The sequence below is a fragment of the Sinocyclocheilus grahami genome, unplaced genomic scaffold, assembly GCF_001515645.1.
Source record: "Sinocyclocheilus grahami isolate Dianchi unplaced genomic scaffold, SAMN03320097.WGS_v1.1 scaffold77.1, whole genome shotgun sequence".
NCBI lineage: Eukaryota > Metazoa > Chordata > Actinopteri > Cypriniformes > Cyprinidae > Sinocyclocheilus > Sinocyclocheilus grahami.
Genome location: NW_015505256.1, coordinates 1,786,515 through 1,858,603, shown reverse-complemented (window position 1 = coordinate 1,858,603; position 72,089 = coordinate 1,786,515). Strand labels below are relative to the sequence as shown.

The window sequence follows — 72,089 nt, the reverse complement described above, 5'->3', positions numbered from 1 at the left end:
CTGGTTTTTAGAAAAGATTAGAAAGAGTATTGCACAGCCAGTATCATGTATGTTAAACAGGGCTTTAGTGGGTCTGAATATATACTAAAAAAAACAATTATCATGTGAATCTGGTGAGTTCGTAATATTGAGATTGTTTCAATTTTCTGTATTTTTGATGTTTCAACGGTCCCAATAATATGCAGGGCTGTAACCACCATGTGCCTATAGTATTTAGACTGGTTGATCTTTATAGGGTTTTCAATTGAATGATTACTAAAATATTAGCTTTTGTTTCCTCCAATATTGACTATTTGGCATTCTTGTGATTATCTTGTGATTAAAATAATAATTTATAAATCGTAATAATTTTTTTTTTTTCAAATTCTTATTTGATTTGATGTGATGTGTTACAAACCTATGAACTTCTTACCATGGAACACAACAGATGTTTCCAGAATGTTGCAGAGACTGACAGCCTTAGTCACATGCAATGAAAATTGCGACTCATTCTGTGTTCAGTGGAAGAAAGTAAGTCAAGGCAGCTTTGGAACACGTGGGAGTGAGTAAATAATGACAAGAATTAAATTTTTGGGAAAAATATCCGTTTAATGCTGTTGCCCAACAAACAGTTTCTTACACCTGTTTTGCCATCCATATCAAGCTGTGTTGAGTTGCTGAATGCTAATCCAATTGAGATTTGGTATGAACAAACTAAGTTTTTACGTGTCAGTGGACTTCTACTCTTTACCTCCTTTATTTATCCAGCCTCCTTAGAAGAGGTCAGAGGTCAGCCAGTCCTCAAAGAGAAGTTGTGTTCCCCCACACTGAGACATGACGGCAGTGTTTTCATTAGCAGTTAATGATGACTGACGGTCATGCATGAGAGACACCAGCCTGCAGAGTCACGCAAGGCTTCTGAGTCGGAAGAAACATCATGAAAGTGTTTTTTATTTTTGGCACGAAGAGCACAGACCTTCTGAAGACATAATTCTAGGAAATCAAGTCACCATGATATAGGGGAAGCAACCAACTTTATCCTCCACGTATTCTTGGCATAGAAGTTTATTTCTGGCTACTTTTTTTTTAAAACTATAATATTTGTTTTTAGAATTAATTGACAAATTACAGATATACTATATTGGCAGTTTGGTTCCCAGCATGCTCTGTGGAATGAATGACATTTTTAATTTTTTTATTATTTTCCAGTTTATTTTTCTGTTCTTGCTCTTTTTTTGTTTTGTTATGATCAGAATTTATTTTATGATATTAATTACGCTTATATATTTTTTTATTTAATTTTATTTTGTTTTATGAAAAGTAAAAAAGTACTTTCACAGGGGCATACCCTTTCAAAATGTATTAATTTGTACACTTTAGGCACTAATATGTACTTTTAAAATACTAATGTGTACGTTTTTGGTGCTAATATATAGCATTTAGAGGTAAATATTATTACCGTATTATAATAATAATATATTTATATTTTATTATATTCATATTAGATTTAATAATATTATAGTTAACTAAAACTAAAACCATAAAAAGCTACTTGAAATAAAGTAAATGTTAAATGAAGTAAAATAAATCAAAAATGTTATATTTCAGCTATTGCCAAGCAACATTTGTCTTTTTTTGTTTAGTTCAAATTGAAGAAATAAAATAACAAACTCAATAAACTTAAATGAATAAATACAAATAAAAAAAACGTTGCAGACATATTTAAAAAATAATACATAAAAAAAAAACACACAACAACATTAGCAAAACTAAAATTAAAGTGAAAATAGAAAATATTAAAATACATTTTTATTTTATTTTGCTGAATACACTTATTGTAAGACATTGTTAAATGCTGTAAATGTCTGGCTATTTTGCACATACATAAGAAGTATATATAACGTGCATAAATACATAAACTGTTCCTTGGAAAAGAATTCAACAGATCTTATGAAGGCATCAGATTATTATGCATTATTATGCAGAGCAGAACATCCGTCGCGTGCGGAGAGGGCAGAGATGTGACTAATCAACATGGTAATTATTTCTGCACTAGCATGAATTCTGTTTTTCTTGCGTTTCTTCTCTCGTTATTTCTGTCAAGCTTTTGTTTTCAAGGAACTTGCGTGACATTGAGCAGAGAGAGGAGGAGGAAGAAAAATCCCCTTTTGGCAAGACGCAGCTACATGCTGAATTTTCCCTGCAGCTAGTGATATCTGAAGTTCTGCCTGCCCTCATAGTATTGTTTCAGGGAGGAATTCGTATCATTTCCTCTGGACTTTTTGTTGTCATTGATATATCATTATTTTACGGTGGTACGGTTTAGAGGATTCATCACTTTTTTTATACATACTGAGAATTACACTGTAGAACAGTTCCTAACATTGCTGTTGTTGGTGCTGTTGTGTTTGTATGTCCAGGTTTATGGTACTGTGCTGGGATCATGAGTGTGGTACCACACCAACAGCCTGTGAGAAAGAACAATGCTAGGTGAGTGCTGAAATCGCACGTACACACGCACGCTATAACCAGTTGGCACGAGTCCATGCCATCCCAAACATCCAGAGTTCCCAGTGAAAACAAGCCACTTCCTCTCCACCCATACCCCCCTTCACCGGAATGATAAATTCAGAGTCTTGCAGCAAGTGTGTGTAATCTTTTTAATTTTATAAATTTATAAATTTTATTTTGTTGTAATATTTAATATTTTTATTTTAAATTTTTTTTACATTTCATAAACTATTAAAGCATATAAAATATATAAAATAATAGGATATAAAATATATAAAAAATATTAAATTAAGTTGTAATACATTTTTTGAATTAATTTAATTTAATAACAGTATTGTATAATCATTTAAGTTATACATTTTTTTAATAATGCTCTTTTTAATACTTTTAAAAATAATTTATATAATATATATTTTTAATTAATATATTTAATAAACTTTTGAATATTCCTTCTGATGGAAGAATAAGGCTTGAATCAGTATGAGGGTTAGAGCAGATTTGCACAGTGTTGTGCAGTGCAGTCTGAACAGCGTTCATGTGAATTTATAAATAAGATGTGAAAGACCTTCCTCTAGTCTCCATTGATTTTTTTTTTTTTTTTGATGCGTGGGAGATTGACTGTGTATGTGGGTGTGGGTGTCAGTCAGTGAGCTCTGTGGATGTTTTTACAAGGCTGCACATTTGGTTCTTTGTAGTTTACACTAGCTTATGCAAGCAGGTCATAGAATCGGTGTCAGTGTGAATGGAACACACCAAACTGGATTGGCCAGATGAGGGGGAAGAGGCAGTTTGCTGCTCACACGCACACATACACCCACAATACCATTCTCTAGGATTACTGTCTCTTATTTTATTGTGCACCGGTCACTGTGACCGTGCAAACAATACAATATAGTGTGCAAGAAGATCAGCTGCACTGCTCAGTTTAATTCAAGCATGTGAAACTCCAAGCTGTGAGTCAGACAGACAAAAACTCTACTGTATTGTTATTGCTCTTTGTCACTGCACATGGAAGCTAAATTTGAGTTTCTGTCATGTTCATATTGTCTCTGTATTGCCATCGCTCCACCCTAGCAACTCCCTAACAACCATATTCTCATGAAAAGTACAGAGAAGGAAAGGAAACAAAACTTCCTATATAAATCTTCTTAGTGTCATGTTTTTTTTTTTTTTTTTGTGGATCTTACCATTTTTCTCATCCTCCTTATGGATGAAATATTGCTCAGTCTCATATATATGTTCTCAGTTACTCTTTGCAAAGTCTTGTTTGGATTGTCTGCCCAGTGTTTATGACCTTTTGCCTGTACTAGGCCCTAAAGCAGGGGTGCCCAAGAGCAGGTTTGGGCACCCCTGCCCTAAAGAGATCCAACAGTGAGATTAGTCTGCCTGCAACAAGGTACTTGCTCTCTCGAGGACCACATTAGAGACTTTCTGGACATTGTATATTTAACCAAGTGTGTTTGTGGCACGACACACACACACACACACACACACACACACACACACACACACACACACATGTAGAAACTGTGCTTAGAAATATATATATATATATATATAATGCAAAATATAAGTATTTCACTAGTGCTTTCTGACTTTTTTGACACAACTGTAAAATAATTGTATAGTTTTGTATATATAAAGTATATATATATATATATATATATATATTATTTTTTTTACATGCATAAATATATTTTCCACTTTTAATTATTCATTTTAAAAATACAAAATATAAAAATTTTCACTGACTTTGTGGTTTCTGACTTTTTAACTTCATTGCATCTAGCAAATTGTTGTTTTCTTCTGGTGCAAAACCACACTCTAGTAGAATGTATTGTTGATATGAGGAAGTACAATATTTTTTGCTAATTGAACTTTTACGACCTCTGTCCTTTATTCAACAATACAACTACAATATCACGTTTCACAGTGTATGTATACAGTTACACAGGGACAGGGGAAAGGCTCTTCACTTGTGACATAAACTTAGTATTCTCATATTTCTCTGTTATTAATGATTAATGTTACCTTGAAGTGATAATGTGCTTCATTGCTGTTAGAATGACATTTTCCCATGTGCTTATCAGTATAACTGTTTTTCTTGGCATAAACCCATACAATCTATTCACATGTGTTATCACTCTAGAAATGCAGCAGAGACATCAGGTGCAGATGGGTATGGTTTCTTAATTTTATTCAACAGCTCTCTTATGCAACATTACTCAACATGGAAAGCATGCACAGGAATCATTTGTTTTATATTTAAAGGTGAAGTGTGTAATTTATGATCTCATAGTGTAACCAAAGAGATTTGCATAATGACTGTTTTCGTACAGGTTGTTCTCACTTTTGACACTAATTTTATTAGCCTATTTAGAGTAGCTTGTTTGTTTGTTATTTAATACACCTATTTGTGCCTATTTATTGATTGATTGATTGATGTAATTCACAGATTTTTGCCTATTTATAGTGGATTATGTATTTATTTATTTATTATCACCTACGTTTTAGTTTTTAATTTGTTTTTGCCAATTTATAGTGGCATTTTTGTTTATATATTAATTTTTTATTTATCTATTTTATTTTTCAAGTATCTCAACTGGGATATGCTGACATGCCAATGAAGGCCTTGTGATCCCTTTCACATGCATAAACAAGCTGGTTTGTTAACTATGTCAAGTTAGTAGTCATATTTTGTAAACATGTTTCCTATTATCCTCTGACTGTATAATACCGCCCTTCCTCTAGGATTTATAGTTTTGATTTCTTGCCAGCCAGTTACCGTAGTGATCAATTCAACACTTTTAGTTGAGCCTGGTGACACGTTGTTTTGACTGTGTTTGTGTGTTGCTATTTGATGTCAACATTGATGGTTTTCAGCATCCACAGCTGTCAATTAAGAGTTTTTTATGCATATTTTTTTATTTACAGTGGTGTGAAAAAGTGTTGGCCCCCTTCCTGTTATTTAAATTTTTTGCATATTTGTCACACTTAAAAGATTCACATCATCAAACTAATATTAATATTACACAAAGATAATGCAAGTAAATACAAAATGCAGTTTTTAAATGATTATTTATTTTATTAAGGGAAAAAAGCTGTCCAAACCTGCCTGACCCTACGTGAAAAAGTAATTGCCCCCTAAATCTAATAACTGGTTGTGCCACACATGCAAAAAAATAAGAAATCAGGAAGGGGGCCAACACTTTTTCACACCACTGTATTATGGCAGCCGAATTGATCAAATGATTGGGATTTAGTACCATTTATCCAATTTGCATAATTATTTTGCTGAATTGACTACTAAAACAACACAGACCGCACAGGCAAATAAATAATGCAGTCATTGGGCACAATTTATTCATAGTGAATTTCCCCTCTAATCTAATAATATGCTGTTCATCTGTAATTAATTTTCCTTGCAACCAAGGACTAAAATAGATGGTATCTGAAGAGCTAGCTCTTATATATAGATCTAAAGGCCATCAGATCATCAGATAATGGACTTTCCGAACTTTTTGCACATTGCATGTACTGAAATCTCACCTTCAGTTCAATTGTGGGAAAACTTTGCAGAGTTGCATCATTTCACTAGCTGGTGTCTATCCATCCTCTCCAATTTCAGTGACAGCTCCTATTATTCCATATATTATTACACTAGTCTTTGAGAGAGATTCCAGCAGATATTTTTTGTTTGTTTTGGACCGATATTCTCTCATTCATCTCGGGCTGAAGATTGTATGGACTTGTTTGTGGCAGACTTTGTTGTGAATTTGCTTTGGATGTAAGAAAACGCAACCTGTCCTGATGGTTGCTAGAGATCATTGTGGTGCCATTTTGTCTGTGTCTATTATCAAGCGATTTACAACTTCCTGGTATTTGGTTATGTCACCCAAAAGCAAAGAAAAAGTCTGAAGTTCATGAAAAGAAAGAGGTAAATATATTCTGAGGATCCAGTGTCATTTTGATATTGATTTGCACGCAAGATACTGGAATCTGATGTAGACCTTCTGTTTGGGGTGTTTAATTGTACATAGAAACTAAAATATATTTCTTGCAAATATTTAGGCTTGCTACCAGGATAATAATTATTTAATATTGGTAAGCCATGTAGAGGCCATGCATGTGATGATGTGTTACTTTTTGTGATAAATGTAACTTTAGTCATCATAACTTCATAACTTCCCCCCCCTTTTTTTTGGCTGATTAAACTGATTCAGATGCAATAGATTTAGGTTTAAAAAACGGGGTATTAAAAATCTTCTGAAATTGCAGGAATCAGAAGAGTCTCATCAGTTACAGATTGACTTGATTAGAAGTACATTGTTACATGTGCAATGTTACAATGGTTACAGTATGTTTATTATGCCACAATAGTAATATTCTTGGGTTCACAAAGTTCATTGTTTGGGGAAGGGGAGATATCAGAGTGATATCTGATTAGTGAGATCGCTATTGAAGAGCCACGCCCCTAAGCAGGGAGTTTGGTACTGTGCGAGTGTTCACTAAAGTTCAGTTACGTACCTGCTACGCTGTGTGTTCAGTATGCTGCCTCGGCTCATCCACGAACACAACAACAGTTATTTAATTTTTTTTTAAATGTTTTACAATATTACAGTTTTACTGTATTTTTGATCCAATAAATGAGGACTTGGTGAGCATAAAAGACTTCTTTAAAAAAAAAAAATCTTACTCTGATGGGTAGGTTTAACATGATGTCAAAACAGGATGTTGTATATGATTTCATAACATAATATTATAGAACAAATTTAATTGTGTTACAGATATTAAATTAATTATGTTTCTAATTTCCCTTTCCCCCCCCCCCCCAACAGAGCAGGTCTCACATTATCTTTTGGTCATCACACTCTAAAAAAATGCTGGGTTAAATACAACCCAGTGCTGGGTAAAATAGGGACAAACCCAGCAATTGGGTTGTTTTGACCCAGCGGTTGGGTTAAATGTTTAACCCAGCCTTCTGGGTAGTAACCCAACCGCTGGGTCAAAACAACCCAATGGTTTGGTACTGTGCGAGTGTTCACTAAAGTTCAGTTACGTACCTGCTACGCTGTGTGTTCAGTATGCTGCCTCGGCTCATCCACGAACACAACAACAGTTATTTAATTTTTTTTTTAAATGTTTTACAATATTACAGTTTTACTGTATTTTTGATCCAATAAATGAGGACTTGGTGAGCATAAAAGACTTCTTTAAAAAAAAAAAATCTTACTCTGATGGGTAGGTTTAACATGATGTCAAAACAGGATGTTGTATATGATTTCATAACATAATATTATAGAACAAATTTAATTGTGTTACAGATATTAAATTAATTATGTTTCTAATTTCCCTTTCCCCCCCCAACAGAGCAGGTCTCACATTATCTTTTGGTCATCACACTCTAAAAAAATGCTGGGTTAAATACAACCCAGTGCTGGGTAAAATAGGGACAAACCCAGCAATTGGGTTGTTTTGACCCAGCGGTTGGGTTAAATGTTTAACCCAGCCTTCTGGGTAGTAACCCAACCGCTGGGTCAAAACAACCCAATTGCTGGGTTTGTCCCTATTTTTATAAGAACCCAACCATCAAACCAAGCATTTTTTTAGAGTGCAAGATCAGTGCTGATGTTTGTAATGGTATGTATTGTTGTTGGGTGTGGAGTGTGTAGTTAATGTCCATAAGCCCATCTGGTTTATTATGTGTTGGTATCCCTCTCACTCCATGACTGTAATGGAAATGTTGACTCAGGTAATCAGCAGACAGCAGCCAGTGTTCAGCTGGAGTGACTTCAGTGCTGAGTGATATACAATCACTAATGCACTAAAGGATGCAGGAACTTCCTGTCTACATTCCTGGTCTCTGACTGAGGGACTCATTCACTTCTGCCTGTCCAGTTGTGCAGGTAAACAGAGCCGCCACAGTGCAGTGGAGTTTAACGCAGTTCTCTGAGTGGTTGCTGAAGTGTAACTGTGCTCTTGCATCGGTGTTCTGTAGTGGGTGCCTACTAGCCCAAGTCTCTTAACCCTATAAAGTCTAGTGTGTCATATTTGATACATGGATTTCTAAAGCCTCTAAATTATCAATATTTTTTAAAACTTTGCTGTTGTGCACAAACTAAGACATGCCTTCTGCCATCTGATTGATAGTTTATATTTTTTACCAAGTAAAAGGCCTCTTCGTAAAAAGTGGTTCACATGTCTTTTTGCTGTGAAATCTTTACTGATTTTTATTAAGTAAGCATAAATATAAATGTTGTATTGTTAGTATTTCAAGATAAACACTTACTGGACTGAAGCAACTTACTGTAGGCTTACTTGATTATCCATATATTTATTATTATTGTTTTTTAAGTCAAGTCAAGTCAAGTCACCTTTATTTATATAGCCCTTTTAACAATACAGATTGTGACAAAGCAACTGAACAGCATTAATTAGGAAAATAGTGTCAATAATGCAAAGTGACAATAGTAAACACTCATTTTTCAGTTAAAGACAGTTCATCATTGAATTCAGTGATGTCAACATCCAGCTCAGTTTAAATAATATCTTTGCAATCATGTCAACGATATCGCTGGAAATGAAGTGTCCCCAACTAAGCAAGCCAGAGGCGACAGCGGCAAGGAACCAAAACTCCATCGGTGACAGAATGGAGAAAAAACCTTGGGAGAAACCAGGCTCAGTCGGGGGGCCAGTTCTCCTCTGACCAGACGAACCAGCAGTACGGAAAAATCAATTTAAGACGTAATAAAACAGACGATGAACACTATTAACAGCAATTATTATATGATGCAATCAAACTTATAGCAAAATGTGGTAGTTCTGTATGTTGTTTCAGGGTTGGCATCATCTGAGGTCCTCTGAGGGGTTGGCATCATCTCTTCTCAGGTGTTCTGGATCCAGACTGAAGCTTGTGTAAAGTGTACAATTATTGTTTTTTAGAAACATCATGTTAAAATGTGAGTATCAAATATGATACATCAGGCTTTTGAAGAACATTTATGTGTTCTCTCTCAATCATAAGTATTGTGTTACATTATACACTCTAAAAAATGCTGTCTATAACCCTGCGGAGAGTTTCCCCCACCCCCCGGGCCCAACCAAGGCCCCCCTGTTCCCTCTCAATCATAAGTATTGTGTTACATTATACACTCTAAAAAATGCTGTCTATAACCCTCTCAGTTGGGACCGGGCGGATCGAGCCCCTCCACCAGACCCAGCGGTTGGGTTGTTTTGAATTGGGTCATTTTGACCCAGTGTTGGGAGTAAGCTGTTCCATATATATATATATATATATACACACACTGTATATAAACTCTAAAAGATGCTAGGTTATAGGTTAAAAGCAACCCAACGCTGGGTGAAATAGGGACAAACCCAGCAATTGGGTTGTTTTGTTAGGTTAGTTTTATTTAACTCCACTATTGCTTAAAATTATTATTTCTTGCTTAAAATGAACCCAAAATAAATGTATTAATAGGTTCAATAAATTAACCTTTATTTATAAGTTGAATAAATAATTAAATCATTGCTTATTAATAAATGCACCTTTTGATTATTGCTGATGCCTCTAGTAATTATGTGTCTGATTTTAATTTACAAACTATTTTGGGTTTATTTTAAGCCAGCCAGTAATTTTTAAACAATTGTTGAGGTAATTAAAACTAACCAAAGATTGGGTTACACATTTAACCCGACGTTGGGTCATAACAACCCAGTTACTGGGTTTGTCCATTGACCCAGCATTTTTGGTGTATATATAATTCATGTGCAGGTCATGTGATCTCAACATAATGCCCATCATAAGCAGCTAACCTTTCAAGCTTTCAAATAAGCATTTTCAGGCCACTAATTTGCCTTATGTTTTCACGAGAGTTTACAACATTTCCAGAATGTAGCAACTATTGATTTCTTTGTGTGCAACATTTTTTGGAGAGAGAGAGAAAAAAAACATTTCCATGTCAAAACAACATGGTCATCTCATGCATGTGTTTAATTAGTGGCTACTATAATTATGAAATGAAAGTAAGATTACCACTTTCAGTGCAGGTGAGTAATAAGATAATTTTTTTGGCTATTGTTTATTGACTCAGTTTCATCTTAATCATAATGCTTTATTGTTAACAGTAACGCAATATTTCAGCAATGCAATTTAATGATTTCATTTTGGAAATACAAGCTTTCACTCACTGTTTCCAAACATACACAGTGGTGTGAACTGAGGCAACATTTCCCTGCTGAATACAGTATTTGTGTTTGGTGTGGCTGAAAAGAGATTACGCAGAGATTCCTTCCAAACCTCAAAGTGTGTTCGTGAAAGGTACTGAAAATTATTGAATATCAGCAGATCTTGTGTTACATAAATGACACAATGACCCAGAGTGCCACAGTATTACTTTTGATAGGTTTCTGCTGTCAGTGTTGGCCTTGTTTTCAAATTAAATTTACAGTCTAATCTTAAACACTCTCTGAAAAAGAACATTTGAACATCCCATTTGTTTTTCTCATGCAATATATTTTCATGTGAGACGTGTGGTAGTTCTATTCTAGAAGAGAAAAGAGATGGAGAATCGAATCAGAATTCATACTGTAAGGATCCGTGCCCTCATGCACTTGCTGGATGTGTTGTTGCGCAGGTGTTATCTGAGCTATTTAAACAGAAGGTGACCCGAACGCCATGCTGTCTGTGGGGGAGGCTTGTGCTGAATACAGAGATCGCGTGTGACTGGAGACCTGACCACCCACTGAGCTGAAACGCAAAACAGAGCTCTGTGTGTCTGTGGAGAAGAACAGCCAATAGGTTTCCAGTGTCATTTCTCATGCACATGCATCTATGACAAGCCATTTTAATGCCAGTTTTGACTAGTAACAATTCCAAATTAAATATGTAAAGCAAATTTGACTATACTGTTAAACAAAATGTACTGTTAATTTTCTGCCTGGACATTATCCATTAATTTTATGGACAATTCCGTTAACCCTAAAACACTCAAAAAAGTCCAAATACAGGTACAAATCATTACTATTCTTTCATAGTAATACAGTTCATTGTGCCACCTTTACATATTTTAGTCTTTAATATGCAATTATGACCTACAAAAATTTTAAAACGTTTAAACTCCAATTATAACTAATTATATCACTATACATTTGCAGTTTTATTTGTAAAAATGAAAATATTACTTGGAAATAATAATTAATAATAATAATGTATGCATTTAGCAGACACTTTTATCCAAAGCGACTTATAGTGCATTCATGCCATACTTTTTTTTTTTACCAGTATGTGATAGTTGTGATTGCAATTATGAATATATATAATTGTTATTTTTATTAATTGCAAAAGCATTTTGTGCAAATGTAATCTTTCTAATTGTTATTCTTTCTTATTTATATTAACTAAAACTAAAACCATAAAAAATTCATTACTTGAAACAAAATATACAAAAACAATTATATTTCGTTTAGTTGCCAAGGCAGAATTTCTCATTTTAATTTCATTTAGTCTAGTTACCAAGGCAACATTTCTAATTTTCATGTAAATTTCAACTAAATGCAAAAATTACTAAAATAAAAATTAATATAGACCATTTTAAAAAAAAAAAACAATATAACGAAAACCCATAACAAATACTGAAACTAAAATGAAAACAGTAATAAAATAAAAATGATTCAAAGTCTTAATAAAAGCTACAATAGTATTGCATTTACTAAAATAACAAATAATTAAATAATAAAAATGTGAAATGCAATTATTAAATATGACTTGTCAAAATGACATTGCAGATGTCCAATTAGTTGAAATTGCATTAGATTTTTTATTGTTTTAAATTCCTAAACAAAACTAGATTATTGCTAACACTTGTTAGATGCATCCATCAGAAGGACTTTTTAAATGGAGTCAGTGAACTGAGATTTGTAGCTGTAATTGCTGCAGTGTTTGTTTTGGTAGGCATCAGCACACTCTCTAACTCTCTCACACTTCCACTCCCTGAAACTTCTGTTTACAGAACATGTTTTGGAAGGAACGTTACATGAACAGGAATTGTTCAAACAGAGACTGGCATCTGTGCTATGAGCAGAATCTGCATGCGTGAGAAATGCTCCAATTTCTGATCGTGCTTAGAATGAGAGCAGAATGCAGTGACACATTTTTGCGTGTCAACATTTGGCGCTGGGCCAGGTGTGAGTGCACGCAAGGTTACATAATGAAAGATCCGCCAGAGAGGGAGTGAGAAGTGTCATCTCAAGTGTCATTTTAATGCTTGAAGTAACAATACATGACACTTCCTCTGGATACACTAACTCTCAATGTCTTCCTCTACATGCAAGCTGCACAGTAATCATCAACATATAACACAGCTCTTTTTTTGCCATAATATATGCAGGTGTTTTGATTTAATACTAAGAATAACATAAGACATAAATACAGAGTTTTATAAGATAACTTCTAAAGTTGTAGAATTGAACCGTTAAAATTTTCTCTGAACTATCTTCACCTTTATGAGCTATTTTCACTTTTAAAGTGATTTTAATGGATTTATGAAGTCATAGTAACAACAGATTAATAAGGTAGTGTTTCAGAACCAGAAAGTTTCCAAATACCAATTGTCTTCATTCTGAACAGTATATCATCTAAATGCTAAATAAATATCAAGCGTAGCGTTAGTTCTGGCAGGTCACGTTAGTCAAGGCCCTCATGTGGCCATGATTGCAAGTGCATCTCAATTGCTTGAAAAATAAGAAATTACGGTCATGTGTAAATAATAATGCCAAGTATAACGATATGAGTGATGTCCTTCTTCATTTTGGGTGAAAGTAAGTGTTCTAGTTAACAAAAGTAATATTTGTTGGTTGTAAACAGGTCATTTACACTGTGAGACAAGTAAAACATGTAGGCCTACATATCAATATTTTATATTTTTCGACTTTAAGCACCTGTTTTATGATACAAAAGGTGCATTTGTGCAAGTCCCTTATTGCTATCTACACTGGCTAGATTGTAAATTGTAAAATTACAGTAACTCGTCACATGATTTAAGAAGAGGAGGCAACTGAAGACTGTACTTTTATAGGCTACTACACCATCATGAGATGAAACCTTAGACATAAGTTCACACAAAGTTTCTCAAAGACCAGCACATGCAATTTGATAACAGCCTGAAAAAAGAGCATGTTTATTGAGAGCAAACCATAGAGTTAAGATTTTCACATAATCGATATGAGCTAACAATTACATTTATTCTGGATTCCATAATCAGATTCCAAAAATGTATTTTTGTAAGTATTTGTAAGTTTTTGTAATTAGAGTATATGCTACCTTACATTTTATAATGCACTTAATCAGAATACAGTTTCTTTTTTATGGATTACATTCACACAATGGAAGTGAATTATTCAATAATTTATTTATTCTCCCTAATTCTTCTTTTTTTCTCTTTTAAACCTTCCTCTCCAAAAATAATGTGTGTCATGCCATTTAGCTTTAACTATGTTCACAAATGTTGTGTAAATTAATTTGCAAACCATGCTTCTGAATTTGGAGGGAAAAAACACCTCATAATTAGACCATGTAAGAAACAAATAATTACTAGAGAACGCAGTGTCTCGTTCCCTTCTTAGGGAACCATGGTTACATACATAACCTGAGACGGTCCCTTTCGAGGGAACTTTTCAAACTGCGTCCTCTAGGGGTCGCTATGGGGAACGGTATACCCATGCCTCCATGCTGAGGGGAGTGCATACCAGAAAACCACGGCGAGCACTAAGTACCAACTCTACCATAGCCATGGGAGTTGCCCCAAAGGACGTCATGACGGCTGTCAGTGACATTATCCCCTTCGGCCAAGGGCCTGAGCTGCATACCCTAAAAGAACCTACTGTTAAGGGCTGGGCTAGGAGGCCCAAGCCTAGGGCAGAGCTCAAGGCTTGGAATCAGAAGAAAGAGATTCCTTTAAGGGGATACGGCCAGGTGTCTAAAAAACCACACCAGACCCTGGCCTCTCAACCTACTCAACAAAGACTATTTATCAAGGCGGCCTCAAAAAGGGCCGTACACTTGATGTCACCATCTAGATAGAGCTCAGGTGAGCGGAGGCCTCAACAGAACGACTCTCTAAGTGAGAGGAGGCCAAAACTACTCAACAAAGACTGTTTCTCAAGGCGGCCCCACAGAGGGCCGAACACTTGATTCCAAGTCTAGCTGGATGGAGCATATCGCGAAGCATGTACTCAGAAGATTACTAGCCCCTACGAGAAGATTGCTATCTACACTGGCAAGATTGTAAATTGTAAAATTACAGTAACTCGTCACATGATTTAAGAAGAGGAGGCAACTGAAGACTGTACTTTTATAGGCTACTACACCATCATGAGATGAAACCTTAGACATAAGTTCACACAAAGTTTCTCAAAGACCAGCACATGCAATCTGATAACAGCCTGAAAAAAGAGCATGTTTATTGAGAGCAAACCATAGAGTTAAGATTTTCACATAATCGATATGAGCTAACAATTACATTTATTCTGGATTCCATAATCAGATTCCAAAAATGTATTTTTGTAAGTATTTGTAAGTTTTTGTAATTAGAGTATATGCTACCTTACATTTTATAATGCACTTAATCAGAATACAGTTTCTTTTTTATGGATTACATTCACACAATGGAAGTGAATTATTCAATAATTTATTTATTCTCCCTAATTCTTCTTTTTTTCTCTTTTAAACCTTCGTCTCCAAAAATAATGTGTGTCATGCCATTTAGCTTTAACTATATTCACAAATGTTGTGTAAATTAATTTGCAAACCATGCTTCTGAATTTGGAGGGAAAAAACACCTCATAATTAGACCATGTAAGAAACAAATAATTACTAGAGAACGCAGTGTCTCGTTCCCTTCTCAGGGAACCATGGTTACATACATAACCTGAGACGGTCCCTTTCGAGGGAACTTTTCAAACTGCGTCCTCTAGGGGTCGCTATGGGGAACGGTATACCCATGCCTCCATGCTGAGGGGAGTGCATACCAGAAAACCACGGCGAGCACTAAGTACCAACTCTACCATAGCCATGGGAGTTGCCCCAAAGGACGTCATGACGGCTGTCAGTGACATTATCCCCTTCGGCCAAGGGCCTGAGCTGCATACCCTAAAAGAACCTACTGTTAAGGGCTGGGCTAGGAGGCCCAAGCCTAGGGCAGAGCTCAAGGCTTGGAATCAGAAGAAAGAGATTCCTTTAAGGGGATACGGCCAGGTGTCTAAAAAACCACACCAGACCCTGGCCTCTCAACCTACTCAACAAAGACTATTTATCAAGGCGGCCTCAAAAAGGGCCGTACACTTGATGTCACCATCTAGATAGAGCTCAGGTGAGCGGAGGCCTCAACAGAACGACTCTCTAAGTGAGAGGAGGCCAAAACTACTCAACAAAGACTGTTTATCAAGGCGGCCCCACAGAGGGCCGAACACTTGATTTCTAGCTGGATGGAGCATATCGCGAAGCATGGACTCAAAAGATTACTAGCCCCTACGAGAAGGACCCGCAAGTCCTGAGGTTGCAGCGTTATACTGGGGACCTGATGCTGGGAGGCTTCCTCAGAATCTAAGTCTGCGTGTCCAAGCCGAAGATGAGGGCTATTACCAGCCTGGAACCAGAACCGATGAGTGAAACCATCACTGTAATCGGTCGAACCTACAAGTCAGAAAAACAGAACAGGTCCGAGTAGCGCTGCAGAGAAAGGCTAGCATTGAATAAACAAGAACTAGCAATAGAGAGAAGATGTCTCCCCCATAGAGAGATAGCAGGCCAGCATCTCTTCAACAGAGGGCATCTTCTCATAACCATTATCACGCATCCCATCGCTTTAAAAAATATATACAAATGTTATGTTGGCATACATGGAATGGAAGGCTCTTTTTATTATTATTTTGTGCAGTATAATGTGGTTATCTGCTTAGTTTTTTTTGTTTTTTTATAGAAGGACATGATATAAATCATCTGTCCAACAACTGCAGACAGATCCACACTATACACTTCCTATATAAACAAAAGGAAATTACTGATAGGGAGAAATATCCCGTCAGGTCCTTTCCATGTTCTCACCACGACCGCAGATTACCTCCTATACGAAATTACGAAAACCTATATAATAACGAATGCATCGCTATTCCCGCGAGAGGCGAATGCACTCATTCAAACGCTACCTACAAACTCGGGCAAATGGTTATGTACTCGCATCCCCCATAGCAGTCCTACGAATGCAACACGATGAGCACAAGCCGCCTCCTCGTGAGACGAGCGCGTTCAATTCATGCTTATCCATCATAAGAAAGCTCGCGAGCTGTGTGAAACTGCAGGTATCAGAGCAAAGCCGAGAGAACATGCACTCCTAGTCATGTTTAGCTTAACGCTAACATAAACAAACGGTCAGTGAAGATGAAGAGGGTGACGTGTTATCCCGGCGCACTTTTATACTGTGATCGCGCAGGGTAATGCCGTCATAGTCTGTCGCCGGCCAATGTTATTGTCGTTTTTAGATATATGCTTCAGACGCAGGGTCACGCTGAAAGGCGTTCCCCCAGAGCAACCCCTAGAGGATGCAGTTCGAAGTTCCCTCGAAAGGGAACCTAGATTACATTACTTTTCATCATGTAGCGGTGGGCGTGGTTTCAACAACCAGCTCCCGCCTCTTTGCCCATCTTCAATTATCCGGGAGTGACGATCGTTGATGCACTGCCAAGATGGCGACGGCCGCCTCCAGCTTTAATAACTCTCTTCGGAACCCTACGGGTGACGTCACGGACACTACTTCTATGTTTTTTTTACAGTCTATGGCTAATACGAATAAAATGGGAATAAAATAGTAGGATATTTTACAGTGAAACATTTTATTTGACAACCTTACAGTTGCTCGAAAAAATGAAAAAACAAGAAGTCTAAGACTGACCTAACAAAAACTACATATATACAGACCTGTTATAAATCCCCGTATTTTTTTTTCCTCGGGAACTACATCTCCCAGAATGCAATGTGAGCGTTGCATCACAACACCTGCCTGACGCCAGTAGCCGGAGTTCCGCGTGTTCGGATGTGGATGTGGAATACGATGGAAAGTCGAGGAGTTTCATCGATTATATTTGACTTGGATAACACGCTGGTCGATACAGCAGGCGCAGGACGAATTGCCATTCAGAAGGTAAATGAATGAATAAGAAAAAAGCTGAAAAACGAACACTTTAAAGAACTGTTGACAATACTCTGGTATTGCCGTAGTTTTTGGGCACTTGCCATGGTATTATTGGACGTACCTTGAAGTATATATCAAAGTACCATAGTATTACCTTGGGTTTTGTGGACACATGCCATGGTATTATTGGACGTAAAGTATGTATCAACCTTGTTATTACCATGTTTTTTTGACATATAATGGTAATGCCGTGGTATTTTTCGACGTGCTCTGAAGTATCAAAGTACCATGTTTTTTTTTTGGCATATGCAATGCTATTTTTGACATACTTTGAAAAATATTTGAAAGTACCATGCTATTACCATGGTTTTTGTACACATGTCATAGTACTTTTTTTTTTTTACACACTTTTAAGTGTATATCAAAATACCATGTTTTTTGACATGTACTGTGAAAATATTGTGAAATTGTTCTCCAAAAACTCCAAACTGTGCTATTTTTGTTCACTAGAGATGTAGATCTTATGATTTACATTGTGTTCTTTTTTTAGGTGTGTGAGCTGTTGAAGTCGATGCATGTGCAGGAGAGCCACATCAAAGACATCTGTGATCACTTTTTACGAAAGCTTCTCCATGAATCGTTCGACCCATCAGAAGGAAAAACAATAGACGATGTGAGGATCCATCACTGGTATGAAGCCCTACAGGAGACACAGGGCACAGATCCTGATCCGGCTCTGGCCAGCAGCTGCTACCACACATGGAAGAACACAAGATTACAGGTGCTGACTCTTTCTCCTGAGGTTCGATCTCTCCTGGAGGAACTGCGGAAGAACTACAAACTACTTCTGATTACCAACGGCGATACTCAGACGCAGTGGGAGAAGATCGAAGCGGTGAGATGTAAGGGTCTCTTTAGTTTGGTGGTAGTCGGAGGAGATCATCCTGAGCAGAAACCGGCGCGCTCCATCTTCACTCACTGCTTCGAGTCTGCGGGAGTCCGGCCGCAGGACTGCATCATGGTGGGAGATTCTCTCAGTGCAGACATCCAGGGAGGCGTTAATGCAGGGGTACGGGCCACTGTGTGGATAAACAGTGACTGTAAATCTCTCCCGCAGGGCTCTGTGACTCCAGACTACACTGTACCTAGTGTACTAAATCTGAATGATATTCTACTTGAACTGAGATGATGTCTACATATGTGAACCTAAAGATGCATGTTTTTTTTGTTTTTTTAAAGAAAATTTGTCAGAAAAATGTGATGAAGACTTATATCAGCAGTTTAGAAAAACTGTTTTAATCTATAAAAGTGTGGTCCTCTCTTAAAGTGACCATAATGTTGCGGTCACATGACCTGGCAAATAATACTTTCTTGTAATCACCAGATGACAATCCGGATACTCTACTTGAAGCTGTTCATGTCCTAATTATTCTTTTTGTGGCAATAATATTAACTCCAAAATAAACCTGTGTAATTTGTGTAATCAGTAGACATAACCACAATCCATCAAGTAACGGTCATTATGCAAATGCTTTATTAATACAGTTTTAACGTTCGTTTAGCATATTTAACAGGACATAAGGCATCAGCTATCCAACTCTCTTCAAGCTACATTAAACTGAAATGTATGTCTTATTTTCAGATTATAATTGCATTATTAAGATGTTAAAAATACTAAATTATTGGAATTATTAACCAGAAATATTAATATTTGCCAATACCTGAAAAATAATTTAAATTGTGGAATAAATTAATCATGGGTGGGTGACGTATGTCTTTGGGTATTTACATGATTGGTAAAAAAAATTAATTAATCCAATCAATTTTCGATAATCCGTTTCACTCAGATGTACGTCACAATAAGAAAGAAAAGATCTGTTGCTACTTCCATTATATCATAGCTTTAAAAAAAGTAAAAAAGGCCATTGAAATGAAGTGCTGAATCTTCAGAATGTCAAAAAAGTAAAGATTATATATCTTTTTTATTATTGTTTTATTTTACTTTTTTTTTTTTAGGTTTTGCAACCCTAGTATTAAATGTATATTCTAGCGATCAACATTGAATTAACCTAAATAAAGTATAAATCAGAAATATAACATTTATAATTTGTAACAAGTTTGTAAATTTGTCCTAAGATAAAGTACAACTATCTAGCTTTCATGCTATGTAAATGTTACATAATTGCTTATATAACATATCTAATATTTCTTACAAAATCCTGGTATCTAAAGTTTTAGATAAGTACTGCAAAATTACCAAAATTACTGGAAAGTGTCTTGATGGGTTCATGTCTGAGAGAGAAAATGTGATTGTCTGTTTGATTGTAGGTTGTTTACAAGTTAGATGCATTTTGTAATGGTAATGGTGGTGTGGCTTTTCTTTTGTTGAAGCATCCCGACAACCTTCAAGATCCTGAGTGAGATTCCCTTCTAAAATAAGCATCAATAAATCAATGAGGCACCAAACATGCTTCTTTTTCCATCTCTTTCAGTAATGAAAAAACTCATTTGATTCAAAGAGGCAACCAGAGTCAGAGATTCCAATGACTTTATGAACCAAACAGAGAAGAGAGGCAGGTGAGAATTGCATTTTAAGGTTTAATTTAATGTAATTTTTTCTAATGCCATAGGCTTCTTGGGGTAATAGCAACCTCATGCAACATTTGGTGAAGAAATAGTTCACCCAGAAATACTTATTCTGCAATTATTCACTCACCCTCATGTTGTTCCAACCTACCTTTGAGCATCCTTTTGATAAATACTGCTCTCATGCTGTTTACTCAGTGTAATGTGATTACAATGGCACTGAAAAAAAAGAACTGTTAAAAATGTTTTTGGTAATTGAAATAAAGCTGAAATAAAATAAAATGAAAATATTTGATAAATCTCTATTTAAAAACTAAAATTATAGTTAGGCCTATAATTCAATCTAAATAGAAGTATCAAAAACTACAAAAATAATAAACTGGAACTACAGATTATCAAACCAGTATTGTTACCTAAAATAAATAAAAAAATGTTTTTTGGTATAAAGCTGAAATAAATCTAAATATTTTATGTAAATGAAAATTATAAATGATACTGAGTTTAATAACTAAAATGTCAAAGTAAAACAAATACAACTGAAAGCTAAATAGAAATATAATAAAAATGACAAAAGCACATAACAAATTGACTAAAACCTAAAGTAAAATGAAAATATAAAAATAAAATCGAACACTGGTTCGAACTGACTGAACTTATTAAACCATAGTTTTAATTCACTAATTTTATATCGTATTTGTAAGGCATTAACTGATGCTGGATTTGTTTGACTATAATGTAAATAAATAAAAGTGCTAAATAAATCTATTGTATCTATCCTATTCTGAATAATCGGCTTAATAATCGATCAATCGCTGTTAATAATCGAATCGAATAAATTGCCACATGTCCACTACACAAACGCGCACGCAACCATGGTTTTAAACACGTAATGCGGACTCATCTTCAAGATTGTTGGAGCATTTCGTTGTAAGTAAAGATCATGAGCACTAAAAAATATAATCGTATAATGAAGTACAAAAGTGATGCCGCGTTTCTTTGTCTGTTCTGAGCGCTGTGAGTGAGTCGTCGGTGAGCGCTCTCAGTGTGTCTGCAAGCGTTTCTGCTCGCGTTCAGATGAGTAGGAGGAGAAATAGTCCCGTGAACTTGACTTGAGGAGCTCTGTTTGTGTGGCACCAGTGTCACGGCACTCATGGCACTCATGGCCCAGGAGAAGCGGCGCAGCACCCGACTAGCTTTCATGCGTTACTAAAAAAAATCATTTATTTATTTGGTTCCGAAGATGAGTAGGCTAATGAAGATAAAAGCAGTCTAACTATTCGTGTCCTGGGACCCATTCATGAAACTTTAGAAAATATAATCGTAAATTCGGAGCGAATTGCACGTAGACTCATGCAAAATAACCACCCAGAAAACTCATTTTGCGGTAATAACGCTAACGATTAATCGATCAGTTGAAAAAGTTAGTAGCTGGTATTTCGAATAATTTCCCTTCCCTACACCTTAATTCATATTAATTTGAACTAATAAAATATGGATGGTTATCAAGTTCTTCTAATTGGGCAATCATTCAACGGCTTTTATAACTAATCGTGTGAAGAGTAGGTTTATGGAGATTTCTTTCTAGTGTCACTGTGTGCGCTGTGGTCGTTTTGTTGTATTGTAGCTACTGTATATCTATGACAGGAGAATTAAAAAAAATTATAATTGTGATGTTCAGTCCTTGAACGTGTTAATTTCTCCAGTGATATGGACGGAACATTGTACCAAAATACAACAGTGTTTCTTGTGGTTCTACATAGTGACACTGCAGTCTGTATTTAAACTAGTGAGTGCAGTGACTAGTGAGAAAGACTGGTTGCCACAAATGCATAACACATCTTTATAATGCATTGTGATTATATGCATGCAACAACAAATGTACTGAGCAAAAGTCTGACTTATTAACACGACTGTTTAGAGTATGATAAAGTTTTAATTTCCAGAATTTAAGGCCTTAGAACAGAAAGTCTTAAATTTATAATCATGGTATTAAATATTGCAATCACTGCAAAAAAATGAATATCTTCAGTTTTTTTTAGTACATATATCTAAACTTCTTTAAAACAAGAGAAATTAACCGAGATACAAAATGACACAAGTCTTGTTTTCTGAGAAACTGAACAACATGGAGTTAATGCTTAAAACCAAGACCAAATATCTGCCAATGAAGCATGAAAACCTTATTTTTGTTCCAATCAAAATAAATTAAAAGTAATGGACATCTATTCAAAGTTGAATTTGCAAACTTTGAAGTGTTGCTATTACAACCCTTTGAAGAACATTGTTCCCTTCAAATTATTCCTTAAATTTTCTTTTATTGGTCTTATATGTCCTAATTTTATCTCCATAAAACCCTGTTTATCTTTTAAAATAAATTGGTCAAAAAATACTCAGAATCAGCTGTGTACGTAAAGCTTGAAAGACTTGATCAGTGTAATTATTTATTAGTACTAAAGAGAAACATTCTGTACAGTTTTGTAAAACAGATAAATGTTACTAAATAGTATTTTTAGTAATTATGAAAAATTGATGGGGTGGAGGGTGCTTCCTCAAAAGTACAAAACAAATTAGAATAGTTTAATTTTATGACTCACAGACTAAGTATGTTTTTCATATTTAAAGGATTTGCCACTGATGATTCAAACGCGAGTTTTGAGCAGTGTAGAGTAGCGCTTGTTGTTTGTTATTTCTCCGATCACAAATGCAGACATGGTTTTATGTTTGCGCGGCGCGATGCAATGCAACGCAATGCGTAAAAAGACAGTATAAGTCATTATTATCCGTAATTATGTCCCCACTGGATGCAACAAATGCCTAGTTTGTAATGGGTTTTAATGTGTTTGTCTCGTCGCTCCGGGACACGGCATCACAGTATGGTAAGGGGCGTAACATTTCTGTCACACGCTTGAGGTATTCGGCCAATCACAACGCACTGGATAGCTGGCCAATCAGAGAACACCTCGCTTTTCAGAACGATGAGCTTTGTAAAAATCGACACGTTTCAGAAAGGCGGGGCATAGAGGAGAAACAATAATGTACAGTGTGTGGAAAATAATGTTTTTTTTAACCTTAAACACATTTCATTACACCAAATACACAAAATAATGTTCTTTTTAGCAACATCATATGACCCCTTTAATAAATATTATAGTAATACAAAAATTATTAGAGTAAAATTGATAAATGTGATGACTAAATTGAAAGGTTATTTTTATTGTCAAAACATGACAAAAATTATGACAAAAAAAAATAAATAAATAAAGTGATGTCTTGTAGAAGTTCACATAACTCTGGCCGGTATTTAGATTGATGTAGCTGTAGTAAGGGTCTCCATACTTCAGCACGGAGCCGATAAACGGCAATCCGTCTGCATCCAGTCTGTCCATTACTTTGGGGTCACCTGGCTTCACCCCAAACACAATGCTGTCATCACCTTTGACCTTCTCAGACAGATCTATGAGCTCAGTCTTATAAACCGAACCATGAGCAAAGCCACGTTCCCATGAAGACTTATTGACGATCTGGAGAAAGTTAAAAACACAAAATATTAACAAATGCAAAAGAATGGTTTGGAAAATGCCTAATGGGAAGTTACGCTTACCATAGCATCTTCCATATCATAGCCAATGTAAAAAATGACAGCCACTATCGCATTGGTGCCAATAGGGTAATTATCCATGTCGTAGTGGTCGTACATCGCAGGTCTGACCAGAGGACTCTGAGGGGTCTGCAGATGGTACAGTTTATTGTCAGATCGGTCCTGGTACGAATGCAGCGGGAAGCCCATTGTCTGTTTACCTACAACAGGACGATGCCTTCTAAGTTGCAGCTCATAGTTGATATTTGCAGACAAAATGTATGTTCCATCAACGGAAGTGAGGTTCTTACTCATCTGGCACTGGTACAGGTTTTAAGGACTCTGATTGTGATCAGAGAAAGGGATGAATTCTGCCACCACACTCAGCATGCTGTGAGGAAACAGCTCTTGATGTGTGGTCACTCCCTGCTCTAGCTCTTCCTCGAAGATGCCCACGTTCAAATACACCTGAACACAAATAAACAGTTAAAGAGTTAAAAAACTTGTAATGAAAACAGAATGCAAGACTGCGTAATTAAAGGCTTTAACGAGAGAAGAAAACTATAATCCCATGAAGCACTGTAAATGATTAAAAACGACAAATATAAAAATATTAGTGCTGTCAATCTATTAAAAAAAAAAAAACGAATCGCAATTTTTTTTTCTGAAATTAATCAAGATTAATCCCACCTAACATAAAAGTTTTTAAATATAGTTTTATATTGCAATAAACCGACATTTATTGTTTGAATACTGCAATACAATGAACAGAATTTGAAATCTGAGACTTTGTTTCATATTAAACAAGCAAAGTGCCAAAGCACAATGCTTATTGCGATATATTGGATGGGAGGGGATATGTGTATATATATATATATATATATATATTTCTTGCCCCCCCGACTCAAGAGTCAAATGTCGCCCATGACAATAGTATATAAATAATACTAAAATACACTGGTAAAATCAGGATAATGTACAGTCAGCTGGTCATTATTACAAAATAAACAACTTCAGGAAGTCTCAAGCAGCTTATAAGAGAAAACAACTTCCTTTTACCTTCAGTGCAAAGCCCAAGGGAAGAAAGAACAGCTCCTTCCTGTAAATGAAATTCACCATCACCGTTCCATTGTCCAGGTAGTGAAGATTCATATTAATGGCTGTGTGTTCATCCCTTACACAGCACATCGAAATACCTGCACACGGTTAATACCCAAGTCAATATGTATATTTAATCAATTATATTGGTTTATTCAATCTGGAAGAGATGCAGTACTCACTGCACTGAGTGTAGCCCTGTCCTCTGCTCTTAAACTTTGGTCTTGATACTGCAATGGGATAGTTCCTCCTCTGCATGATCAGAAGACGAATCACCTTCTCTATGCCGTTAACGATAAAATAGCCGCCCATTTCCTACCAGTACTTCAAGACTAAGTGTCATTTTGTCCAAGATTGTGGCGTATGTGGCGTGATGTGCAATTTTTTTTTTTTTACCTCCGCTTCTTCGTGATGCTCGATGAGTTCTTTGGCTGAGAGACCATAAAGGTTGCAGAGTTTTGATTTGACCATGATGGGCACATGACCTAGAGACCGTTTAATGATTCCTTTGGGAACGCCATTAACAGACCAACTCACATCTCCCTGTGAAAACACAACATTGATTTGTTCTTTAAAAAATACTGATGGTTTATCATCTGGTTTTGCTTTAGGAACCAGACTGGATATCAAGAAGTGATTGAACACAATAAGAAAATTACATTACATTTTTTTAATTTTTTTTATTATGTTTAACAATTTTTTAAACCCATTAGTTACTATGATTTCTTAGTATGGTTTCAACATTTAATGGTTTGAACAATAGATTTATCACTGTGATATTACGGGAGTAAGAAGCTTGTAAAATACTAATTTTAAACATTAAATACGTTCCTATATAATCTCATATAAACACTCATCACATGCAATTATGAATGTGATATTAGCAAATATGAATTTAGCACATATTAGTGTACTTGTGTTTAGTACTTGTGCACGCACACACACACACACACACGGGTGTTTTATAATTATTATGTTTGTCATAATACTAGAAAGCAAGCAGTTATTCTGTCAATGTACATCAACAATTCACCATGTCTACTTATATTTAATTAACAGACTTACTACTAGCTTTCCTCTGTATATGTACAACACCTGCCTCTGCATTCAGCAGAGAAGACCCGCAGGTCATTGCTGATTCCTCCTTCAGAAACTGCTGACTGATTCGGTCTCCCTTGTACATGACCTCCATAGGAGGAATGGCCTGAAAACAGAGAGATTTTACTTGTTTACTTATTTGTTAGCCAGCATGTTATTGCATATAAATTCACTTGTTAAGTGTCCATACAGAATCTACATGTGTGTGTGTGTGTGTGTGTGTGTGTGTGTGTGTGCAGGTCATTGCTGATTCCTCCTTCAGAAACTGCTGACTGATTCGGTCTCCCTTGTACATGACCTCCATAGGAGGAATGGCCTGAAAACAGAGAGATTTTACTTATTTGTTAGCCAGCATGTTATTGCATATAAATTCACTTGTTAAGTGTCCATACAGAATCTACATGTGTGTGTGTGTGTGTGTACCTCACCTCCACACCCCGACATAATCCATCAGTAACAGCCTGATCAAATGACTCAATGTGCGCCTTCACCAGCTCCTGCACGGACACCAAACCCTGCCTCTGTCAAATGTTTTAACCTCGGTTCGGACTTCAGATCACACCACTTATTAAGATCCATGCTGCTGGGCACACGTGTGTGTGTTTGTCAACGTGATCTCGGAAGTAGCGCAAGACTTTCTGTTACACTACTTCAAAATAAAGTATTATTTTTATGAATGGTTTTGAACAGAGCTGTAGAGAGAGAGAGTTGTGACAAATGGACCATGTTTTTACAGCAATGGCGGATCATGGAGCCGCTCAATAGTTCCCGGATGTTAGCGCTCATACTATCAGCGCCGTAGAGATGCGGCAGAAGAGACCGCTGTGATGAACTTTTGAAAGGTATGACATTTATAGAACAAAATGGTATATTATCAGCACAGCTAATCAAATTACCCTGTGCATTAAAACAGATGATTATTAGATTATTCCTCACTTAAATAGTAGATTTACGGGATGCTATTCATTCTCTTCATGCAGTTTCATCCATCGTTGTGTAATTTAAAAGTGATTTTGCTGGTGGGGAGTTATTAAATAGACTTAGATATATTGCAAAGGATGCAGATGGACCAAAGTGAGAATGAAAAGTTTAATGTAGGTGAGCAGTTTTCATTTCAGAATCATGCTAGGCTAAATGTCCAAAAATGGATTATATACCACTACCAGTGTTGGGGGTAACGCATTACAAGTAACGCGAGTTACGTAATCAGATTACTTTTTTCAAGTAACTAGTAAAGTAACGCATTACTTTTTAATTTACAAGAGAATATCTGAGTTACTTTTTCAAATAAGTAACACAAGTTACTTTGTTTTGCAATTTATTGACTGACAGCTCTCCTGTCCCCATGCTGAGAGAAATCAGATGTTACTGTAGTTCTGAAATAAATATGAATATGCATTAATTCATCTCACTCACAAAAAAAAAACACAGATTCAGTATTCCTCAAAATGAATAAAAATAATGCAACTCAGAATATGACGCAAACCTGCAATAAGAGACCGTTTAATGATTCCTTTGGGAACGCCATTAACAAACCAACTCACATCTCCCTGTGAAAACACAACATTGATTTGTTCTTTAAAAAATACTGATGGTTTATCATCTGGTTTTGCTTTAGGAACCAGACTGGATATCAAGAAGTGATTGAACACAATAAGAAAATTACATTACATTTTTTTAAATTTTTTTTATTATGTTTAACAATTTTTTAAACCCATTAGTTACTATGATTTCTTAGTATGGTTTCAACATTTAATGGTTTGAACAATAGATTTATCACTGTGATATTACGGGAGTAAGAAGCTTGTAAAATACTAATTTTAAACATTAAATACGTTCCTATATAATCTCATATAAACACTCATCACATGCAATTATGAATGTGATATTAGCAAATATGAATTTAGCACATATTAGTGTACTTGTGTTTAGTACTTGTGCACGCACACACACACACACACACGGGTGTTTTATAATTATTATGTTTGTCATAATACTAGAAAGCAAGCAGTTATTCTGTCAATGTACATCAACAATTCACCATGTCTACTTATATTTAATTAACAGACTTACTACTAGCTTTCCTCTGTATATGTACAACACCTGCCTCTGCATTCAGCAGAGAAGACCCGCAGGTCATTGCTGATTCCTCCTTCAGAAACTGCTGACTGATTCGGTCTCCCTTGTACATGACCTCCATAGGAGGAATGGCCTGAAAACAGAGAGATTTTACTTGTTTACTTATTTGTTAGCCAGCATGTTATTGCATATAAATTCACTTGTTAAGTGTCCATACAGAATCTACATGTGTGTGTGTGTGTGTGTGTGTGTGTGTGTGTGTACCTCACCTCCACACCCCGACATAATCCATCAGTAACAGCCTGATCAAATGACTCAATGTGCGCCTTCACCAGCTCCTGCACGGACACCAAACCCTGCCTCTGTCAAATGTTTTAACCTCGGTTCGGACTTCAGATCACACCACTTATTAAGATCCATGCTGCTGGGCACACGTGTGTGTGTTTGTCAACGTGATCTCGGAAGTAGCGCAAGACTTTCTGTTACACTACTTCAAAATAAAGTATTATTTTTATGAATGGTTTTGAACAGAGCTGTAGTGAGAGAGAGTTGTGACAAATGGACCATGTTTTTACAGCAATGGCGGATCATGGAGCCACTCAATAGTTCCCGGATGTTAGCGCTCATACTATCAGCGCCGTAGACTTCGATGATCCAGTTCGACCATACTAATAAAGCACAAATTACTCTAGACCAACATTTGTGTGTCTTCGTTTATTGCTGAAGTGTGTTGAAATTTCTTCTTCTGCATTCTACTGTACGGACGTACATTTACTTTCCCTTCAGCCTGAGGCTTATTCATTTCACTTTTGGCGTGAAAGGCTTTTATATTTGCCAAAAATAGAACTTTGTTATTTTAAAAACAAACAAGCAAGCCCTGTCCAGATTTAAAAAGTAACGCAAAAGTAACGTAACGCATTACTTTCCATAAAAAGTAACTAAGTAACGTAATTAGTTACTTTTTTTATGGAGTAACGCAATATTGTAATGCATTACTTTTAAAAGTAACTTTCCCCAGCACTGACCACTACTATATTATGGAAGTAATTACAGTAAACCTGTACATTATTACTGTATTTTATACTTAAACGTCTTCGCTACTAAAGAAGCACTGTGTTGAAGGAGCAGATGCCACAGGACTGCAATGTGATAGAGCATCACTTAACACTTTTCCTCCTGTGTTTTTCTCCTTCGCTATGTTGCTTTCAGAACGAGAACCACCTGAAGACTCCCTGTAAAGAGACATCACCCTCCCAATGAGTCTCTTCACTGGTTTTGGCAAGTCTTTCCCTGCTCTTTGTGAAAAAGTGCCAGTTCCCTAGTATTACATCACATTTTGTTGGTGTGATCTATAGATTGCTCCTGCTGACTATATCCAGTCTCTTACGAAGACTTCAGATGATCCAACACCTGTGAAGAGATGACGCCAACCCTTGAGAGGACTTCAGATGAAGCTGACTCTGAATAATCAAAACTGCTACATTTTCCTTGCATTGTAATCAACATGATCACATCATGTAACCATTGCTTTCATTTGTTCATTGTTTCTGTATACATTTAACTGTTTCTGAATATATTTATAGTTTATTATAAATGTATAAATCGATTGCTGTAAATAAGTGCATAACAAAAGCCAACATACATAAAATATATGATTAAATGTGTAAAAATGTTGTTTTAAATTGGAATATACTACAAATATAGTGTTATGTATTAATAATTGAGGGGTGCACAAGAATCAAAAACACTGAACAAGATTAGTTTTCACTTAATAAAATATCTTCATTTATTTGGAACGGATTTTCGAAGACAACAAACTTAACATTTACCATGAGATTAGTAAAACGACAATGAACAGGTATATTTGTGATTGAATTTGACTAACAAGCAAGTTGTTTTTATCTTTTAAAAACTACACTAATATAACTACATATATATATAGTATAACTATATATATATGTAGTTATATTAGTGTAGTTTTTAAAAGATAAAATCCTCTAATATTTGAGAATTAATGTGGTTATAAATAATGTAAATAAATTATTTTATTGTGTACTAATTACCAAAAATCACAGTTCTATCTCTCCAGCTCAATGTATTTCAATTGGCCGCTATGAACTTCCTGGAACTATTTGAGGTCTACGTGAATCACGTGACGATCGAGGGTTTTGGACTTCGTTGACGCAACTCTCTCTTTCCATGGCTCTGGTTTTGAAAAGTCACACGCACACAAAAGACCAATGGCTTACTGTCATGCCTTTCAACCCAGAATTGTAGTTTTATAATTATCTGGAGCTCCATGTAACATTTAAAACCACCCACTGTATGAAAATGGTGGCGAAATAAAATGTATTATGAATTAATTTGAAAAACTTTAAATAAATCGCTAAGAAATAAATCAGTTTATATAAAACGCTGTTGCACGTAAAAAAAAAAAAATCACACACTTTTCTTTTGGGTTATCACACTCGGTTCAACTCGTTGACGCAACTCTCTCTTTCCATGGCTCTGGTTTTGAAAAGTCACACGCACACAAAAGACCAATGGCTTACTGTCATGCCTTTCAACCCAGAATTGTAGTTTTATAATTATCTGGAGCTCCATGTAACATTTAAAACCACCCAGTGTATGAAAATGGTGGCGAAATAAAATGTATTATGAATTAATTTGAAAAACTTTAAATAAATCGCTAAGAAATAAATCAGTTTATATAAAACGCTGTTGCACGTAAAAAAAAAAAAAATCACACACTTTTCTTTTGGTTTATCACACTCGGTTCAACCTTCACCGAGCACATGGGCAACCGTAAATTCAAAGTAAAAGTCCTTCCGTTGGTGAATAACTCGCGCTCTGCGTAAATACAGCGCACGGTTAATCAGTTTGAACTCTCCACTTGGCCTTGAGGACGATTGAGGATCTTTAAATTATGAGCAAAAAATAATCATAACAATACAAACAATAATAATTAATCATGAGCGCGTCCAACTCTTTCCATAAAGGTAAATACCCATTAAAGTGTTTATATAAAGGAGGTTTGTAAGGCAAATGTGCTGTTTTGCTCACGCTGCATGTGTTTATGGTTGGAGTTTAGCAGTCATTTAATAGAAACTACTGAAATAAAGTGAAATAATGAAGATGTGGTTCATAAACTCATCAGCAGGTTATTATATCTAAGCGAGCGTCTCTGAATGTCTCCATTTGTCCTCTTTTGCTCGCTGCATCGTTGAGAATCTAATATACCATCTCTGTTCTTATCAGGTTTCTATAAATTACATTTAGTTTCTGACATGGATTTAGTTACTATGATAATTTATTTAATGCAGATTCAACGTTTAATGGTTCAAACAGTAGATCTGCCATTGTGATGTTATTGGAGTCAAATATTTATTATCTTTAGTTTTATTTAATGAATTTAAGTAACTGTATTAATAATAGCAATATTAATATAATGGTATTCTTTTAAGTATTTTTTTATTTTTATATTTAAATAACATAAATTATTATTTTAATTTATACATGCATATCTAAAAATGGGTCATTTATAACTAACATGGATTATCGCTAACATTTCGACTGTGATGTTATTGGAGTAAAAGGCTCTGTGTGGTAAGTCTTCTGCCCTCCTTCAGCTGAGATCATCACTGCAGTGTCTGTGACATTCGGAGCCGCAGCAGTGGGAATCCTCATCTACAAAACATTTTTCAGCAAAAGCAAATGTGTTAAGCCAAAGGTCAACCTTGATCTGCAGAAAGACAATCTCAAAGTGGTGCATGCGTTCGACATTGAGGACCTGGGTGACGAAGCCGTGTACTGTAGATGCTGGAGATCCAAAAAGGTGAGAAAGAGCTTAATGAAAAATTCAGAGACACTAGAAACTTCACTCAAATTAGAGAAACCGTTGCATCAGAAAAGTGAGTGTTTGTATGTCGCAGTAGGGACGGTTACTCCTGCAGAAACTGACAAATAAAATGCCTTGCAGATGCCAGAGTCTGAATCTAACCCTCATGAAATCAGGAGAAACGTTTATTATGAACATATAATTCATGTACTGTTGGGTGTGATTGGTACAAGGAGGTGTTTATCTTGAACCTGTCTGTTAACATTCCCATTTAACTCATGCAAAGCTTGCTAGTCACGTATTGCAGGGGCAGATCCAACTGCCATTGACCTGGCCCTGCAATAGGTGACTTGTTGGCTGCGTCCGAAATTACATACGAGCGCGGGGCATAAAGTAACGCGGGGTTAGCTGTAACACACTTGGTTTGAATATTTCCACACATGCTAGCATAACAAAATGTACAGTATTTATTAGTTACCATATCAACACTATATAGAAAAAAAGTGTGCCAAAATTCAAAAATCTTTTAAACATATCACTGAACATTTATTTTACCATAATAAAATAAAAATTCTAGCTCAAGTACATTTTTCATCTGAGTTTTTATCAATCATTTAAAATGAGACAAATCTGCTATTATATTAATCTCCAATCTGTTATTTATCAGTTTAGCTAGTTTTTTAAATGCTTTGATTACTAGCAGAAGACACTAACCAGTTTTAAATGCCAGTTGCGCAGATGGGGATTTTACCATAATAAAATAAAAATTCTAGCTCAAGTACATTTTTCTGGATCGAGTTTTTATCAATCATTTAAAATGAGACAAATCTGCTATTATATTAATCTCCAATCTGTTATTTATCAGTTTAGCTAGTTTTTTAAATGCTTTGATTACTAGCAGAAGACACTAACCAGTTTTAAATGCCAGTTGCGTAGATGGGGCACGTTGTAACACTGCGTTACAATGTGCTATTCTATGACATTAGCGATGTAATTTACACTATTTACGTAATTATTTAATTTGAATGAGAAACAATGAGAAACAGGTGAATAAAGACTGACAGTCAATGTTTAAGGTTTAGAAATGATTATTTCAAGACATGTAAAGCAGTTTTGCTCATTTATGTGGGCCGTCCCAAGCATGGTTGCAATGTGTTCACTGTCAAAATCCAAAATCAGATTATTTTGAATTCTTAAAAAAACGCCATTATTTTATTTGGAAAAAATTATTTTATTTTATTAACAAAATATTTTAGATTGTCTTGTATATTTTTTTCATTCGATCAGATAAGATTTTAAGCTGTCATATCTGGTCATGTTACAACGTGCCCCTCAGATGTTACAATTTACCCCACCTACGGGGCATGTTGTCACATTTCACTTCCATTTTTTTAGGGTAAATAAAGAAAAACGTATACACTGTAATCCTGAAACATGGCGACATATTTGACACGTGTAAAATTACTGTGGATAAAAAAATATATATTCTGAACCCCATGTGGATTTACACAAACTGAGAAAGTCAAAAAGTGTTACTTTGGGCCCCGCTCTCCCCTATATAGTAGGTAAAAAAACCTGTATGTGAACAATAGTATGTCCAAATATGTTATTTTGGAAGCAGTCGTCATCTTTGCTTGTGGGTTTTCAGTTCCTGAAATTTTTTAGCCAAATTCCATGTGACTATTATTGTTCTGAGGTCCTGGGGACATCTCTAGTGGCTATTTAGAACAGTGATCTTAAAGGTAGCAGAAGGGAAAAATATCCATTTCATCCAAAGAAAAGAGAAGTTGAGCATCAATAAGATTTTGTCGTGTTTTTGAAAGATGTTTCTTATGATCACCAAGGCTGCCTTTATTTGATGAAAAATACAGTAAAACAGTAATATTGTAAAATATTATTTCAATTTACAATAGCTGTGTTCTATTTGAATATATTTTAAAATGTAATTTATTCCTGTGATCAAAACTGAATTTTCAGCATCATTACTCCAGTCTTCAGTGTCACATGATCCTTCAGAAATCATTCTAATATACTGATTTGCTGCTCAACAGACATTTCTTCTTATTATTAATGTTCAAAACACCTGATTAATATTTTTGTGGACACTGTGATTTTGTACTATTCCATACTGTGATGGCGCACATGCTAAACACAATCAGGAAACGGGAGACAACGTTGGTCCTCTGATCATAAAACGCAAGGAGGCCTGAGCCACCGTTCATGACAGTCCGTTCTCAGCGATAGAGATTAGTGTGTCTTCGCTTTACATGTGTGGTCAGGGCTGATGGGATTAAATGTGTGAGCAATACATATCGGTTTTCAATTGTTATCTTCTTAGACTTTATGGGATATGCTTCTGGTCATATTATTGATCGAATAGAGACAAAAACTTGAATTGAAGAAACGCGTTAGTCTGAATTTGAACTGAATCTTGTATGTTGTAGGAGATGAATATGATTATGAAAACCAAATGGCCATCTTCTCATGTTTTCTTTCCATGTATTAAACTTCACATGTGACCTTAACTGATCACTGACATTAAACATATTTAAAGGGGCATTCTTCTATATCTATATATTTTGAATCATAGTCACAGAATCTGACAGGTTCCGTTTTGCTCAGGGCTGATGGGATTAAATGTGTGAGCAATACATATCGGTTTTCAATTGTTATCTTCTTAGACTTTATGGGATATGCTTCTGGTCATATTATTGATCGAATAGAGACAAAAACTTGAATTGAAGAAACGCGTCTGAATTTGAACTGAATCTTGTATGTTGTAGGAGATGAATATGATTATGAAAACCAAATGGCCATCTTCTCATGTTTTCTTTCCATGTATTAAACTTCACATGTGACCTTAACTGATCACTGACATTAAACATATTTAAAGGGGCATTCTTCTATATCTATATATTTTGAATCATAGTCACAGAATCTGACAGGTTCCGTTTTGTCATTTAAAATCTACTTTGGAGGATTTTGCCTCTTGCCATTCAGATAGATGCACTTGTGGAAGGCGAGAATCTATTTATATAACAGAACAAAATGTTACATGGAGCAAAATCATGTTTTGATGACCTTGTCTTTTCTGTGAAATTATTGTGTTTTCTCTCTCAGAAAAGTACATTGTAAAAGTGTGATGTTAAATAAACGGTTTCAAACTGATTTTGTGAGAGGTCGATTCGCCCAAGCTCAACATTCAGTGTCACACTTTAATTATGGAACAGCTCACAATTTCACAGTTTGTGTCGCTTGAATAAAATGTTGAATAAAATAATGAATGTACCCTAATTCTTGCTGAGCAGTGACTTTAAGTCATTTAAAAGCAGAGTTTCAAGTGTGCCTTGTTTTGTTAAAACCAGTCGGAATTATAAAAGTAACAACTACAATTAAATGTGGGCTGCGTTCAGCCCCGACAAAACGTTGCAAAACGTTTTTTAAACGGAAATGTTGGTGCGTTGAACACTCTGTTCTGATGAGGCAAGAGTTGCAACTACGGCAGCTGAGAAGGCCATTCTTTGTGTTATTTTGAAGAATTTTCGAAGCCTGATGAAATCGGTATAAATACGTGTTTAATACTGCAAAATACGCTCGATGTTACAGTCACTGCCCTTGCAGTCCAGAATAAAAGAGAACATCCCAATAGAGTAAAGAGATTTGTGGAAACTGTGGTTCCTAATTATTGTGATCCAACATTTGCCTCGCATTTCAGGTGAAGGATAATCCACTTCTTACCTCCGAGACTGTGTTATGATCTATATGACCTTATTATTTTTATTGCGAGTATTCGGCTTATCATTATTGCTGATCACTGTTGTTGTGCTATGATATTGTAATATTTACCATTATATAATCAGAGGAGTATAGAAAAGTTTATGAAAGTGTCACTCCACAATACAATAGCAAAATATATAAATATGTATAGTATTTTTGTTACATTAATCAGTGTCTAGCACACCTTCATAAGGAAAGGATATGGACCAGAAGACATTGAAATTACTAAATTATATTTAGACAGACTTAAAGAACTTCCAGATCTACGTGTGCTCTTATTATTTTAGTTATTTTGCCTTTAATGTAAATAAACATGTGCAAACAATATACTTACTCTTGTGGATTTATTTGGATGTTAATTACATTGTGCGAGCTGTCTCTTTAATACCGCGTGGTTTATATACATGTTGCTGCTGATTGGGCTGACATGTTTAACACAGCCACCAAACAAGAGAAAACGCATCTCAAACCCTGTTGCACACCGTTTCCAGGAAACATGTCGTTCAAAACGGAAACCGTAGCAAAACGTTGCACACCGGTTTGAGCTTGAACTTGCCTCTGGTTAGCGCAGACGTAACGTGAGAACTCCAGCTTGGATTGGTGCAACGCGTCGTGACGTCACGACGCGTCGCGCACGAACGCAACCTCTGCGAACGCCGGTTTTGATTGGTAAGCTGCGTGCTTACGTCACGAACCATTCAGTAACCCGAACTACGCGTCGCGCTCTGGAGTAGATTAAAACTACAGACACATATGCGAGGGAATGTACAAAAACACTCGGGGCTCCAGGAGCGCGAAAGAGACTTTTTGACTTTTAATGACCATGCTTATGTTCTTTTAGAATAACTGTCAGATATGGAAAATGATTAACAGAAGTTTTGCCAGCTTCTGTTAAAGTTGGATAAGTTGACGCTGCTGGACATGTCTGCAGATGGGCAAATCATGGACTCATCTTCTCGAACGCTGGACAACCTGGAAAAAGAGAATAATAAGAATGGGTCAGTAAGGCAGGTGCTCTTGGATGGATGTGTGCCTTTCTCTCATCAGGTGGCCGGACATAAATGCGGGATCAATAACACTGGTCAGTTAAGACACATCTCAGCTTCTGATGTTCTTCATGTGTTTTTTTTTTGTTGGATAATTTATGTTTAAATTGACAGTATTTGCATTACATGGGATTTATGGAACAATGAAGGATGTCAGAATCTTTAGTTATCTTGTTTGTCCAAAGTATGAATCTTTAGATAGATTGGATTAGGGTGACCACCTATCAGAAGTTTATACAGGACCTACTTCTAGCATAATTTGCTACCAATCCTACTATAAGAATAAAACGGCATCCGGGATAAACTGAAATTCCCACAGGAGTCTTTTGTAGAATTGTATTAGAACAATGTTGGAATAGCCTACAAAAGGGAATCTCTTAAAATCCTAAAAGATTTAGTTTAAATTGCTTTCCTAATCCTATATATGACATTTTATCCTATGGGTTATTACAATAGTCCATTTTGGGGGGGAGGGGGGAAATCCCGATATGATCCTGTACTACTGATTCCCAAATTGTGATAGGAATTCCAATAGGATTCCTGCACACATTCCATTAGGACATTTTGCTGAAAGCAAATCCCGTTGTCAACCGTGGAAGACTTCACACAGGTTTTTCTAACAGGCTTGCTAGGTTGGGCAAAATATCATATTAGAGAACTAATTAATGTTTTTTTAAAGGGTCACAGGATTTGTCACTAGCATGGGATATCGTCATGGTGATTGATTTCTACGAAAAGGAAAAATTAAGTCGCTTTTGCCAACAGTCAGATGACAGCATTTCCTCTATTGTAGTAGCTCTCATGTGTCATCTGTGGCTCTGTCATGGGGATTTTCAGAAGGAATGAGATGTGAGATGTTATCTGATGGACTGTCAGATTGTCACCAGGCAGCACTTGGTCTTTTCTTGTGTTAAAGGAATAGTTCGCCCACAGATTCTGTATTATAGCGTGTCATTCCAAACGCATTGATCTTAAAAGGAGAAGTTTTGATGGATGTTTTCAAGACAATGACAAGTGACTATCAAGCTTTAAAATGGACATAACATTTCAGTTCAATTTTTCTTTTTTGAAAGAAATTAATATTTTTACTCCGCAAGGATGCATTCAATTGATCCAAAGTCCATCCTGTCAACCTCTTTAGGTATTTATTAAATCCTGAGCTATAATATAATGTAATTCTTATAATGACACTCATGCATTTATGTGACTTTTTTTCTCTCCTGAGTTTTCTTTCAGATGTTTTCCTGGCTTCCATAAAATCTTTCACACTCCGAATATTTACAGTTGTCTTGATGATGAAGTGTCAGCAGGTTTTCAGTGTTTGCTTCGCTATAATTGCACAGGTGTTCTGCAGCATCCTGATGGAACGATCCTGAAACAGCTACAAACTCCTCCGAGAGGCCCACGAGAGATGAACTTCTACACACAGGTAACTAAGATGAATCCACACCACTGTGAGCAATAGTCTGTACAACGATGCAAATAATGTCGGGGGGACAAATATCTGAACCAAAATAACTGCCTGAATAACAGAAAAAACATCTACAAGCCCAAGCACAGTGCAAAAATCTACTTTTTAACTTTAAGTTTCCGTTAAAATGAAGTAAAAATACTTTTATTCTGCAAGGATACGTTACATCAAAATTGGCAGTACAGACATTTATTATGTTGCAAGAAATGTCTATTTAAAAAATGCAGTTCTTTTGTACTTTCTATTCATCAAAGGGTCCTCAAAAAAATTCCACAAAAATATTACGCAGCACAATTGTTTTCAACAAATAATCACTCCTTATTTTCAGTTAAATATTCACTCTTTGAGAGTGTCCGAATGAAAGATTATACCCAGCAAACAAAAACGTAATGAAAACATTATTTCTGGATGTTTTCCTTTTCACATGTTTACAGGTATTTGCTAAAGACTGCACAGATAAAAAGCTACTGGACCTGCAACAACATCTTCCCAAGTACTATGGCACATGGAGGCCAGGAGAGTCACCACATGGTGAGATAAAACATCAACCCAACAAACAAAAAGATGTTCTAAGAGTGCTTTGCTAACGTTCCAATTACGTTATGAAACGTTATTTCTGAATTTTCCCTGGACATTCAAAATGTGTATTTCCTGGTTATGCAAACAGTAGGGGAACATTCTGTTGATTCATTTTGCAAACATTATGGTAACATTACTATTGAATGTTCTCTGAATGTTCAAAACATCCAGTTCTGTAAATGTTTTAAACAACGTTCAGCTTTATAATTTTGCAAACATTATTGGAACATTACTTTGGAATTTTCTTTGGGCGTTCAAAACATGCAGTTTTCCAAATGTTTTACACGTTTTTCCCCCCCCCCTGGTAATGGGAACATTTAAAGGTGCTGTATGTAAGTTTTTGACTCTACTAAAGCATAAAAATACTATAATGTGTTTTCAGATACTTAAGAAACATGCTAAGTTAACATACTTGTTTATCTGACAAACAATGCTACAGTCAGTTATTCTCCTTTGAAAATGTGCGTTCCGGGCCGGAATGTCGGTCTCTGTTTTGGTTTGTGAAACCCGCCCTCTGCCAGTTTACCCAATTGTATTTCGGCACCTCGGGTTGCCAGTTTGCGGAAACACAGCGTATTTCATTTCATTAATCGTCAAGTGCGCTCGTTCCAGTTGGTGTCGTCAATCTGGCAACCTGCGTGTGCGTCAAGTCTGAGGAGGAGGGGCCGGGTGAAAAAAACCCTCTCCAATATTTTGAATTTGGACTGCAATAGGGGTTATGCGCAACAGACTTCCGTATTCTGTTAACCGGGTCTCGTCGCTTCCGGTTCAAGCGTTTTGCATATGCTTAGTTAAATATGAAGCAGTTTTACTCAAGATGCCTTCAAAGTAGATACCAATGATGATCTTAACCAATGTCCATCACATATGCGGACTGATATCTAAAAGTTTTTTTTTTTAAAATTCTTTTCACATTTAGATATAAAAATTGAATAAAACGTCAACAATAAAAACAGCTAGCTAGTTTAACTGATTATCTTAAAAGTCCATAGATATCGCTATTATTTAATACGGCTGTTAACCCATTCTCCGACAAGCGGAAGCAATGAGACCTGTTTTCCAGGTTAGGTCAGCTGATGTTCGACATATACCCTATTTGTGATTAAAATGTATATCTTTTTTTTTTAGAAAATGACTGATCTTTTTGCTAGATAAGAGACCTTTATTCCTCAGCTGGGATCGTGTAGAGCCCTTTAAAGCTGCACTGAAACGGCAATTTGACCTTCAGTCCCTTAGCCACCATTTAAGTCCATTATGTGGAGAAAAATCCTGAAATGTTTTCCTCCAAAAACCATAATTTCTTTGCAACTGAAGACAGAAAGACATGAACATCTTGGATGACATGGGGGGGTGAATAAATTATCAGGAAACTTATCCTTTAAAAACACATAAAAAGAAACACACTTGTCGCCACCTACAGTCATAACGCCGCGACATGCAGAAAGAGTGAATGAACGAATCAGCTGAACAAATCTTTTCCGTAACAAGATTCGAGTCACCGGGATGAATCATAATCGTTGAGCGCGAGCCAAAATGACATATGCTTCACATTTCATAATAAGGTCACGCGCCCTGTTCTCTTAACTAAAATGTAACAGTTGAACCTCACCGGTCGCACAAATTGTAAGATTTATTGCTTTACTTATAAGAGTCTTTTAAGCATGGGGGAAATATTAAATAAATGCACACAAGTATTAGAGAAATAAATGGTAATAAATACATGTTTAATAACTGCATATTATTAATAAAGCATATAAACTGCAATAAAATTCTAATAAGTTTCAACAGACGTCCACGTATTTTTAATATCCACTGGTTATTTAATCGAAAGAATGGTCACCAATTGGACAAGGGAACAAAAAGAATTTTCTCGATAACACTGTGCATTAAGTTGTTGTAAACACTCGGAAAAGCAGCTTAAAACATTACTTTCCAGCGGTGCGTCTTTCAGGGAGGATTGCCTAACGTACCGGCGCTGAAAAGCCAGCATGCGAAAGTGTGCTAACAGCTAGCATTCACTCTCTAAAAATGTGCAAACTCAATTCTGAGCTCAGGAGAAACGAGGCAACAAAAACATAGCTAAAACACCCGAACGCTTACCTGAGATGTTTAATATATTGCCCACGCTATTTTTGTGCCTGGAGATGCTAGGGTTGTAGTGCGCTATCCAGCAGCCGGAATGTCGGTCTCTGTTTTGGTTTGTGAAACCCGCCCTCTGCCAGTTTACCCAATTGTATTTCGGCACCTCGGGTTGCCAGTTTGCGGAAACACAGCGTATTTCATTTCATTAATCGTCAAGTGCGCTCGTTCCAGTTGGTGTCGTCAATCTGGCAACCTGCGTGTGCGTCAAGTCTGAGGAGGAGGGGCCGGGTGAAAAAAACCCTCTCCAATATTTTGAATTTGGACTGCAATAGGGGTTATGCGCAACAGACTTCCGTATTCTGTTAACCGGGTCTCGTCGCTTCCGGTTCAAGCGTTTTGCATATGCTTAGTTAAATATGAAGCAGTTTTACTCAAGATGCCTTCAAAGTAGATACCAATGATGATCTTAACCAATGTCCATCACATATGCGGACTGATATCTAAAAGTTTTTTTTTTTAAAATTCTTTTCACATTTAGATATAAAAATTGAATAAAACGTCAACAATAAAAACAGCTAGCTAGTTTAACTGATTATCTTAAAAGACCATAGATATCGCTATTATTTAATACGGCTGTTAACACATTCTCCGACAAGCGGAAGCAATGAGACCTGTTTTCCGGGTTTGGTCAGTTGATGTTCGACATATACCCTATACCTAGTTCAACCACTCGGTGTCAATCCTACATACAGCACCTTTAAGGAATATTCAGTTTTTATCATTTTTCAAACATTATGGGATATTTTAATATTCTCTGAACGTTCTGAAACAAGTATTAACATTTAAAAAAATGTCAGATGAGTGTTTATAAACGTTTTAGAAAACAAAAATTTCCATGAACTCTGTATAAATAACATCTTTCTGCTAATGTTTTGAGAATCGTATTAAAGGCCAGATAACTTTGAACAAGTGTTCTATTAACATTACTGGAAGAATGTTTGTTCATAACTCTGAGAGAACCTTGAGAGAACGTTAGCCAAACGTTAGTTGAGAATGTCCAGTATTGTTTATATAAATTGATAGTGAACATGAAATAACATCTGCAACCCATTTTACTTCCATAATCTTATGTATTTAAAAATAAAACAGGATATTCACCAGGGGTGGAGCATGCTGTTACATTCTGATAAGATTACACTCTAAAAAATGCTGGGTTGTTTCAACCCAACTTTGGGTCAAATATGGACTAACCCAACCGTTGGGTTAAATTTTTACATTCAATTTTTAACCCAAAAGTTGGGTTAGTCCAAATTTGACCCAAAGTTGGGTTGAAATAACCCAGCGTTTTTTAGTGTGTACGAAGGCAAACCTTTGTTTTATTTGAAATAATATGCACAGATGCATAATAAGACCAAGATTACTGATTATGGAAATAAATAAGGTCAGATGCGATTCAATGACTTTAAAGCACTAATGACGTGTTGTGTCAGTCCTGGTTGAACTCAGCAGTCACGTTCATTAAAACGGTTTCTTTAGCAGTTGAGCTTGAAGGTCATCAGCTCTAGTTAGTGTTATCTGTGTTTGGTGAATTTAGAGGGTTACTAATGTGTTAATAATTGACAGATGGTTTGGTATGTGGTGTGGGATGTAATCCAGCAGTGGTATGCTCTTTGGAAGCTCATACAGATGCTTATATAATCATATTTTCTGTTACCATGTGTCCAAAGTACATGTGCTTTTGGGTGATGTGTTTGTTTAGTCTGTATATAATCTGTGTACTTTAAAGGAGTTTTCAGTTTATCAGTATTGGACTTTACACTGCCGTTCTCTGTCTGCTGTCTTGTGCTTGTATGGGACCATCCTGGTAATGGCACACCATAAATCACTGTGTCAGCCGACAGCACTAAGAACTAACTTGTCAGAAAGAATTGACTGGTCATTGAGTCTTATCAGTTGACAAACTGTCATTTGGCCTCTGAAACATCACTAACTTTAGTGTTCGGTGTGATTGTAGAAATCAGTCGTGAAGCATTCAGACAGTCAGACGAAATCATCACTGCTTTTTAATTATGTTTTAATGTCGGACTGAAGAGTAATGATAATTTTCTGAAGATTCAGTTGGGTCTGTAGCTTAGATTTTCACTTTCCTGGCCAACATTTTCACTGGCCCAACCACAAAGGAATAATCAGAAATGTTTATATTTTTAAGTTACTTTTTAAAATTTTGCATATACATTTTTACTTAAAAATACTATATTGTTCAGAAGTTGGTGTCAATATGATTTTTAAAAGAGTAAAAAAAAAAAAACTAAATTAAAACTTTTATTCAGCATGAATCCATTCAATTTATAAAAGTAACAGTAAATACTATTTCTATTCATCAAATAATCCTGGAAAAAGAATCCACAACATTAAGCAACAATTCAGATTTGTCATCACAGGAATAAATTATATTGTAAAATATATTACAATAAAAAACTTTTTTTTAAAGTTGTAATAATATTTCACAATATTGCTGTTTTTATTGTATTTTTGTATATATATATAATATTTGTTCAAAGCTTTGGGACCAGTAAGATTTTTTCCATTAAATGTGATGTTTTTCATTAATGTTTTACTCACAATTTCCCCACATTTTTGCTGACAAATAAAAGATGGCTATGCAAAACATTACAGATTAGTTTTCAATACATTCACATAATGGTTTCAAGGCTATCACAGTCATTTTTGCCATTTAGATTACATTTTTGCCATATAGATAACATGGATTGGTGACATATCAGCAGAATTTGCAACAACAGTGTACTTCACAGAAAACCAATTGTCTGCAAGACATAAAAGTGTGCATAAAAATATACAAACAAAAAAAAAGGCTGTGATTCTGTCACTTGGGTCCACAAAAACTCTCTCAGAACTCTTCTTCTCTCATCAGAGCTGTATCTGAAACTGGAGGATGTGACGAGGAGGTTCTTACGGCCCTGCATCATGGATGTGAAGATCGGGAGGAGAAGTTACGACCCGTTTGCATCACAAGAAAAACGTGACGAACAGATTAGCAAGTATCCTCTGATGGAAGAGATCGGGTTCCTGTTACTGGGCATGAGGGTGAGACATCGTGTGTGTGTGATTTATTAACTTTCCTTATCCTCATTATGCAGGATCCCCTGTTTTTCTGCTGTTTTATCTGTGTATCCTCCTCTCAGTATCTGATTTTCTTATTACAAACTGTGAGGGTTCATAAACACAATATTAAGCTTCAGATCCCCCGAGTGAGGGCTCTAAAGGTTCGGTTTCAATGCTGCACAACAGAAATCCCCGTCTGTTGTCTTGTAAGGCTTGATCATTATTCAGAGCTTATCCAGACACTAGGTTAATTACCTCTGAGGAATACCGATAAGACATTTGATGATAAGATTGTGATGAAACCAGCGGTCAGTGCACACACTCCTCTGCTTTTGCTTTCTACACTTCATTGTGCTGCACTTGCTGTGAAAAAGGTCACATGAGCAGAGACAGAGAGATCAAATTAATTCTGTCATCTAGATGCATTTATCATGATACAAACAGTGACAATTTATGCTCATTGACTGAATTTGTTTTGTGGGGTCTGTGGAAATATCTATTAAAATGCCTTTAAAAGGTAAAAATTTAACATTTGCAAAATTGTACTTTTCAAAAATGCTTTCCAAAGACTGGTAATCATGAGATTATTTTATTGTATTTACAATCCCAAATTTTATAAGAAAGAACTTTGCATATAATTTTATGGAAAAAAAAGAGTTAAACTCTGCTTCCTTGTCTTGTAGTTATCGTTAACTTTATTATTTAAAGAGTTATTTCTCTTAATTATTATCTCGCTATTTAAAAAGTTTTTCGTTAATTGATATAAATCTGAAGTGAAATAACATATAAACATTAGATGGAAAACTTAAAAAAAAAAAAAAAACGTTGCTTAGCAACTAAATCAAATAAGTTGAAGGTGAAGTACTAAAATAATTCTAAATATAAATAGAAAAAGAATAAAAAATAACAAAAGCACATAACAAAATTACTAAAACTTCAAATAAAATTGAAAATATAAAAATAAAAGCCAATCCTAAATATGAATAAATACTATAAAAATATAATACTAAAATAACACTGTTTCTTGCAAAATACAGGACGTTTTCCTCGCCGCTGTTGCCAATATTCTTTGTAAAACTGCCTTTGATGCCTTTCTCTGACTTTGACTTGATGATTGAATTGTTGGTGATATAAAAATTTTTATGTAATTGAAAATGTTTTCTTCTGGTATATACATAAATACAAATTACATGTTTTTCTAATGATGTTTATATAATTTATTTGGGTTGTTGTACTACGACAGTATAAATATATATTTCTGAATTTATATTTTTGGAAAGGGGTCCCTCGTGATGGGATTGTCATATTTAGGGCATCAAAAAAGTATGAAACCCCTGACCTGGCCAATCACATTGTGTCTAAATGCCAGTAGGTGGTGCACGCTTTAACATCTGTTCTCTGTTAATCTGAAACAAATCATGATAAATTACACCTGAAAAGACATTTTGTCAATGTCACTCCGTCGCTCCCCACAGCTTCACTTAATCATTGAATTAAACAAGTTCTGATTGCTGTGCAGCATTTTTCTTACAGCAAAGACAGACAGATCGACCCAGGAAGCATCTCAATACAATTAAATTGTAGAAATGATGCTGCACTTTACTTTATTATTGACGAGTGAGTTCCATTAAGTCTCCAACTCTTTTCCTCTGTTCAGTCTCTGTTAAATCATCTTCTCTCTCTGCTTTCTGCGTGTTCTTGTTTCTTTGCACCTAATTGGTTTCGGTGTCTCAGGGCTGGGGAATTTTTGCCAGCTGCTGTCACCCTCTCCTTCCTTTCCCCCCTCTCTCTCTCTGTTGCTCTTGGTTCCTGTGTTATTTCAGTTTGGTTCATTTGTTTTGTAGTGTGGAAGGATCCATTCAGTGAGGCTCATCACAGTTTTAAGTCTGTATGCATGCCAGTCTCTCCAGCGCTGTTCTAAACCTAGTAAGATGCCTATGTAGAACAGCATTTTATGGCCTCATACATAGGCACACTCCGAATGTTTACCTAATATTTGTCTGTGTGGTGTATTTAGCTAATGCTCAGTTTTAGACAGCAGCGCAGGCCTGCTGTTTTGAAACAGAGCTTCTTTCATGTTTCTCTTCATTGCAGTGTTTCTGATGGATCTCATCTTCTCACCTCAGGTGTACCAGATCGACTCAGACAGATACATTTCTCATGACCAGTTCTATGGACGCAGTCTCGAAAAAGACAGCATTAAAAATGGTGTGACTCCAACTTCATTATTATTAATATTATTATTACTTATTATTATTGTTACTGAGATCCCTATATATATATATGTCACAGTTATGAAACATTTCTTTCTTTCTTTCTTTCTTTCTTTCTTTCTTTCTTTCTTTCTTTCTTTCTTTCCAGACCTGGAAATGGTAAATTAATAAAATCTTGAAAAGTCAAAATTATAAAGCTCTAAAATGTTTTGTTGGCTCCATCTTCATTATTAATATTATTAGTAGTAGTACTAGTTGCTAGTAATAGTAGTATTAATATCATTATTATTATGTTTTTTTATTGTAATTTCCAGGCTTAATTGGAAATAAATTAATTAAATTAAATAAATTAAAAAGAAAATAAAATACTACTACTACTACTACTACTACTTATCATTATTTTGTTTAGTTTTTTTAATCAAGGAAAGAAAAAAATTAAATAAAATAAATAAAAAGATAAGAAAATACTACTACTAATAATAATAATTATTATTGATTTGTTTTTTTTATCAAGGAAAGAAAAAAATAAAATAAAAATAAATATTATTATTATTATTATTATTATTATTATTATTATTATTATTGTATACCATTTTTTATTTTTAAATTGTGATTTCCAGGTGTGGAAAAATCAAGGAAAGAAAATGAATGACTGAATGAATGAATGAGTAGGATCAGAGCTGTGGAAATCTGGAATTCAGAAATAAAAAAAGGCTATTGGTACTAATGTGAACTGTGTTTATAATAATGCTAAAAACTGAAATCTGTGAATGTTTATTCCCTGAGGCCTGACTAGATTCTTCCATAATGGTCAAGAATTACGGAGGCATGCAGTTTCTCTGATCATCTCTAAAATCCAAAGCATTCTCCGCTGGTTTGAGAGCCAGACTCAGCTGCATTTCTATGCCAGCTCTCTGTTGCTGGTGTATGAAGGCTCTCCTCACAGAGTCAATGGATCCAAACATAAGCCTGCTGAGCCAGGAACAGAACATCAGCAGGGAGAGCCACAGAGCAACTCTAACATCTCCCATGAGGCTTTGAGCTTTCAGAGCAGTTTAACACACAGTCACCCGTACTGCCACAACGTTCAGCATGAGAGGAACGCCAACGGAAAGTGTGGAGGAAGTGTAGAAGAGAAAGATGAGGAAATTGGAATTGGCGATAAGAAGCAGTTTGGACTCTCATGACCAGTTCTATGGACGCAGTCTCGAAAAAGACAGCATTAAAAATGGTGTGACTCCAACTTCATTATTATTAATATTATTATTACTTATTATTATTGTTACTGAGATCCCTATATATATATGTCACAGTTATGAAACATTTCTTTCTTTCTTTCCAGACCTGGAAATGGTAAATTAATAAAATCTTGAAAAGTCAAAATTATAAAGCTCTAAAATGTTTAGTTGGCTCCATCTTCATTATTAATATTATTAGTAGTAGTACTAGTTGCTAGTAATAGTAGTATTAATATCATTATTATTATGTTTTTTTATTGTAATTTCCAGGCTTAATTGGAAATAAATTAATTAAATTAAATAAATTAAAAAGAAAATAAAATACTACTACTACTACTACTACTACTTATCATTATTTTGTTTAGTTTTTTTAATCAAGGAAAGAAAAAAATCTGGAAATGGTAAATTAATAAAATCTTGAAAAGTCAAAATTATAAAGCTCTAAAATGTTTTGTTGGCTCCATCTTCATTATTAATATTATTAGTAGTAGTACTAGTTGCTAGTAATAGTAGTATTAATATCATTATTATTATGTTTTTTTATTGTAATTTCCAGGCTTAATTGGAAATAAATTAATTAAATTAAATAAATTAAAAAGAAAATAAAATACTACTACTACTACTACTACTACTTATCATTATTTTGTTTAGTTTTTTTAATCAAGGAAAGAAAAAAATTAAATAAAAAGATAAGAAAATACTACTACTACTAATAATAATTATTATTGATTTGTTTTTTTATCAAGGAAAGAAAAAAATATATATATTATTATTATTATTATTATTATTATTATTATTATTATTATTATTATTGTATACCATCAAAAACACATAACAAAATTACTAAAACCTAAACTAAAATAAAAATATAAAAATAAAATCTAATTCTAAATATGAATAAATACTATAATAATATGACAAATGATATTAAAATAACAATGTTCCTTGCAAAATACAAATTTGCTTGAAATTTGCTTTGACTGTACGGAAGATTTTCCTTGCCACTGTTGCTAATAATCTTTGTAAAACCACTTTTGAAAATATATTTATTCTTAAAGTAAATATAAAAAACGTCTGTGCCCTGTTAATCTGAAAACAACTATGATAAATATTATCAATGATAAATTACAGCTGAAAGGACATTTTGTCAATGATGTCACACTGGATAGCTCCGCTCCACACAGTTTTAATCAAACATGTTCTGATTGACTGTGCAGCATTTTTTTACAGTAAAGACAGACAAACCAACCCAGGAAACATTCCCGAATTTATAAGACAATCAAATTATTTGGATAAAGAAACTATGTTGCATTTTGCTATTGATGTTTTTTGCAGCCTTGTAAGTTCCACTAAGGTGTGATGCCTCCATCTCTTTTCCTCTGTTGTTTCCATCCCCCAGCCTCTCAGTAAATCATCTTCTCTCTCTGCTTTCTGCGTGTTCTTGTTTCTTTGCACCTAATTGGTTTCGGTGTCTCAGGGCTGGGGAATTTTTGCCAGCTGCTGTCACCCTCTCCTTCCTTTCCCCCCTCTCTCTCTCTGTTGCTCTTGGTTCCTGTGTTATTTCAGTTTGGTTCATTTGTTTTGTAGTGTGGAAGGATCCATTCAGTGAGGTTCATCACATGCCAGTCTCTCCAGAGCTGTTCTAAACCTAGTGAGATGCCTATGTAGCCAGCATTTTAAGGCCTAGGCACAATCAAGATTGGACTGTTTTACCTAATATCTGTCTGTGTGGTGTATTTAGCTAAGGCTCATTTCTAGACTTCAAGGCAGGCCTGTTGTTTTGAATCAGTTTTCATGTTTCTTTCATGTTTCTCTTCATTGCAGTGTTTCTGATGGATCTCATCTTCTCACCTCAGGTGTACCAGATCGACTCAGACAGATACATTTCTCATGACCAGTTCTATGGACGCAGTCTCGAAAAAGACAGCATTAAAAATGGTGTGACTCCAACTTCATTATTATTAATATTATTATTACTTATTATTATTGTTACTGAGATCCCTATATATATATGTCACAGTTATGAAACATTTCTTTCTTTCTTTCTTTCTTTCTTTCTTTCTTTCTTTCTTTCTTTCTTTCTTTCCAGACCTGGAAATGGTAAATTAATAAAATCTTGAAAAGTCAAAATTATAAAGCTCTAAAATGTTTTGTTGGCTCCATCTTCATTATTAATATTATTAGTAGTAGTACTAGTTGCTAGTAATAGTAGTATTAATATCATTATTATTATGTTTTTTTATTGTAATTTCCAGGCTTAATTGGAAATAAATTAATTAAATTAAATAAATTAAAAAGAAAATAAAATACTACTACTACTACTACTACTACTTATCATTATTTTGTTTAGTTTTTTTAATCAAGGAAAGAAAAAAATTAAATAAAATAAATAAAAAGATAAGAAAATACTACTACTAATAATAATAATTATTATTGATTTGTTTTTTTTATCAAGGAAAGAAAAAAATAAAATAAAAATAAATATTATTATTATTATTATTATTATTATTATTATTATTATTATTGTATACCATTTTTTATTTTTAAATTGTGATTTCCAGGTGTGGAAAAATCAAGGAAAGAAAATGAATGACTGAATGAATGAATGAGTAGGATCAGAGCTGTGGAAATCTGGAATTCAGAAATAAAAAAAGGCTATTGGTACTAATGTGAACTGTGTTTATAATAATGCTAAAAACTGAAATCTGTGAATGTTTATTCCCTGAGGCCTGACTAGATTCTTCCATAATGGTCAAGAATTACGGAGGCATGCAGTTTCTCTGATCATCTCTAAAATCCAAAGCATTCTCCGCTGGTTTGAGAGCCAGACTCAGCTGCATTTCTATGCCAGCTCTCTGTTGCTGGTGTATGAAGGCTCTCCTCACAGAGTCAATGGATCCAAACATAAGCCTGCTGAGCCAGGAACAGAACATCAGCAGGGAGAGCCACAGAGCAACTCTAACATCTCCCATGAGGCTTTGAGCTTTCAGAGCAGTTTAACACACAGTCACCCGTACTGCCACAACGTTCAGCATGAGAGGAACGCCAACGGAAAGTGTGGAGGAAGTGTAGAAGAGAAAGATGAGGAAATTGGAATTGGCGATAAGAAGCAGTTTGGACAGGAGGAGGCAGTGGAGGTGAAGATGATCGATTTTGCTCATGTATTTCCCAGCGATAATCCAGATGAGAGCTACATGTATGGACTGAGGAACCTTCTCTCAACTTTAGAACAAATACTGAAGGACTGACATCTGACCTCCTGAGAGAGTCCATCTCTCTCTCTTTCTTCCTCGTCTGATATTCTGATATCCTCGTCTGTTGTTTTAAATCCATTGCAGGTCATTTCACACACATACACAAACATTGCTGATGCCTTAAATTGGATAGTAGGTTTATTATATATTTACAGGGATATTTTTCCTAATCTTTTGAGAAAAAAGAGTTCATTGTATTATGAAAACATACTGTAACTTTCAGAACTCAAGTCTCTTGATAAAAAAGGCTGTCACAGTTGGCTGTCAACATCTAATAATTTACAAAAAAATATAGGTACTGCAGAACTCAGAGAAAAGTAGTCATAATTTATGATATGATAAAGCAGTTTATCTGTGCTGTCAAAACACACTTACAATGTGAGTTACTGATATCTCATAATGACTCCACTTCTGATGCAACTATTGATGTTTTTATTCCAAAAATGCACTTTTTGATTCCAAAGTTAATTATATGTTAATTTATTTTTAACATTTGTGTTTACCTTATCTTACTGCCAAAAAAAAATCTACATCAATCTACCTTTAAAAAAAGTAATTTACTTTTAGCTGATATGAGTCTGTAAAAACAATGTTTAAATTATATTACGTTTTTTTTAGATCTTGTATTTTTTAAGAACTTTTATTGTTTGAAAGTAAGAAAAGTTCCCAAGAACATGTTCAGTGTTTTTCAAATAAACTTAAAATTATACAATAAATGCATTTTTTTCTTTTATTCTTTATCACATCTCTACATAAAGACATGTTACTAGAAAATAGAGGTATTCTTATATATTATACATATTTCTTTTTTTTTTTTTTAAATAAAACAAAATTAGCAATGAGCAGTCATTAAAGGAATATTTTAAGAAAATGTATCATTACATCACTTGGTCACTAATGGATCCTCTGCAGTGAATGGGTGCCGTCAGAATGAGAGTCCAAACAGCTGATGAAAACATCACAATAATCTACAAGCAATACACACGACTCCAGTCCATCTGCATGTTTGTAAAAAACAAATCCATCTTTATTATATGCTGCTGACATTCTTTGTTGATAAGATCCAATTAAAGTTAATTCTAATAGCATTCTAAAGCTACTTTTCATTTGACATTTTACCCCAAATGTCCCAACTCTCAGAACTTTAGATAATGTGTGTAAAAAGTCTAATGCACTAAAAATGTCTAAAGCATAAAATGTTCAACGGACAGAACACTTGATTGTTCTCTAATGCTCTATAAGTTATATGAGCAGTCTTCTCCTGTGATAATATGGATAAATTTAGCTTTGCTGAAAGCTTCAGATTCTTCACCGACTTACAGTTCTCCCTAATGGTTCCTCTGTGTTTTCATCTCTCTCATAAAAGTCCGCTATTATCCATAAACCATCTCTCACATGAACCCCAAAAAAACAATTCCCCCAAACGGCTCTTATAATTAGTGACTGGACAAAACAGAGTGTTCTGTTTTTGAGGTGCTCTGCAGTTTAATTCAGATGAAGCACAATGAGAAAGCAAGATAGTTTATGTGCAAGCAAACAGGTCTGAACATTTTTTTATTTATTTCTCTCCTGATGCTTAAAGAACTCATTATTTATACTGATGTGCAAAAAAAAGAACAGCACGTTTCTTTTTAATACTCGAAGTTGATCAAGCAAGTCAAGACGGAGACATCGGCAGCATAATAATAAAGTTGTTTAAAAATAGATTAAAACAGTCAAATTAATGTAAATTACATTTCATGTGGATAAGCACACAGTTATTGAGCTGCTGTCCTGCTGTGTTTCTTCATTTACAGTTTTCTGAGTGTCATTGCATCCTCCTGCTCTTCTTTAAACTGCAGGGATTTTTCATTATTCCTAATTTGAACATGATTTGAAATATAATTAGAACCTCAGAAGCAATTTCCCATTAAACAGCCGGCCCAAGAAAAGCTCTGCTCTGAGGTGTCCATTAAAAATGAATTGACATTTTTAGTATTTGACAATGTTTTCTCAACTTTTGATCTATTTTATTTTTAAAGCACGTTCAAAGCACGTATGCATTTGTGAATAGGAACACATTTCATATGTTTTCTCACAGCTCTGAATTAATAAATCATACAGTACATATTTGATATTTATATTTCTGGCTGTGTGATTTGTGCTCATTAAAGGGATAGTTCACCCAAAAATGAAAATTTTATGTTTATCTGCTTACCCCCAGGGCATCCAAGATGTAGGTGACTTTGTTTCTTCAGTAGAACACATATGATGATTTTTAACTTTAACCGTTGCAGTCTATCAGTCGTATAATGCATGGCAATGGTAACAAAATCTATGAGAGTAAAAAAAACATGCACAGACAAATCCAAATTAAACCCTGCAGCTCGTGATGACACATTGATGTCCTAAGACACGAAACGATCGGTTTGTGCCAGAAACCGAACAGTATTTATATAATTTTTTACCTCTAATACACCACTATGTCCAACTGTCTTTGGGCGTGCGCACGGCATCCGATGCGTGAGGTGTGTACGCGCTCTGGCGTAATTTACGCAAGTGCCGGAAGTGATCTCTCACACGTATATGTCACTCATTGTTTACACAGTGCACAGTCATTGTAGATACGACGGATAATCAAAATGGTACTTACTTGAGCTTATCCGGATTGTTCAAACCGACTTAAAACTAAAAGATTACATTCTCTCGTGCGAACTCATTCGGGAGTGGTGACTTTCCACGTATTCCCAACTTCTGAGCCTGCTCACCTGAAGTTATGGTTGATTGCTCTTCGGCTGGATATCAACACACCCATTAACGTAAACTACGCCGGAGCGCGTACACACCTCACGCACCGGATGCTGTGCATGCGCCCAAAGACAGTTGGACATAGTGATGTATTAGAGGTATATTAGAGGTAAGAAATTATATAAATACTGTTCGGTTTCTGGGATAAACCGATTGTTTCGTGTATTGGGACATCAATGTGTCGTCACGAGCAGCAGGGTTTAATTTGGATTTGTCTGTGCATGTTTTTTTTTACTCTCATAGATTTTGTTACCATTGCCATGCATTATACGACTGATAGACTGCAACGGTTAAAGTTAAAAATCATCATATGTGTTCTACTGAAGAAACAAAGTCACCTACATCTTGGATGCCCTGGGGGTAAGCAGATAAACATCACATTTTCATTTTTGGGTGAACTATCCCTTTAATGTCTTATTGTGTGTGTGTGTGTGTGTGTGTGTGTGTGTGAGTGCAGTTCCTCACATTTTCATCTGGTGGCGCTGTGTCTCCTCTGTGGCCGCACTGATTGAAAGACTGGAAATGGAGGGAAACGTAAAACTCAATCCACTGGCATCAGATCCGGGTAAGAATTTCAGTGGGAACCTAAAAGCACTCAGTGATATATGTAGCAGTGTGCGTGATGTGTTTGTTATATTGTTGTTCTGAAAGAGCTCTTGATTATTTTGCTTTGGGATCCATGCTTCCTTTAGGACACTTGTGAGAGTTTGTTTGAGATGAACTTGAGACTGAAAAAAAGCTTTTTTATTTGCACAGTTCTGTGCTGGACACCTTTCTTCAGTATTGTGTCTTGATATGTCCATTGATCACGCTGGGAGAGTTTGTGTGATTTGTTGAAGCTAATCGATATATGTCCGGATCAAGATGGAGAGCAGGAGGAAAAGAGAGAAACTAATTAAAACTGGAATTGATTCTTTATTAAAATGACAAGCTTTATCTCATAGTGCTCAAACACAAGCATCCAGACTTGTGAATCGAAGCAATGCCATAATCATAATTCATTCTGATCTTTCACCCCTCCGTTTACAGTTCTCCAAGATCAAAATGTTTGTACAGTTATGTATGATGTATTTTATTGAAGCGATTATGATTGACTATGCCCCATTCTAGGCATTCCCCTACATTGGATGTTTCTGCCAGCAGCAGCATGTTTTTTAATGTGTTCTTAACGGGGTCAGTATTAAATGGATATTATTCCTTCATGGGCTGGAATGAAGTGTGACACTGCAAAGCATTTATCTGCCATTTTTCTTTAAATAAATTGTTCAGTTACACTGGCATGATTTGATTTGCCGTCTTCACACTTTAATCGAGGCAAATGCCACAAACTAAAACGAGAGAAACCTTATTTGATGGTGATTACTGATATTACAAAATTAGTGTAAGTGAATTAGGGCTGGAATAGGCTATCGGTAAACATTTCCCAGTGCAATGCGATTCTGATTCATTTAAGTAGGGCTATAGGCGTTCATACTGTATACTATTTCACTTAAAATGTTATTTTCGCTTATATTTTGGGGAAAATAATACATTAAACTATTGCTGGCAGTAATGGGAACTTGTTATTGATTCAAAAACCGCTGTGACAAATTCAGTGAATGAAGGATTCAGAATGAATGACTCTTGAGTTTTTGAGTCGTTTTTTTTTTAAGAAAAAAAGATCCAAATAAAAACAAGATGTTCATCAATCAATTCCGATCCATGACATACATGCATACATATATAAACTGACTCATTTGTTTGTGAACTGGACTCAAGCAACATGCATCCCCAATAGTAAAGTATTTTCTTGCCATTATTTCATGGTCAACTCTGACCTTATTTTACGGTAGCATATGACTTATTTAAATATAGTGATAGTCTTATTAAAGTCAGGGGTTCTCAACTCTGGCCCTTGAGGTCCACTTTCCTGCAAATTTTAGCTCCTACTTTGATCAAACTTGCCTGCCAATGTAACTTTATAGCAATCCTGAAGACCTTGATGAGCTTGTTCAAGTGTGTTTGATTTGGGTTGGAGCTAAACTCTGCAGGAAAGTGGACCTCAAGGGCCAGAGCTGAGAACCCCTGCTATAAGTGATAGACTTATTAAAATATGACTTAGGCCTATGCCGCTCAAAGTGTAAAAGATCATTCTTGGGATTTTAAGAATCAGTGTGAAGATCATGGTTAATCAGAAATTAAATGGTCTGGCTAAAACCAGCATAAGCTGGAAATAATTTTAGCTGCTCTCCCAGACTGGCTAAGATGGTGTTCAGTTGGTTTTAGCTGGTTGGTCAGCTGGTCTCCTGCCCTGACCAGCTAAAGAAGTGGCTATGACCAATCTGGAAGACCAACTAAAACCAGCCAACCTGCTTAGGCTGGATTCAGCAGTTAAAGTTAACAACTCATTGTGGTACTGTAGCCTTTATAAGCTGAAGCAATACATATATTAATTAAAATTAATATATAAATATTCATTTTAAGTTAGTAACAACATTAATTTGTCTTGGAGACAAAACTTACTTCTGCTCATTTGCGTTGCAAAGGTAGAATTCTATAGTTACATTTCTAAGGCTTAGCGAAGGGCCAGTTCCACTTAATGCTCAGGGAATGTCTGGCTGTACGTTCCTGTTTTATGGTTCAGACAGACTTTTACTGCTTCTTGTACATAAGACTCCTAATGCTGCCTGCTGTGAAGTGCACTTAAAAATCGTAACTACTCATTTTGGTTATCTAAATGGTAGTTCATGTTCATTCTGCTGAGCAGTAGGTGCACTCTCACAAAAACCAGGCTTTTAAATGTACGATAACTGCACATGCCGAGGTCTGCAATTCTTTGCATTATTTTTAGTCATATAGACAATGCAACCAATGGAAAATGTGTCGTCTTAACAGGCTGATGGACATCTTTGCTGATGTTTGGTTCTCTAGAAAGGTATTTGTAGATCTTCAGTTTGATGATTGTATGGTATGGTTCAGGTGCTTGGTGTAGTGGTCTCAGGGCTGGTAACCAGATCATTGTTCGTTTAATTAATTGAAAGCGCGATTCATTAGCTATGACCACGCTGCCTTGAGCAAGACTGTTAACCTCAGTTAACCTCCAGAGCGGTTAACTGTAATAGGTTTATGGCACAGTTCAGTGGCAATGTCACATGAAATAAATAAAATCCATTGGGAGTGATTGTCAATAAAGATTATAAAGGAGGTAATTTATTAGAGCTGTTTCGTGTTGTTTTGTATCTTTGTAAGATGAATCTTTTAAGTGATATTAATGTTATTCTGAGGTTGAATAATATTAGCTCTCATTGATAGGTCTGTATTCAATTCAAATTAAATATTCATGTGGATCTTTGTTCTGCATTTTTCTTTAGAGAACTCTTGAACCTTAACATGCTGTGCTAATATAATTAATTGCCCTTATTTATTTTCGAGAACATTCTTGACGATTTCTTATTGAAGTCTCACCGATTGGCTCTATATTGTAACTACAGGAGAAAAGCTACATAATTTCTGTATTTTGTGCATAGGCTGTCTCTATAAGCAAATTACATTATTGCGCTCAAGGACAAACATAAACAACAAATAAAGGTCAAAGATGTCAATCATTTCAACCAGAGCTGTTTGCAGTAAGTGTAAATAGAAACAAACGAATGTGATTGGGGAAAAATGTTGAAGCTCTTTTGTTTGCATATTTCAAACAATATGCAAACAAGTTTTTTTTTAACTCACTATTTTTGCAGGTTAAATAATTATGCCAGTAGGTGGTGACAAGTTATTTTTTTGTCATTGATGTCAAACGAGTCATTGATCCATTGAGTCAAATGATTCATTCAAAACACTGATTCTTTAAAAAAATTTGTCACTGAATCATTCGCTCAACTGATCTGTTCAAAGACAATGACTCATTCTGGAACAAAACATCATTACTGTGGCACTGATTCGTTCTGCTTTGGCTTATTTGGAACTATTTTTGTTGTGGAGAAAAAGGAAACAAAGTATCTGGCAATTAATTTAACTGTTGTACAATAGTAAGTGTCAAAGATGGCAAAACGTGTAAAAAAAAAATCGAATCTAATAAAAATATTGTGATGTGTGTGTATATATACTGTATATGTGTGTGTGTGTGTGTGTGTGTAAAATATGAATATGTATACTTTGAAGCATCTTGGAATACAGTTTTTTTTTCAAGGTAAATCTAAAGGGTCCACAGAATAAGGACATTCTAATGATCATAATTATTTCAACATTTTTCTGTATGTTTTCAGATCAACAGGTTAACTTTGAATTTCATTTGCTCATTTCTTCAGAACAGCTTTGTTTAATGTGAGTCAGACGTCATTCTAGAATATGTGAGTGTGTGAGGGATTTGTAAAGCAGCTCTTATCAGAGAACAGACCAAGAGCATGAAGACTGAATTAAAGAGCAGCAACACATGCTCCAGGCTCAAGTTTGGCACACACAGTGGCAGTTACATCCTCAATGTTCTCTATTAATATTTCTTTTAGTAAAAAACAAAAAAACAAAAACTAATGCCATGCCCAAACAATTCATCAAGCCTCTCTCTTTGAATTTTTCAGTTTCTGTGTACAAGGGCACTGCCAGGATCCAAAATTAACTTGGATAAAACAACTTTTTTTAATAAAATAAATCTTGAATAAAAATAGTTTTGATATGTTTTGGCCATGAAACGATTTCATTTATTTTATATAATTTCTACATTTCATATATATATATATATATATATATATATATATATATATATACCTGTATATATATATTTTTTTATTAAGATTATATTTATGTCCCATTGGCAGCTGAAATATTTGGCTTTTATTCTTGCATGTTTGTGATAATGCATTCAAAAATGAGAAATATGAGATAATCAGTCCCTGTCTCATTAAATGGCATCTGGCACAAAAACATCGACACATTTTGATTTGTTAGAGGAATACACATCTGGATATAACATCTCCACTTAAGTAAGGTTTGCAGAAGATGTGGTAGCAACATGTTTTCATATTATTGTTTATATCTTTGATTTGAATCATTTGTGTCTTCCATATCAGCGATGTATCAGTCTTATAATTTTATTTAAACCATGTATTGTTTCAATTCCTGATGAAGTTATTTATCATCCAATGATGATGCACTTTTTTATATTTTTTGTACTTGCCAAACCAATACTGCCTCACATTTGACACTTTTGCACCATGTACATGGTATTTTGGTATTTTTGTTCTGTAAAATTCTGAAATGACAACCAGAAGCAACACAAACCATTAAACATCCCTGCAAGTCGCCCAAATTTACAATAAAAAAACATATCAAACAATATCACCATGGAGAGGATAGAAAGGTCAAATTCATTCACCATGACTGCAGGATAGCGGCAGAGGAGATGAAATCTATTTGTCTGTTAATTGACATTTGCAGGAAGATTGCAGGACACATTAAATGGTAAATGGATTGGAGGGAGGGAGAGAGGAGAGATGTGAGACTGGATAGAGAGAGAGAGACAGCTGGACCCACAGTATCTGATGAGTTGATCTGTCATGAAGATTTGAGCTTGTAGGGTTTAATACATGTGAAAGGTTCTGAAATCTTTCGTCTTGGATCCACAGGAATAGTTGATTTTTTTCTTTTTCAGAAGTTCTCATTGACAAGGTTGGAGAAGTGGAGTTTCACTGGACCTGAAATAAAAATCTGCTGAAATATTCATCTTTAGTAGTAAATGAGAGGCAGAGAGTGAGAACAAAACAAGAGGAAGAAATCTAAAGCACTGAATCGTCTTGCAGCAATTCAGTTTCACAGCAGAAAGCCACAGTATATGACACACATCATTAGACAACTGCCTGCTTGTGCGCTGTACAAAAATCCAACTTCTATTTGTCACACACATACTATTTTAATGGTTAATTGAACTATGTAATGCAGAAAAAGTGTAGACTTCGAAACAACTTATAATTTTACATAGTGACAATGTTGATGGTGAAGATAGAACTCGGTTTGCTCTCTAATTTGCATGTCTTCAAAACCATTTGATACAGAACTATTCCATCTTGTTGAACTGCCACTATGACTATCAAAGCTAGTCTTGACTTGATTTGAGGATTACAAATGTGAAATTATGTCTAAATTTAGTTGTTCATCCATTTAATGTTTTGATATTTTATTTAAAAAAAACAAAAACAAAAAACAACTAAAAATCAAGTCACCATTGGCATGCCTAAAGGGATAGTTCACTCAACAATTTAAATTACCCCATGATTTACTCACCCTCAAGACAACCTAAGAGTATATAACTTTCTTCTTTCAGACAAATACACTTTGTTTTGCTTCAAAATCTCGACCACCATTCACTGCCATTATAAAGCTTGGAAGAGCCAGGGCATTTTTAAATATAACTCTGATTGTATTCGTCTGAAAGAAGAAAGTCATATACACCTAGTATGGCTTGAAGGCGAGTAAATCATGGAGTAATTTTAATTTTTGTGTGAACTATCCCTTTAATGTTGAGTTATTTTTAGTTTGAGTTATTGGAATGTATTCAACTACTAATTGCTAAACTGTTTTGAGTTTAGTTTTTCTTCAGCCACGCGGTTGTGAAAACTTGTTCCTTAAAGTTAGACTAGTAGACAATTCAACCCCCTGTTATTTTTGTACCACCACCACCACCAAAAAAAAATAAGAATAAGGTAATTGCGACAGCTTATTTCGAATTTCTAACTTTTTCCTTACAATTTTAAGAAATAATAGTCTTGAATTCTGAGATTATATCTTGCAATTCTGACTTATTTTTCTAAGAAGTCTGAGTTTACATGTCACAGTTCTGACTTTTTTCTCTGACACATCTCATAATTCTGTTTTTTTTTCTGCCGTGGAATAGCAGCAAAAAAGGTAATTGTGAGTTTGTGTCTCACAATTCTTACTTTTCTTCTCAGAATTAGGCGTTTATATCATCTTTACATTGAATTCTGAATTGTGAGAGAAAGAATGTTGTGAAAACTGAAAACAAGCTTTCATACTATGCACCTTGTGTTTATGGTGTGTTGACTTGTAATATCTCGAAAAGTGTGTGTTACAAGGATTATTGCTAATGAGATCTTCGGATGTGCAGTGACATCCAGGACATCCATGAGCTCATGCTACCCACTTAACACACATGATGACCTTTTCTATAGGGGCCGGAGATTATTATCATTCATTTTTTTGTATTTTTTGTGCAAGTGACAGGGTCTGGTTTTCAAAAAAAAAAAATCAATGAACTAGATGTCACCTATGTGATATCCACCACAAATTTTTATTGATGAGTATTATAGAGAATTGAAGGCTATCTGTGTTGGGTTTGGCAAAGCATCAGCATTGTCCAGTATTTCCTTTTTTTTTTTTTTTTTTTTTTTTTTTTTTTTTAGTAATATGATTTTGTAATTGGATTGGAAGTTATATGATGGCTGGTATTGGAAGCCGATAATATCATGGCTTATTTTTCCCTGTTCAGATGGTATGCACCGTTACAAAATTAACTGGCGTTTACTTCAGGCAATACACATCTATCTAGTGTTTGTGAAGGAGCATAATGGCTGTTATGAAATTTTGTAGTTGTTATATTGGTGTTACATTTTTAGATAAGTTTAGGTTTTATGGTTTGATTCTGTATAAATGAAATTCCGCTGTCATGACACTCAGTAAGCGTCTTGTTATCAGTTGCCCGCTTACAAGAATCAATACTGTGTAGTGTAAACATGGCTTTCAGTGGTTAAATATATATGCTGTGAAAATGAGACCAATCACAATTTAGCATGCAAAAAGATGCAAATTTCCCAATGATGGCATCACTCTTAGTTACAATAATTTTTCAAAGTATGAAGTTTATAAAAAATAAAATAGATAAGGTTGAAATTAGTAAGTGTTTAAGTGTTTCAGGCTGAATTAATTGTAGAAGTTTAATTCTTACAGCTAGAGGTTTAGTAGATCAAACTCCTAACCAGAATGCTTGAAAATATCAAAAACTAACCTAGTTCTAACCTATTTAATTGTGTAAAATCCCTTTAATGTTCAATAAATTGTTAAAGGTTTATGACAATAATCAAAAGGAAAAAAAAAAGTCATCCACCAATTATTGTAACTCATTGTAAGCTGGCAACATTGTGCATTAATATAAAATTAAACTGATGCATGATCACAGATGTATACTTTTTAAAAACATACCGTCATATGAGTCATTGGCTATAACAACAGAAAAAATCTATTTGTTTTGGATGGATTTCTCTGGACGTATCTATAGCAGCAGATCAGACTCCATTAATAGCTCCTGTTTCAATTGCCCTTGTCTTTTAGTCTGTTCATGAGTGTGTTTGTTGGTAAATTACAGTGCGAATTCAGCTGCTCTTGTGACTTTCCTCACAGATCCATAATTCAAGGACTTAAGATTCTATTCAGGTGAGAGCGACAGTTTGAATTGAAGCTGTTGAACATGCTCTAGAGATGCAATTTATGTCATGATGACCTAACCCACCGGAGGAGACCCATAACCCTTCCCTTTGATCGTGCCAACACATGATAGGTTCACATTTCGTAAGTGGCTCAGAGAATGCAGGTGTCATGATGGCACTGAAATCAAACGAGGTTGTAAGTTACACAGACATTTACACGGACAGGATGGATCCTCCGCTAAAGATGACAAGAGCAGGAGGCTTTCACTTGTCTTTTACTGCAGCCAATAAACTTAAGCATAAATTTGTCAGGCCTCAGGGTGTCATACTTACCGCAGAGTAACCTGAGAGCTGTTGGAACGAATACATTCAGCCGAGGATTTTATGCTACTTTTAAAGGCTGTTAAGAGATGCTGAAGGAAGTGGCAGCTGTACGTGTTTATTCGTTTTGTTATGTGTAATATGTTGCTAGTTCGAGTATGAGGTGCACATATGGTAGGGGACATGCATTCTTTATGCAGCCTGAACAATTAAAACTTTCATAACTATACATTGTCCATCATAACTGACACATTTATACGTAGCATCTGAAAATGATACATTTGTAAACTACATAAACTGTACACTTGTAAATTACATACCTGTACATTCATTAAAACAATTATATATGTTTTTCCTCTATATTTCTACTTCTGTATTATATTGCGTTATTTACTGCTCTGTGTTTCTTATATTAGTGTCATATTTAATCTCTACTGTGTAATTCCTATGTATGTCTGTACTTTCTTCTGCACTGGAAGCTTCTATCGCCAAGACAAATTCCTTGTGTGTGTAAACATACTTGGCAAAAAAAGCTCTTTCTGACTTTCTTTACGATGAGAGATTTCTCGAGAGTGCAGAATTCAGTCAGCGAGCGCGTGCACTGAACAAAACTTCAGCGTTTCAGCGATGAGTAATCTGATCGACTCTGATTGGCCACTGCATTCATAAGCTCAACGGAATCGAGTGTGATGGTTATAATGCCCAACACTGTAAAAATGCATCAAAAGAAATATGATGCAACATGGATCAGATCTAAATTGAATGCCGCATTCAACACTTTTCAGTTCATTTTCACTTTATTCGCGATTGTCGTAATAAATTTAGTTTAATTGTGTGGGCATTCGAGTGATACAATGTAATTTACTTTATGGGACCTATTCAGTCTACTAAATAGAATGCATTGGCTGGTTATTTACCCGCTCTAACTAGAATATGACAGCTGTGCAAATGGATTTCTAAACGCCACTCACATTTTTATTGTTTGGGAGAATTAGTCATTCATTGATGCTTCATTTCTAAACATTGTGATAGGAAGTTTTTTTTTTAATTGTTATTTAGCAGTCATTTGGCAGTTTTTTAATCCACAGAAACCTATTATATATTTTTCATTCTTCAATTCTCTGGAGAAATTTTAAATGCCTTTTTTCAATGGCACTGGTGACTTCTTACCCCAGCAACCATCTGGTGACTAGCTGTGAGCTTTAAGCTCAGTACCTCATCACCTCATGCTGTTCTTGAACGTATTTTAAAACCCTTTTAGGTCTCAGATCAGCCTTTTCACAATCTACAGTCTTTGAGTAAGACTCTGAACAGCAGGAGCTCTGAGTGTACGTGACTCTGAGCTGACTTTTAGTCCATGCGTGTTAACTTTGAGGACATTTGTATGCGAGTGTACTCATAAAAGATGACAAAATGAACTGCGATATAACATTTCAACATTGCAGTTTGTCTCTTCGGGGAAAATGGAACAAAAATATTGATAACTCATCTTGAACTCATCTCTGTATCCATGTTTTTGTATGAGGTAAAAGTCATTAGCAGATATATGAGTCTTGACAGGTGATTTGTTTAGTAGATGGTCTTTAGAGTATGCTATTGATTTGCTTACATCATAGCTTTTGCTAACATCAGAGAGGGTTTGACTAGCATTCGTTCAGTTTGAGTCCAATTTTAATCACTATAACCCTAGGATGACCACACGTGCCCTTTTTTCCGAACACATCCTGGCCAGAATTTCTATATTGCCTAAAAATCCTTTCTTTTCCTGTTTTCATACTTGCTGAAGGTAATGATCGAAAAGTAGTTTGACCAATAACATGCAGGCATTGTACATTATCGACCAATCGTGGCCCGTGAGAAGGTGGGGTTTCAGGAGATTAGGACAAAGAATAGGACACATGCTTATACGATAACTGTTTTATTTTCTATTTGGGTTAATCCCCCCCCCCCAAGGGATTGTTAGATTCCAGTGGTTCCTGTCATAGCTACAGTATTTGAAGATTTGATTTCAAAAACAGTATTATAGCTATTAAACTATATGTTGTTATGATTTTAAATCAGTATTTAACCTGATCCCAAAGTAAAAAAAGAGGTGCTAAAGTCTGATTTGGTGGTGCTTTGAGAAGTGGGTATATTCTAAATTTATGCCCCCAATTTTTTTTAAGCAGCCCAGCAAAGGATGAATGGCCTGTGTTGCAAACAGTGACATGTAAAACTAGTCTTGCATATTTAGTTCACCCAAAAAATGGGCCAGTAGTATTTGCACACTCTCATTTAACTTCTGCTGCTTGCCTTCATGGAGTAAGGATCATTATGAAATTAATATTAGCCACAGAAGAAGTTCAGATTTAGCAATAATTCAAAATAAATGAATAAATAATTAGACTGCAGAATTAACATTTTGTCAGAACCTCTAGTAAATGACATGCTATTTTGTTTAATTGTCTGTTCAGAATTGTGGGAGGATCATGATCTCTATTTGAAACAAAAAAATGTGATTCTCAGTTTATCCAGAATTGTAAATTTCTACTTGTAACTGACTGTTTCTCCCATGACATACAGTAACGGGCAAATGGTAATTTCGAGCCCCATCATTTGAGAAGTGAGGGGTCAGAAATGTCAAATATAATAATACCTTTTTTTGTGTCTAATTTTGACAGGTTTTATTATTATTATTATTATTATTATCCTATCTCTTACTTTTAATTGGCTGAGAAATCAAATACACACAATAACCAATAATTTGTATTCTATATTTTCCCTATATTATATATATACCTAATGGCAATTTTAGGATTTGTTTATATACTACAAACACTTTTTCCATTTTTATCACAGAATAAGACAGAAGACCAACTATATATATATAGCCAACTATAATAAATTGCTATGTGAGTTAGCACTGCTTTATTCAAATGCTTTTTTTATTACCGGGATATGACTTGAAAAACACACATGAACCATATACAGTGGGTACGGAAAGTATTCAGACCCCCTTAAATTTTTCACTCTTTGTTATATTGCAGCCATTTGCTAAAATAATTTAAGTTATAAGAGATACATACAAAATGGGCAGAGAACCGCTGAACTATCCCTCTAATGTTAATAAAACAACCAAAAATTACTCACTGATCTTGACTGAAGAACTTTAATACAGTTGTTTTAATAAGAATCAATGTATGATTTATACAGTGAAGTGTAGTGTTTTATTATATTTCTTAATTAAATTTTTTTAATACTACTGCCAAACACACCTACTGTAAATATATAAATATAAAAATAAAGCTAATTTGTATGTTATGTGTATTTGTAATGTGTATCATTGTTCTTATTTTTAATTACAAAGATAAAATAATGACATATATTTTATCTACTGAAACTAGAAATGTATCTTGTTTCCTCTCTATCAAAACAATTGAATACAACACACCTCTCTGAGTGCCAAACAAGTTTACAAATCTATAATTCAAGAAGTGTTAAAAATCCGTGTATCATTCGATCATTCGTTTTTTGATTTAATATTCAAAGTAGAAAAATGAGAAAACAGCTCCTTTTTCGTTTTGTTTTTTTCCGAAAAACGAGAATTCAGCTTAAATTTTTGTTTTTCATTCATGGGTGGAAAAATGAATAAACAGCTTGAATATTCAATTTCTACACATGGGCGGGAATTAAACGCCCCTTTCTGCTGATTGGTCAGCCAAAGATCAAACCGTGCCGTCATCAGTTCTTCTGCAGTATCATGCAGTAGAATAATAGTCCTACACTGCTGCAGTTGTATGGATTCTCAACACATTTATTAAACTACATTTAATCTTTTTTCATCAAACAAACAGGCTAATGAATAGCTCGACACAACTCATACCGGGGCAGAGTCTAGACAGGGCTTTCTTCTGTGTAGATATAAATTCTATTCTTTGCAACAGCTGGGCATCATAGCCTACCCTGCTCACCCAGTAAGTCTGTTTATTTGTTTATTTAAGAAATTAATGAATTAGTTTCAGAATAAATATTTTAAACACTAAGACAAAAAGGAAAGAATAATAAATTGGCTTGAGTATATATAGGCCTATGTTCAGGCAAGAACTGTCATTCTGACTGACAACCAGAGAACAACAGATATTAAATAGACTAGGCTACTGTTAGAGTTATATAATGTAGTCTTGTGTTTTATTAAAATTGATTATAATTGATATTTCAAAAGGATATGCATTTGTGCGCGGCGTGAGCTATTTATAGTCGTATGGTAAAATGTATATTTTTAATTGTGTAACGTTACGTTCTGTATGTTGTTTCAGGGTTGGCATCATCTGAGGTCCTCTGAGGGGTTGGCATTATCTCTTCTCAGGTGTTCTGGATCCAGACTGAAGCTTGTGTAAATCATCCCGTGGCAGAAACAGAGAAACAATTAGAGACATAATTAGCGTAGCTGCTGTTCCAACCAAGCAAAATTGATTTGTTTAACCCAAGCTAAAGAATAATAATCTATGGGAATGAACTTGAAAATTAAGATTTCAAAGGGAAAGTTTATTAAGAATGAGAATCTAGAATGATATTAAAATATCTTGAATACTTTTAGAGTAACAGGCTTGCAAACGTTGGAAAAAGTATATTTATGGCACTCAGACAGTAATGCTCTAAGCAATTATGTTGATAGAAAATCACGTGATACATGTCTTCCAACATTATTTGTTCTTCAGATCTTCTTCTTTAAAAGAGTATAAAAAGTATTAGCTCTATGTAAAAGGACCCACATTTGGTTTTTGACCAATAAAAATGTGTACAATTGTCCAGTGTACTCATGCAACCACATTCAGATCTCCATATCTCAGGGACTGAACCATTGAGGGCCTTTACAATGAGGATGACAAAAGGAAAGTTGGTTAAGAACCAGAATCTAAAAGGATATTAAGATATATTTAATACTTCTTGAGTTACAGGAATGTAAACTTGAGGCAAAAAACACAAGCAGTGCTTTTTTGCCATTTTTGAACTGCCATCATTGCCATATAATGAAACAAAGATTGCTGAAGTCAACAGATTGTACTAATAGACCTACCAATCTCAGTGTAAACATAAAATAATGATGCTGCCAGTGTTCTAAAGTCATTTTTACACCCCTGTAAACTGGCTCCAAATCTCAGGTGAAAATTGTCATTTTTACCTCTCTTTATAAAATAGTGGATTATTCAGTAAATATACATCTGTGACATTTAATATTTTGGCTTTCATCTTTATTTATGTTTGTCTTTGCACAGAAAAAAAAAGAAAAAGTTTCTGAAATTTGGTTGATTTGACCCTATTATTATTATTAATTTGTTATTTTTTGTAAAAAAAAAATTATCCACAGTATTAGCTTAACTGAGCTATTCTAGTGTTTTTGTATTGATAATGGCATGTATTAATAATAATAATAGAAGAAGAAGAAGAAAATGTATATTAAATATTATTAAATAAAAATGTTTATTTCATTTATTAATTCATATTTTGGAAACATTTAATAAACAATGCCATTTGTTTATTTATTTATTTGATTTTTTATTTAAATGTTTATTTTAAAGTTATCATATGTGCATTTCTTAATTTATTCAGAATATGCTTATTACCATGTTTACAGGAATCTTTCTTTAGCTGCGATGTATGCGTGTCTCTTTTTCAGAATAAAGGAAAATTATGTGCTTGTAAACATGGTCAGTGATTACTAGTTTGCAATGAATATTCATTGTTTACTCTGAACGTAATCATCAGCAACTGGTCTAGTGTCTAAATCAACATCAGTTTCATGTAGTTTGTAAAGAGCTGCATTCGTAAATATTCTGATTGTTGGATCACTTCAAGAGGGTGGGACATATAATTGGCTCTCAGTATGTGGTTACTGATGGGGGAGAGGGTTTAATCATATATGAGGGTATAACGTGCCTGGGAGGGTGTAATGAAGCAAAACTGATGGAATAAAACCAATAGAGCGGTGTTTACATGCTCGTAGTTGATTAGTCAGAGTCTCTTACTGATTTGACCTGCTGGGTTTAAGTGCTGACTTGCATGTGGGTGTTCAGTTCGCATTCCAGATTAAGTCGAATCATGTTTGATCAATAAACGTCAACTTAAAATTCAATTCAGCTTATAGCACCAACATATACATTCAGATCATATCTGCAGGAGCGTTTTAGGATTGATTATATGCTGCGTGTCGATGCTTGCTCTATGTTACTGTTTTATGGGCCTTTTATTAAATTTCTCCTTTATGTCTGATCCATAACTGAGCCCGAGGTGATCAATGGCTATTGACCTCTAATGCAATAACACCAAGGCAGAAACATTTCAGTTAAATGTATTAGTCACAAGCATTGTTAAAACTGCTCTAAGCAAGGACATCTGTAATAGCTAGAAACATTCTCATTCATGTCATTGACATTTCAGCGCAGTTCCACTAGCTGAAAGATATTAAGCGTTAGCGTTAGTTCTGGCAGGTCACGTGAGTCAAGCTTGCATCAGCTGATTCTCAACTGATCACATCTACCTATAGGAATACGACACCTATCGCGGCATTCCTATATAAGCTCTATTCAGTATTATTCAGCAGCTTTTCAGCTTGCTCAGGAGCAAATTACCCTCCTCCATCCCCAACTCCTCCTTTCGCCACAGTCAGGACTTGGCTTTCTGATATTCCTTGCTAATCAGACTCCTTTATCTTGAATAAAGTGTTACACTTAAATGTCAAGTACATTAGTGATATCTGCCTTGTTCTGTTCTGTTAACCCTAGGGGGGTTATTATTGCTGCTCTCCATGCTCATTCATGACAGGCTGCATGGATGGGCAGGGAGTTTTTTGCCCAGAACAGAACCATACCGCCAAACCAAACTTTATGCTAAGTATCTATCATTTTGACGATAGTGGTCCTGACAGAACTTGTTTTAGATTTTCTCTGCCTGATGGGATATATCAGCTACATTATAATTTGATTTATGTATTCTAAACCATGAAAATGCCAGTTCCTGTTTTGCAAAGTTTTTGGTAACCAGTGCCATTACGGTTTAGTGGTCTTAATTTATTGCCAAAGGAAAGCGTTTGGGAGAATGAGTAGTTTCAGTTGATCATGTTATTACCCCTTATGTAAAATAGCTTTCTCTAAGCTACTAATATAATTTAAGCCTTAATCTTATAATTGTAATTGAATATATTTTCAAATGCAATTTATTCCTGTGATGTAAAGCTGAATTTTCAACAGTGCCACATGATCCTTCAGAAATCATTCTAACATGCCGATTCAGTGCTCAAGAAACTTTTCTTTTTAATATCGAACAATGTTGAAAACTATGGACGCTTGTTTACACCACAGTATGAATGAAACTTGGGAACACGCTGGAGTCACGAGGAAACGTCTAGCAGTCTTTAATCAAGAAACACAGAAGATAATCCACAATGGGCGCTTGAGCCAACACACATAGAGAACAAATAGACCTGACAAACATAAACTGAACATGACTTTTATACAGGGGATGATTGGGGAACACAGGTAACATCAATGGAAGGTAATCAAACTAAACGAGGACAGGAACATGACCAAATAAGGCAAAACAGGAACTGAAACACATGACAAAACAGGTCCAATCCTCACAAAAATGTAATTGCAACTTTTTTCTCACAATTATGCCTTTTTGTCATTTTTTATTCATTTACTGAAAAAAGTCCTAATTTCTTTCAGAAAAAAAAAGAAATCAAACGTTTGAATAGTAAATGTATACATTGACAGAATCTGATGTTGAGGTTTGAATAGTTGAGATGTTCTTAAACACTTTGAAATGTCCATGTACTTGTATAGCCCTGAAGGCAAATCATTTACTTCTCTGCTTGAAATCTTTCATTTGATCCTTGGTGGATCAGACAATATATCGATTGCTAGTGTTGTGTGATCACAACAGCCCAGTGCGGGATGTCCTGCGGCACATTTGGCACTAGATTTCATCATGTGTGAACAGATAATGAAAGGGAGGTTAGTGTTACTTTTTATATAAATTATATATTTTAGCCAGTATCATTTTATATTTTTTCTTTTCCAGGCATATGGGTGCATTTTGAGAGTATGGATGTGTGTAAATCAATGATATAGGTTAATTCATTCAGAGTGGGTGTAAAATCAATATGAATGCATATTTCATGCATTGTTGTGTAGCATGTTGACATAGATGGAGTGAGATAAAACTGCTCAAGCTCTCTGCTATTAGTCTTTTTCCGCATGAATTGAATGTGGAAATTGAGATTCTATGTGTAATCTGTATAAATCAGAAATGCACTTAGCACAGTATCAATTTATAAAAGCATCATCTTGATGCCAAATAAATCTTGAAAACAAAAATGTGTGGGGTTTTGACTGTTATATAGCCATCTAAATAACATTTATTTTTATTATTTTATTTGTTCATCATTATAAATGTTTTACCTCAATTTGAGTCAATTTGTTGTTTCAGGAATTAATTGAACTGCAGAAAGAAAATTATGTCTTCAATAATATTTTTAATGAATATCATGAGAATGTTTTATTTGATCATTATTGCCAGTTTGCATCATCTGGATAAGACCAAGATATAAATAACTTTTCAAAGACTTTTAACAAAAGTGACTGCAGAAACTGCAAATGGACTCTGCCACCTTTCTGGTGTTTAAAGGGAAAGGGATGAAGTCAGGCGCTTAGAAATGCCAGCTGTATCTTGCAACTCATTAATTCCTAATAAAAAAATGTAATGAATATTCATGAGAGACAGGTGGGATCTATTAGAACTAAAATGAAGTTGTCTTTCAGAATGTCAAGTACTTTTTATGTTAATAACCTAAAAAGAGGGCAAAGTCGCAAGGTGATCACATCAAATAAACAACATATGTTGAACATTAGCTATTCTCTTGCTTGACCTAATTAACAGATATTGAGATAAATGGATGAAAATGAATGAATTACAGTGTAATGTTACACTGTGACTGAGGCAAGATATCATAATTTTAGTGCATAGCTATTGTTTGGTTTTAAAGTCTAATAAAATGGAATTGAAGGAAACATTTTGACAGGTGACATGTTTCACTGATGCATACTCAAACTGATGTCCAAAATCACTTTATATGCAGGTTTAGGGGAGATGTACTGTAGCCTGTGACTTTCTGCAGTTAAATGCTGTGGACTATGTAATGTATTCAATAGACACAGACCACAACAGTTAGTGAGTTGCCTACAAAGGCAGCTTTTTAAATGACGACATGCAAGCTTCTGACGTAAAGTCCGTTTCTTATTAGATTCCTTCTTTACGCCACATTCTGCAGTGTTACTTGGATCTTTCATAGAAAATGTGTTTTATAAACACCAGCATCTTCACTGTTTGATTCTGTGCTCCGTTAAATGGTTGAAAGTCGCTAAAGTTGATCAATAATTAATCAATAATTCAGTTGTCTTGTTGTACTTATTGCAATAATAGCTTATACACTCTTAAAAATAAAGGTGCTTCACGATGCCATAGAAGAACCTTTTTGTCTAAATGGTTCCATAAAGAACCTTTAACATCTGAAGAACCTTTCTGTTTCACAAAAGGTTCCTTGGGGCAAAAAAGAGTTTTCAGATTATAAAAAGGCAAGAAAGAGATGGTTCTTTAAAGAACCTTTGACTGAATAGTTCTTTGTGGAACCAAAAATGGTTCTTCTATGGCATCGCTTGAAGAACCTTTTGAAGCACCTTTATTTTTAAGAGTATAGTAACCATCTCACTAAATGGTCAGAATTATAATTCTATGAATTACATTTCTTGGTTACTGGGGCCCAAATGTCTGAGACCGTTAGTAAAATGCTTTATTTTGAA

The 72,089-nt window shown here is 35.0% G+C and overlaps 3 protein-coding genes and 1 pseudogene across 6 annotated transcripts; 2 read left to right on the top strand and 2 right to left on the bottom strand.

Annotated features, from left to right (window-relative positions):
* Nucleotides 1-17,242: 17,242 nt before the first annotated feature.
* Nucleotides 17,243-19,691, top strand: LOC107586073 (N-acylneuraminate-9-phosphatase-like). Its single transcript, XM_016273292.1, has 3 exons — nucleotides 17,243-17,278; nucleotides 17,511-17,684; nucleotides 18,226-19,691. The coding sequence occupies exons 2-3, from the start codon at nucleotides 17,577-17,579 to the stop codon at nucleotides 18,862-18,864; spliced, it is 747 nt and encodes a 248-aa protein (XP_016128778.1). The 5' UTR covers nucleotides 17,243-17,278; nucleotides 17,511-17,576; the 3' UTR covers nucleotides 18,865-19,691.
* A 3,691-nt stretch (nucleotides 19,692-23,382) lies between these two features.
* On the bottom strand, nucleotides 23,383-26,118 carry LOC107586074 (DNA-directed RNA polymerase I subunit RPA2-like). Of its 4 annotated transcripts, none has more exons than XR_001609315.1 (6): nucleotides 26,002-26,114; nucleotides 25,119-25,479; nucleotides 24,898-24,937; nucleotides 24,150-24,306; nucleotides 23,863-24,059; nucleotides 23,383-23,782 (listed from the first exon to the last, which is right to left on the bottom strand). XR_001609315.1 is itself a non-coding variant. In XM_016273296.1 (6 exons), exons 2-4 carry the CDS (start codon nucleotides 25,246-25,248, stop codon nucleotides 24,172-24,174), a joined length of 402 nt encoding a protein of 133 aa, XP_016128782.1. In that variant the 5' UTR covers nucleotides 25,249-25,479; nucleotides 26,002-26,118; the 3' UTR covers nucleotides 23,383-23,782; nucleotides 23,863-24,059; nucleotides 24,150-24,171. The 4 variants fall into 4 exon arrangements, 3 of the variants coding, with proteins under 3 accessions (XP_016128782.1, XP_016128780.1, XP_016128781.1); XM_016273296.1 differs by having other exon boundaries at nucleotides 24,898-25,034; nucleotides 26,002-26,118; XM_016273294.1 differs by lacking the exon at nucleotides 24,898-24,937 and having other exon boundaries at nucleotides 26,002-26,108.
* Nucleotides 26,119-27,568: 1,450 nt separating this feature from the next.
* LOC107586075 (DNA-directed RNA polymerase I subunit RPA2-like) lies at nucleotides 27,569-28,635 on the bottom strand (annotated as a pseudogene).
* Nucleotides 28,636-36,447: 7,812 nt separating this feature from the next.
* Nucleotides 36,448-51,246, top strand: LOC107586076 (inositol polyphosphate multikinase-like). Its single transcript, XM_016273297.1, has 7 exons — nucleotides 36,448-36,809; nucleotides 38,118-38,203; nucleotides 38,680-38,776; nucleotides 43,839-44,011; nucleotides 46,156-46,237; nucleotides 47,029-47,314; nucleotides 50,521-51,246. Exons 1-7 carry the CDS (start codon nucleotides 36,650-36,652, stop codon nucleotides 50,726-50,728), a joined length of 1,092 nt encoding a protein of 363 aa, XP_016128783.1. The 5' UTR covers nucleotides 36,448-36,649; the 3' UTR covers nucleotides 50,729-51,246.
* Nucleotides 51,247-72,089: the final 20,843 nt, after the last annotated feature.

Excerpts from the sequence above, each read along its gene's own strand:
- LOC107586074 (XM_016273294.1), bottom strand. Across the intron at positions 23,783-23,862 it reads ATGATATGGAAGATGCTATG|ATCGTCAATAAGTCTTCATG; the intron begins GTAAGCGTAACT and ends AACTTTCTCCAG.
- LOC107586076 (XM_016273297.1), top strand. The coding sequence starts at position 36,650 with ATGTCTGCAGATGGGCAAATCATGGACTCATCTTCTCGAACGCTGGAC. Across the intron at positions 38,204-38,679 it reads AGATGAACTTCTACACACAG|GTATTTGCTAAAGACTGCAC; the intron begins GTAACTAAGATG and ends ACATGTTTACAG. Across the intron at positions 47,315-50,520 it reads AGTTTAACACACAGTCACCC|GAACGCCAACGGAAAGTGTG; the intron begins GTACTGCCACAA and ends TCAGCATGAGAG.
- LOC107586073 (XM_016273292.1), top strand. The coding sequence starts at position 17,577 with ATGTGGATGTGGAATACGATGGAAAGTCGAGGAGTTTCATCGATTATA. Across the intron at positions 17,685-18,225 it reads GACGAATTGCCATTCAGAAG|GTGTGTGAGCTGTTGAAGTC; the intron begins GTAAATGAATGA and ends TTCTTTTTTTAG.